The following is a 63,277-nucleotide window of genomic DNA, read 5'->3' on the forward strand; positions in this document are numbered from 1 at the left end:
TTCTTTCTAGCTGCTCACACATACTGTGCAAGCACTCTCAACCCTTTGCTGTTTTGACAAACTGCTGTGTTTGTGTTTAGCTGTGATTTTCTTCATTCTTCGTACTGTACCCATACAAATGTATGTATTGTTTTTTCAGGACAAGAAGGGCTTACCTTAGATACCATTTTGATCAAATCATGCAATTAACTATAATTTAATAATATATGGTGAACAATTACTTTTACTGACTTTAATTTGAGAAGTCTTTTATTAATTTACCAAGATAATGAAAATACCTGAAAATAGATTCTACTGTTTGTCCTGAATTTAGAAATACCCATTGTTTTTTTTGTGTGCAAGTTATAGGGCAATAGGTACAAGTAGCCTCGGATTTCTCTTCCTTCTATATTGCGGGAGCTTCAGTTGTATGGCGCACTCTCCCACTTTAAGATAAACATGTCCAAGTCGGAGATCCTTAATGTCAACTTGCCTCCACGGGATTGTAGTGCTTTGAGTGCTGTTTTTCCTTTCAAGTGGTGTGCCTCGAAGTTGCGCTACCTGGGAATCTGGTGTCTGCTGACCTCACTCAGCTTTATGCTCTCAATTTCCTACCCCTGCTGGCGTCTCTGAGATCTGATCTGGGACGGTGGTCTGGGCTTGCGATCTCTTGGCTTGGACGTGTTAATACCTTGAAAATGACTGTTATGCCCCGACTCCTATACTTGTTTCAAACCCTCCCCATACATATCCCTCTTTCGTTCTTTGCTGCCGTCCGCTCTGCTTTTCTTGGATTCGTGTGGGGCCGCCGTTCCCCTCGCGTTAGCTTTAGTACGTTGATCCTCCCCAAGTCGAGAGGGGGCCTCGCGCTCCCCTGCCCTCGCACTTATTATAGAGCCTGCCACCTCCTTCGAGTCTTGGAGTGGGTACATCACCCGCCTCAGAAGTTGTGGATTGGAGTGGAGGATGCTCTTTTGGGCTTCTCTGCCCGGTCCCTGCCCTGGCTGGCGATTCACACGGCTAACGGGCGGGCTTCACATCATGCGTTTCTCAGGGCGACGCTTCGTATCTGGCACTCCTTGCTGCGAAGCACTACGCTGTCTACCATCCCTTCGCCGCTCACCCCAGTGCGGGATAATCCGGATTTCCCGCCTGGTATGGGTGTTGACCTTTTTCCCGCGGCCATTGCGGCGCGGGGCTCTGGTATACGTGCCTACCTGTCTCGTACTGGTCTTGCGCCTTTGGGGGACCTGGTGGCCCCTGGTCCTCCGACCCTCTTGGCCCGGTTCCGTTATTCACAGCTTCTTCACTTTTTTCGGTCCTTGAGTCGGCCCCATCATGTCCTCAGGGACCTTACCACGTTTGAGCGCCTCTGCGTTACCGCCTCGCTCCCTGCACATGGTGTCTCCCTTCTCTACGGTCTCCTCCTGACAGTCTTACATCCTACTCCTCCCCCCTTTATGGGCAAGTGGGAGTCGTCTCTGCACGTTGTCTTCTCAGAGGGTCAGTGGGAGAAGATGTGTATTCTTACGCACCGCTGCTCCATCAGTAATAGGGACCAGGAAATGTGCTACAAACTGCTTGCTCAGTGGTATCGATCTCCTGCTTCTACTGCACGCTACAATCCTGCTATGTCGGACGCGTGTTGGCGGTGTGGCTTTTCGCCTTGTTCCATCCTCCACCTCTGGTGGGACTGCCCTGTTCTACGCCCTTTCTGGACGACTGTGCACTCGTACTTGTAAACCCTATCGGACGACACGATTCCCTTTACCCCGGAGTTTTTGCTCCTTCATCACATGTCCTACCCGATTTCTTGGAATAAAGCCTCTGTGATCCGCCACTTAGTGACTGCAGCGAAGGCCCTGATCCCCTTGCACTGGGGAGATTCTGCCCCCCCTACGATACGGGAGTGGTTTCAGCATGTTGAGAGGACGCGAACCCTTGATGAGCTGATGTGCTCCGCCTCGGATGCAGTAGATAAACACCTGCGCACTTGGTTCTATTGGATGCGGCTCTTTTCTGATTCTCCGGTCAACTCCTTATTTGACACTCCCCCCGTGTGAACTCACCAGCTCCTTACTGGGCCTCCCCCCCTTATTTTTTTTTTTCTTCTCTCTCCTTCTCTCTCTCCCTCTTTTCCCTTCCCATCCTCCCTCTTTTCCCTTCCCCCTCCTCCCTCTTTTCCCTTCCCCCTCCTCCCTCTTTTCCCTTCCCCCTCTCCTTCTGGGAACCACGCACCTCCATGTTTTGCCCCGTTTTTGCAACCGTATGTCCTACTTTTTGTGCATTGTATGCCGTACCATTCCGAGTGGTCTGCTCCTGGGCTGTGAGTTCTGTGTATGGGTTTGGGATTCCTCCCTTACTGTACTGCTATTATCTGCCGCTCGTGGGGGTCGCACCCACATGTATATGCTTCTTTGGAATGCCTCGAATGTATTTCCCACGCTTGTGGGCGTCATGGGTTATTATGCGCATGTATGCTACCTACTGTAACCTCTGGCATATTGTATTGCTGCCTGTGTTCCCTTCCCCCTCTCCTTCTGGGAACCACGCACCTCCATGTTATGCCCCACTTTTGCATCCGTATGTCCTGCTTTTTGTGCATTATATGCCGTACCCCTCCCAGTGGTCTGCTCCTGGGCTGTGAGGTCTGTGTATGGGTTTGGGATTTCTCCCTTACTGTACTGCTATTATCTGCCGCTCGTATGGGTCGCGCCCACATGTATATGTTTCTTTGGAATGCCTCAAATGTATTTACCACACTTGTGGGCGTCATGGGTTATTATGCGCATGTATGCTACCTACTGTAACCTCTGGCATATTGTATTGCTGCCTGTGTTCCCTTGTTTTCCTTTCCCTTCCCTGATTTTTCCTTTCTGTACCCCTGATTCCTTCGAAAATCTCAATAAATATTGATTTACCCCAATATATGTTCATCAACAAATTCTGAGTACAGTGATACCACCCACGCGTAGGTTTGTTGCGTTGTTTGGGGGATAAAAGGCCACATTTGGGAGGTGCACTTTTTAAAATTTTAACATCTGTTTAGTTTGCACCTATGCCCTATTTGTGACATCTTTTTTCCAGGAATTTTTTAAATCTGGTCCATCTGCACCCATGACTTATTTAGAATGTCTTTGGACCCGGCTGTCATGGAAAATTCCTATGTTTAAGGGTTAACAAGGCTTTTTGCAGGAAGAAGAGAAAATATTTTTTTCTTAAGACACATCCTGCCATAATCCCTGTGGGTTTCAGGGATACTGGTGCTGCTGGTACCTTGGTGTACCCAGAAGTTGTAAGCTCTGAGGATATGATTCCTGGAAAAACCATGGCAGTCAGGAATTGGGGATGTATGCTCTGCTGTGGCTAGGGCATATGTATATCTTGGGGTGTGGGTAAGGGTTTGTGAAAGGTGGGGGAGAGGATATTCCTGTAAATGTTCTGCTGGGCAATGATGTGGGCACATTGTTTTCCCAATATGCCCCAGAAGAGGTCACATGCAAACCAGATGCACTAAGGGAAAGCCTTACACAACCTCAGGTACTGTGTGAAACTTTTAGGGCTGAAACAACGAATCGATAAAATCGATAATAATCGATAACGGAAATCGTTGTCGACGATTTCCGTTATCGATTAATCGAGTGATCGATTCGTTGTTGGAGCACTCGGCTCCTTTTACTTACCTCCGCGAGCGTTCCCCGCTTCTGCTACACGCTCTGCAGTCTCCGCCTTCTAGCTACGTGACGGATGTGACGCGTTCCGGAGGTAAGTATTCTTCATGTCTATGTGCACAGATCGCACAGAGCCACTCGCACAGAGCGAATCGCTCTGTGCGAATGGAGCCACTCGCACAGAGCGGTTCGCTCTGTGCGAGTGGCTCCATTCGCACAGAGCGGTTCGCTCTGTGCGAGTGGCTCCATTCGCACAGAGCGGTTCGCTCTGTGCGAGTGGCTCCATTCGCACAGAGCGGTTCGCTCTGTGCGAGTGGCTCCATTCGCACAGAGCGGTTCGCTCTGTGCGAGTGGCTCCATTCGCACAGAGCGATTCGCGGGGGTGGGGGTCCACGGTGGGGTGGGGGTGGGTTTTCAGGGGATGCAGGGTGTGAGTGTGGGTGCAGGGCAGAGTGGGGGTGGGGGTGCAGGGAAGAGTGGGGGTGGGGGGTGCAGGGCAGGAGACTGGGTGCAGGGCAGAGTGGGGGTGGGGATGCAGGGTGTGAGTGTGGGTGCAGGGCAGAGTGGGAGACTGGGTGCAGGGCAGAGTGGGGGTGGGAATGCAGGGCAGGGTGTGAGTGTGGGTGCAGGGCAGAGTGGGTGCAGGGCAGAGTGTAAGTGTGGGGGCAGGGCAGAATGTGGGGGCAGGGCTGGGTGCAGGGCAGAGTTGGAGACTGGGTGCAGGGGCACAGTGCAAAGTGCTGGGTGCAAAGTGCCAGGGCTGGCTGCAAAGTGCCAGGGCTGGCTGCAAAGTGCCAGGGCTGGGTGCAAAGTGCTGGTGCAAAGTGCTGAGTGCTGGGTGCAAAGTGCTTGCTGGGTGCAAAGTGCCAGGGCTGGGGCTGAGTGCTGGGTACAAAGTGCTGGGTGCAAAGTGCCAGGGCTGGGTGCAAAGTGCCAGGGCTGGGTGCAAAGTGCTTGCTGGGTGCAAAGTGCCAGGGCTGGGGCAAAGTGCTGGGTGCAAAGTGCTGGGTGCAAAGTTCTGGGGCAAAGTGCCAGGGCTGGGGCAAAGTTTCTTGAACAGTAATAGTCCACCTCTTTTCAGAATGTTTGGGGTTATTTTGTTTCATAAATATTGTGTTTGGGTTCTTGTACTTTGAAAATATTGTTTTTTATTACATCATAACAAAATAAGAATGTTAATGTAAATTTTAAGTTGTTTTTTAACATCCAGTTCATTAAATTATTTTAAATAAACGAAAAATTTGCATATTGTTTTTTTTTATCCGATTAATCGATTAATCGAAAAAATAATCGGCCAACTAATCGATTATTAAAATAATCGTTAGTTGCAGCCCTAGAAACTTTGGAGGAATTCTGTGGCTGGGAAGGAACCCAGAAGGTAGAGGAATGCCTGTCTGTACCAGCACCCTAGATTCTGGCTTCCAAAGAAGTCAAGGGATATGTGGAAGGCATTGAGCAAGTTCTAGGTGAAGGGTGTGGTTTAACCTTTTCCAGAGGTTCAAGAACAAGGAGTTTGCAGTGGCTCTTCTGGTTCCATGTTCCATGAGAGTGTGACCACAGAATTTAGGGATGTTGTCGGTACTTGTGCCCAAGTGCCTATATAAGTCATTAGCCCTCAGGGTATTATCCCTAAAAAAGTTGTGGCACATGAATTAGTGGCATGTGCCCTGCAGTGCCTATAACACGTGAGTACCTTTATCAAGGTGCAGGCAAAGGTTTCCATGAGGTAGAGGTGTCTGCAGGTAATCCTGTTAATGTTTTGTGGCGCAGCGAATATCACCATATGATCAGGTCAGTGTGCTTTGGAAAATTTCTGCAATTCGGATGGGCTAAAGAACAGCCTTGCCCAACCCGAGGTACTTTGAAAGTTTTGGGATGCTGTGTGACTGGGAGGGAGGGCACAGGAAAGGGAGAGCCTGTCTGAGCCTGAACCTGTCATATCTCAAAGGGAAGAAAGGGGCTATTTGGGATGTGATGTTTATGGGGAAGGGCTTGATTTTAACCCTTGGACTCCTGGAGGATAAGGAGGAGGGAGGGGGCAGGTGTTCCACTATGTTTAAGCCCTCTAAAACTTTAAAAGTCTGAGGCTGCGGTAAAGCTGCAGACCATAAGCGCATTTGGTGGGATTGCCTGATGTTACGAGATGCTTGGAATAGCATGAACAAATTAATAAAATACAAAACTGGATTGCAAGTCGTATTGAGCATGACAAGTCGCATGACTAAAAAGAATACACTAGAACCACAGTAATTATCATAATACCGTCTTTAAAGTGGGGGTGCGGCCTATATTCGGGATCTAGCGCAGGAATGCGCAATTCGACATGCATTTCCAGGCGCCGGGCAGGCAGCAGGGTTAGGAAACAGATCCCCGCAGCACTGCAGGGGACCTGCAGCCTATTCTCCGGTATGCTCTGACAGCCTCCCCTGCCAGCACTATCCACAGAGGGGAGTCCCGGCACGGGAGGTTGTCTAAGCGCATCGTGCAGACGTTCACCAGCTGCAGCGATGCACGTAAACAAACCCCGCTGCCGGCTTGTCTGCTTGATGTGCTTTAACAATATCCCTTGCCGGGAATTCCCACGGGGGGAGTCCCGGCAAGGGAAATTATTAAAGCACATCATGCCACGGCGGAAGTGCCGGCACCGGAAGTTGTATACACGTACTGTGTAGATGTCCCCCGCCGGCCCCGCAAGACCCCGGGGAGTCTGCACTGGTAAGTCTAGGGGGGGGCACATCTTGGGGGCAGAGTGGCAGCATATCTCGGGGGGGGCACATCTTGGGGGCAGAGTGGCAGCATATCTCAGAGTGGCAGCATATCTATTCCATTAAGTGGTTTTTCTTACTAAGAAATTTTTTCTTTAAAAAAGCACCTAACTTTTAGGGTGCGGCCTATAATCGAGCCAATACGGTACTTAACACCGAACCAAAACACTTATTATTTTATCTTTACTTGTTAATTACTTGGGTTAATATGCTTTTGTCTTATTTTTGTTTATTTTTATTGTTAGATGAACTGACATGTTACAAGTCAGTTAATGGTGAGGTATTATGTAATAGAAAACCTCAAAACTGTTTGGGCTGGTACATGACCTTTCTTTGTTTAAATAACCAATTGGGAAGGGAAAAGAAGGTTTCTATCTCTTGAGCAATTTTGTGAACAAATGTTTGTCAAGTCACTGCACAATTTTTGCACGTACCTTTCCCTTCTGTATTATGATGTGACATGTTTACCACAGACAATGTTTCTTTTTCTGTACAAAAAATGTCTTTAAAAAGTCTAATAAAAGAATGTTAAATGGGGGAAAAAAGCTCTAAAGTCTGGATACGGGGAGGAGGAGGAAAATTCTTACCTTGTTACTCACTTTGTGCGGGGAGTCTGTACGGCAAAATATTATTCCACTATAGCTGCGGTAAAAGGCCAGCAAGGTCCTGCAGCAACAGCTACAAAGGATAATATAGTATGTGTTGTTAAAAACAGAAATGCGTTGACCCATCAGCAGGGAACTCCTAGCCATGCAGGGTATAAGTGAGGTGTAGAGATTGGGATCAATAAAGGAAGCCCAGAGCAATGGACACCTCTTTATTGTCTTGCTTGGGAATGGGCAGCTTTCAGCTATCCTAAGCAGGCAGGCAAAAAGTTGGATGGGACCTTAAACCAAACAGTTAATCTGAGTAGGATGTTACTGCCAAAGGAAGAGGTTGATTCAAGGGTTGGAAGTGAGTGCTTAGCCATGGTGTAGGCTTTGCAGAAGTTACAGCGATGCTTGTATGATTGTATGGTTTATGGCTGTATGTGGCCTTTTTCAAGATGCCCTGTTAACCCTTAAGCATCTGGAATTTTGTATGACACCTCCCCTTTAAGATGTGACAAAGGGGTCCCTTTGTCTATCTACACTCTAGTCTCCCCCGCCAAGACAAACGTGACCGTGCGGTAAAACCGAGGCTGCTCACACAAGCAGCCAGAGGGAAAGCTGCAGGAGCAGTGAGAGATAAGGAGTGGGAGGTGTGTGTGTGTGCACTTGTGTGTGTTTGATCATGGATGTATACTTGTGTGTGTGTTTACAGCCATGCTTGTATGGTTGTGACTTCATGGTTATAACGTATCACAACCGGCCTCATTGGACGGATAGAGTAGCTGGGAAGAACAGCTTGCTGCTCAGGTGGAGTCTAGTGCTGCAATAATATTCTACTGGGCAGAAGGAAAGTCAGCTTCCATGGGAATGCTTACAGGTGTCATACAAAATGCCTATGCTTAAGGGTTAACAAGGCATCTTGCATGAAATATGTCACTGCCAAACAACCCCAATATGTGTTCAGCAACATACCCTGAGTACAGCGATACCGCCCAACCATAGGTTTGTTTGGTTATTTGGGGGCTAAAAGGTCACATTTGGGAGGTGCACTTTTTATATTTTTGACATCTGGTCAGTTTGCACCTATGCCCTATTTGTGACTTCTTTAAAAACAGTCAATTCAATTTACTCCATTCAACCATATATTTTTGAAAACTCTTTTCATGTCAGGATTTTTGGGAAAATACAGTGCCAACTTTAGGGCTTGCTTAAAAAATATATATATTTTTTTTATTTTTTTGACATTTTCTTTGAACTAGAGGATTCCCCTTTTGATGTCATGGAGACATCAATGGAGTCATTTTTATATTTTCTTACATTTTAATTTATTTTTAACTATATTTTACATATTCATTGTTCATTTTCATATTTTACATTACATTTGTTTAAATTTTTTAAATTTTACTGATCACATAGTGTTTAGTGAGCTGGGCTTCATTGAACTGCATGGTTGGCTGCAGTACCTGCAGGCGGAGCCCACAGTTCTCATGAGGGTCTGGAGAGACCCTTTGGAAACTCTTTTATTTTGAATGGGCGTTGCCATCTTGTTAGAGGCAGCATGTCTCTATTAGGCGACAGTGTGAAATGTTTCTAGAAGTGATCACACAGGGCCCCTGACTTTGTGTGTTGCTGAAGTGCCTCTACATTGCAGCAACACCAGCTAAGCGAAGAAAGCAATTGGTGATTGTTTTCTACACGCTTTAAACCCCATGACGTGCCTGACACCTCAATTGTCATTAAGGGGATGCATTTTCGTGATGTGTCTGGCTCGTCAATGGTTGTCAAGGGGTTAAGGAAGCAAGCCCTATAAATAGAGACTAACACTGACCTTTAGAGCTTAGTTCTGTTGTTCTCTTCCAGTGCGCCATCATATATGCCCCGGCGGAAGTGCAGACAACAGCAAAGGTTGTCTGCACACATCGCACAGATGCCCACCGGCTGCCAGAGAGGAGGATCCAGGTCTCCTGCAGCGCTGCGGAGTACCCTCCTCTCTAGCAGCCTGTGTCTACAAGATGCGCGTAGACAACCTCCGCTGCTGCTGGCACTTCCGCCGGGGTTTCTGTGATGGAGCACCAAGAGGTCATGTCACAGACATCGCGCTGCCAGAGGGGAGGATCCAGGTCCCCTGCAGCGCTGCGGGAAACTGGATCTTAGTCTTTTAATCAGACCTCTATTTGAGGTCCGATTAGAAGACAACCTCAAATTTAAGACGAGCATTTGCTCTGAAAAAAAACTAATCTTATAATCAAGCAAATACGGTAATTAATTTTTAGTCTTTAACCGTTTTAGGTGCCCTATGGGCGTACATATAGATATTCCACAGTCAGCTGTAAGTGGTATTATTGGAAAGTGGAAGCATTTAGGAATAGCAGCGACTCAGCAGCGACTCAGCCATGAACCACGTAAAGTCACAGAGCAGGGTCAGAGAGTGCTGAGGCACACGATGAATAAAATTCGCCAACGATTCCATAGCTGAAGAGTTCCAAACTTTCACTGGCATATCAGCACAAGAAGTATGCGGTGGGTGTTTCATGGAATGGGTTTCCATGGCCGAGCAGCTGCATGCAAGCCTCACATTACCAGGTATAATGTGTGGGATCAAATGGTGTACTGCATGCCACCACTGGGGCTGTCCTTTAGGTATTGGGCTAGGATCTCCAGTAAAAGGACATTTTGCTATGCTTCCACCTTTGTGGGAACAGTTTGGGGAAGCACCTTGCTATTCCAGTATGACTGTGCCAGAGTGCACAAAGCAAGGTCCATAAAGACATGGTTGTATGAACTTGGTGTAGAAGAACATGACTGCCCCTCACAGAGCCATGATCTCAACCCCATGGAACACCTTTTAGATTAATTTGTCTATATTGAATAATTAGTATCCTGTTAGCTGACCTTCCCTCTCCTCTGTGTCTGAGTTTACAGCGGGGTAATTAATTGATTGGTAAATACCTAACAAGCAGCCATCCCTATATCAGAACTGACATTGGAGGAAAGTAAAGCTATCCTATATGAAATCTCTGCAGTCCCCACCCTGCCCTCCCCCTGACTACGTGCCATCCAATTAACTGACCTCTTCTTCGTTTCCTACATTAAAGTCACTACTGTCACTGAAGAGTAAGTATATGTGTTTTCTCCTTTATTTTGTCCAACCACATGTCCCCTTCACCCAATCCCTTCCCATCTTACCCAGTCTTTTTCACCTACTCTTGCTCTCATTTTCAACCTCTCCCTGGGCCCAGCTGATCAGTCTAATACCATCCCATCTGTCTACTTCCTCTCACCTCCAAGCTTCTTGAAAGAATGGTTTATACCCAATTAACTAAATTTCTTGATTACAACTACTTACTTGATCCTCTGGTTTTCGCTTTCTCCGCTGAGACCTCCCTTACTAAAGTTACGAACAACCTACTCACTGCCAAATCTAAGGGCCAATACATCTACTAATCCCACTGGACCTTTCTGCTGCTTTCGACACGACGCTTCCCCCTCTAAGTCAGGGTACCCCAAGGCTCACTTCTAGGACCCCTTCTATTGTCTCTTTACACTACCTCACTTGGCAAACTAATCTCATCAAAGTTAATATTAACAGTGCAATCATCTGTCTCCTCATGCTGTTTTTGTGTCACCCTTCACCTTTTGTTCACAACCAACATTCAGTCCATCCCTTCCTAAAGCAGAATGCCACTAAGGCTCTTGTCCATGCCCTCATTATCTCCAGCCTCAATGTCATATGTGGTCTCCCTCTTACCTGTCTCACCCCTCTTCTATTCACCATGAACGCTATTGCCAGATTGTCTCTTCATTGGCTGCCTGTGCACTTCAGAATTCAAAATCCTGACTTTTTCAAAGCCCTTTACAGCGCTTCTCCTACTTATGTCATCACACATCTCTAAATATACTCCTAACCAGTGTCTCCACTCATCCAACAGTTTCCTTCTATCCTCTGCTCCAATTTCTGGCTTTCTTGGCCAAAAAAAAAAAAAAAAATCCCTCAAGACCCATTAGGACACTCCTAGTCGCTTACCTGCAATACTTATACGAGTGTGGCTGGTCCATCCCTAATGGCACTTTACCTATTATGTAATACACCCTAACTCCCTCTAGATTGTAAGCTTGTTTGAGCACGGCCCTCCTCACCTGTTTCTGTAAGCGTTGTTATACACAGTTATCTCCTATCTATGCATTGTACAGTGCGACAGAATGATGGTGCCATATAAAAAATTGTTTTTTTTATAGCATTGTATTTTTTAGCGTATTAACACTAAATTATGTTTTATGTATTTTTAGGCAAAGGGGTGTTCATTGTTAATCTTTTGCATATACCTACCCAGAATCCGCTGCACTATAGGATTTTGTTGGGAAAAAAGGCGTTAGGATTGCTTTACCAAAGACTGTATTGCAGGCAAAAAAATTTCACTGAAAAAAAAACTATTAAACGCATGTTTTTTGCAGTCTGGAAAAAAAACGGAGATAATTTCCCTTAAAACCGTTCATTCACTTTATAGAAAGGCTGAAGTGCTTCACACGTGCCTTGTGCTGTTTGAGATTTGAATCCAAACAGAAAGTGGCCACTATCTTTTTTTCGGGGGAGACTGCCTTTCTGAGAGAAAGTTTACTGCCGAATTTTCACCATTTTCAGTTTTTTTAGTAAATCAAGAATTTCAATCATAACTCGCCACTGTGGATCGTTGCTCAACTGTCTTGCTTTCACTGCTGTTACTGCAATATGGAAGCTTAAGCTTTTTGCCACAAAAATAATTTCCCAGAATAAGTCACCAACAATAAGCCACAACTTTATTAAATCAATAGAAATAGTATAAATCTCAATCTCAGCTGCACCAATCCATGAGCATGACAAATGGAGTTCTTCCTGCGGACCCTCACATCGTCAACTCCTGTATTGAAGAAAAACAGAAAAGTTTAGAAAAAAATGCATGTGCTTATGGATAAACACACAACATTATTAAAAATAATCACTGTAGTGAGCAGCAGCAATAAATTTGGATGCATTTTGAAATACAGGGACTTTCAGAACTTCTATTCATGACCGTTCAGTAATTAATACTCTACAATAGTCCTGAAGACGTTTCAATTTCTTAGAGATCTTTATAGTTAAAAAAGATATAGTCCCAGATTATTATAACCCTATTTACAGTGAGTAATTTTTGAATTTAAATGAAAAACTTTATATTGATGGTAGTAGATGTGTAGTTGTATAACAGAGCAGCCACTCACAAACGTAGTGTACCGCTCACAGCACGACCAATATATCCTGCCCTGACAGGATTACCCATGTCTAAGAAGAAACCATATAGACAAACCCAACTCTACAGAGTTGTATGTAATAATTTAATAAAAATGTCCTACTTCTCCTGAATAAAACAGTGTATTTGTATGGGTACATCAAAATAGAGAAACAAGGAATCATGGTTTAGCATATGGTAAAAGTCACACAAACAAAAGAAAAACCATGGAAGGGTTCATGGCTTGTTTGGTGTAGTAGGTATTAGAGTGTTAAAACAATCAAGGCTGCCCTAAATTGAAGACCCACAAGAAGGTTGAAGGAATTGCATAAGCCTATTGGGTGCATGTGCACTTTGTCTAGTGCACAATTTAGCAAGTACACACCAATTGTGCTTTCAGGCCTATTTACTGTGCCTGATCCCTATGCTGAAAGTTGTCAACATGCCTCTACCTTGTCCTCCATAACTACACTACAAAACATTAAGATGCGTACATCACAGCAGACAAGCAGGCACACAGACACCCTCTCAATATGCCACATTATGTGGCATCCACACATACCACTGTACTTACCATGATTGCGTTTACTATATCATTGCTGTTATTCTTGAGGGCGCGTACAGCCTTCGCCCTGGATACATTGGCCTGTGACATAACAAGCTCAATATCCTTTACTTCCACACCAGTCTCATCAACCTAAGGGAGAAAAAAAGTGGACCTTGCTGAGTTCTATTGATCGGTTTATGTATTTTTATGTAAAAAAAATAGTATTTCCTTTTTGTCTACACCCCTGAAAGTATGTTTAGCATGTAGTCAGAGGGATCCCTAAATGCATGGGTTCAGTCTGTCTTTTTGATTATTACTTGTGGTCCTATGTTCAATAATATATCAGTCTTTAAACATTAGAAACCAAAAAGGTATGCATATTTTGGGGCAAGTCACTACATCCCACCTATATTCTTGTAAAACATGTTATGGAGTTTCTGGGTAATCTTTACACCTCCACAGATCCAGTCAAAATATTAGAAAGGAGGGGGAAAAAAAAACAAAAAAAACCTTTTAATTTAGGTCCCTAAATATGTTGACGCTATAAAAAAACCTGAATATCCTACAATTAACCAAGAGGAAAATACTGAATGACTTGGAGGTGGATCAGAGGAGAATATTGTTGGTGGAAATATACATAATTTGGGTTGTTCAGTTTACCGTTACAAAGTTTTTAATTATTTTCTTCACTTTTTTTTTAACCTTAATCTGGATTTGATTATTATTGATGGGAATCCAGGGTTCTGCTGGCGTTATGTGACTAATTCACTTTGTCATGAAGATCTGAAAGTTTATGCAATCAGATGGTAACTGAGCCAATGTTATTTGCAGTAATGGACCCTGGATTTAGCAATATACAAATACCATGTAACACTTGCCACTTTGAAAAGTTATTCCCAGAGTACCCCGTCACAATTTATTGATGTAAGTAACAAAAACAAATGACCCACTACAGTTTATTCTTTTGTACATTCCAATGCTGAATAAAACTGTTGAATCATAAAAACATGAATATCCATTACTGAAACCCCTCTGCAGTCTCACCTCTTCCTCTTCGCTCTCCTCCTGGACTGTGGGAGTTTGTGTGTTCTCCTGGATGTTTGATACCGCCTCTCCCTGTACTTTGAATTTTTCTGCTGCTGCTAATTGGGCTTGCTGAGAGAGATCCTCAATCTACAGAAGAGGAAAAAGAAACTTAAGTTGCAAAAAAACCAAAACAAAAACAGGACCGTGCCCACTAATGGCTTGAATAAAGACAGCACACAGAAAGCTTACACACCTTGGCCTCACCAAAGACAATGTATGTGTCAGATGCTGGACTCTTATATACATCTGGCTTTGTGATGACAAAAAGAATATTTTTGGATTTGCGGATAGTGACTCTTGTGACTCCAGTAACCTGTCGAAGCCCCAGTTTAGACATAGCCTTAAAAAGATAAAATAAAAAGTTACAAATTGGCTCAAAAAGATCTTTCACATTTTGAATGGTTATGTCAACATTTTATAGTTTATATTATATTTACATTCACTGTACTCTTGCTTTTTTTTTTCATAGTAGTATCTACCCTATGGAAAAATTGCACAAGAAAAACAAAACCTACTGCAACAAATTAACCTATTCACACCCCTTATGTACCTACTGGTACTTCCTTAAAAGCTGTGCCAACCTGGAATCACGTCTATCGGCAGAAGACCGCATTGGTGGCTTGCCACAATCAATTGCGCGTAATGCCGCTTTGCCGCGTGCGCTGGTACATTGTTATACAATCATGCATCTGGAAAGGGGTCACTACTGACACGCACCGGAAGCTTGCTGGAAGAGTGGAGAAACTCAGCCAGGTTCTTTCTAGACCCAGCAGGTATCCTGAAATGCTTACCCTGTTGGCTTATTGTATCAACTGCCATCAGCAACTCCTGGTTGCTGACCACATTGTGGTCAGCATTTACAGATCAGGTTACTACTACTACCCCCACCAATTTATTTATAATCACATTAGGGCTGCAACTAACGAATATTTTCATAATCGATTAGTTGGCTGATTATTTTTTTGATCAAAAAAAATTATTTTTTTTCCGTTTAATTAAAATAATTTAATGTAACAAACTGGATGTTAAAAACAACCAGCCCCCCCCAATTATGCACATTTGAGCCCAGGCTTGCCACACTGCCTCCCTGATATGCCTTATACCCCCGATATGCCACTGTGCCCTCTGATATGCCTTATAGCCCCTGATATGCCACTCTACCCCACCCCCCATGCTCCAGACTCCTTGGTGTCTAGTAGGGGCAGCCGGTGAACATCTGTGCAATGCGCGTAGACAAACCTCTACTGCTGGCCAGCACTTCCGCTGGAGCTTCTATTACTGAGCAACGGAAAGTCATGTGATGCCGGTGCTCCATCATAGAAGCCCCAGCGGAAGTGACGGCGGTAGTGGAGGTTTGTCTCCCATGCAGAGCTGCAGGGGATCCTCCTCTCTCGCAGCCGGCTCAATATAAAGTGTTTACCTTTCTGGCTTTCTTTTCACTCCTGCTCTGTTTGGCTTTGCTGACTGGTTCTTCATCTATTTCTGCTGCTGCTGCAAGCTGAACAATAAAATAATGAGAAAACAATGAGAAATTATCACATCTTTACCTGCAATTAATTCTTTATTGACTTTAGACAAGATACAATTTTAAAGGGAATGCAAGTAGTGGCTGGCATTTTAATGTCTCGTGTAAAGTGGGAACTGTTAGTCCACATAGAACTCTATAAAGCAGTTTACATATAATTATTCTTGTCATGTCTGCCACAATAGTGATAGGTATTTTGTACAAATGTATTCCTTTCCCACATTATTTAATCCTTCATGTGAAAATGAATGTACACTGGCCCTGTACTAGAAACAGTGTGCAAGATGGAGTGTGTGGTGGAGGTTGTATATTCATATAAGAATGAGGACTGGGTAGCATCTTGAATGTGAGTTTGTTTTGTTTACCTGTGCCTGCTGTGTGGTGGCTTGGGAGTCGTGTTCCAGCTCTGGCGGAGAGTCATCACTATCAGAGTCTGTTCCAGACCCTGTCAAATAAAAGCATTAACACATTAGATCAACGAGCTAAGCAATGCCTATAGGACACCGGGCTTTTGAGACAAGATGGTGATGTAGTCAACCTGAGTGGCAGAAACGCGAAGCACAGTTAAGTTTTCAAAATAGGCAATAGACACTGAACAATGTTATGAAACAGACCAGGCAGCTTTTCATTAAACACGTTTCCAACACATCCACCTTTGCAACATTAGGATCCAGAACTTTTGGCCTAATATAGGCATTGTGTTTTTAATTAAAGTTTAATCTCTCTCATAACCCACTGTATAGAGCCACGGAATATGATGGTGCTGTACGAAACAATAATAATGACAGCAGTCACTATCCTTTGATGTCATGGTCTCTAAGAAATGGAAACCACTGATCACACTTGAAAAGTATAGTTAATAGCAAGAGAGTTTTGGAAAAAGGTCTCCTGGGGAGTTCCACCTCCAGTTTATACTTTGTTACCAAATGAAATTCTCACTCAGAACATGCAGATTAATGATTAATTGTATAATTTAATAATGACTAATTTCTATCTACTGACAGAACAGCAAAAATCAATCAGGGACAAACTAGTGTATTTTAAGACTACAAGACCCCAATAAGAGATTGCCATCACGTACTATTATAAAGTCCCTTATTCTAGCACAATCATTTCCACAGATTCCCAGCCAGCCAGACGAACAGCTCACGTTCGTTAAGACTACATAAGTGCCATAAAAGCTTGACATGTCCGGAACGACAAGGGTTAGCAACAACACACTAGCAGGCGAGTGTTTTTAATTGTTTCAGGTTAAAACTAAACAATTTTGCACTCAATCCCACAGTTAAGCAGATCCATGTTCAAAAACAGGTTGCGCATTTATTTTGTTGGGCTCTTGCTGCTAAATAACATTGTTTGGTATAGAATTTAAGGCTGAGGCTTTACTTTTGTGAAGAGTAGTAAATTTGTGAAATCGTGTCTGTGTGTAGTTCTACACAGTTAACACTAAGATGGTTTAGTCACCAAACAAGTTACGTGCATGAGCATTGCAGTCACTTTTCCAAGAGCCAACAAGCTCCCATATAAAGCACATTTAAAACAATTAGAACTATGTATAAGTAGGATCAGCTCCCAGACTAACAGAAGTTTGCCAGAGATGGCCCTTTATAATGCAAAATGTGTATGAACCACTTAGTGTTATCCCATGGACTGCTTGGAGACTAGTGTACAAGTGATGCAACCAATGGTTCGTTACAACGATGACTGCACCACAAAACATATCTTCAAAAAGGCACTCAAACTCATCTCCCTGAAACTACTATTATGTGTTATTGAGCAGTAAAAGCAATACAAGTGTTCTCCCATCAAAATAAAAACGCTGAATTTCTTACAAAAATATTAAGCCTATGATAAAGCGTAAGAAGATCTCATCCCAAAAAGTATTTTATGCAAACAAATTTTATGAGCCATACCATGTGGTACTATAAATTTAAAAAGAAAAATATATGTATATATTAAGCAGAACATATGCTACCCGATTTGTTTTGAGCAAACCATGTTAAGGGGTTAGTGATCTTCTGTACAGTATCTAGTTGCTACACGTCCACTAAAAGGTCATGCACTGCAACATAGTTAAGGAAAATACCCTTGTCGTTCTTCAGCACCGGCTCCTTAACAGAAGGAACCGTGTCCTGTTTGGGAGAAACGAGATCCACCGGGATAGGCTGGAAAGTTGTCTCTTCCACAGGAACCTCTGGGGGAATTAGAGGTGGCAGTTCCTCCTCTTCAACGGGCAGAGGTACAGAGACAGGAGGTACAGGCGTTTCAGAGACAAGGGTTGGGGGAATGGGAGCAAGAGCAACAGGAGGCGCAGGTTCCGGGGCTGGCGAAGCAGGAGGAGGGGTTAGCTCTTTTGCAGGGCTTTGGGGAACTAGCTCTGCAGTAGGCTGGGGAGCAAGCTTAGAAGAGACCTCAGCTGTACTAGCTAGAAGGGGAGAAGAAGATTTGTTACAAAGAGCAGAAAATGACAGGCCAGGAGACAGGATCATGTCACCACTAACATCTGGCACAGCAGGATCAGGCAGGATTAATGATGTTGCACATATCACCAGAAGAGAGTCATCAGACTGTGCCGTTTTATTATCACCGCTATTAGGGGGGCATAGAGGTACAAGGCCAGCATGCACTGGAAATGCCAGATCAGTGCATTCAACATGCTTCAATGATTTAGGATCAAGTAAAGAGGGGTTAACTGTAAGTGAATCTTCCAGATTAGTATCTGGGAATACAGGATGTTCAACAACCGGAATGCTAGGCAACTCAGCCAAGTTTAGTATGCTGCTTGCATCTGCATGCGGAGACTCAAGAGTTTGGCTAGTACAGCCTCTATGTTCAATATAGGCCGATTCTCCAATAACCTCATCGTGAGATCCTTCATAGCGAGCCTTCTTGTGGGTTGGATCTTCATTCAGAGCCATAGCACTCAGAGACTTACCACGCTCTGTTAATTCCATGGCCAGGTGCACATCCACAACAGGCCCTAGGCCTGGCTCTGGGGCCTCCTCAGACCTCAACTCCTGGGTCTCGTCATAGAGGACTGCCTCAGACACAAGTTCTGGACCCTCCTCACAAGAGACTGCCTCCGACACAGGCTCTGGAGCCTCAAAAATCAGCTCCTGGGTCTCCTCACACGGGACTACCTCAGACACAGGTTCATCAGAAGACAACTTCTGGACCTCCTCACTTGGTACTGCCTCAGACACAGGCTCTGGAGCCTCAAAAATCAGCTCCTGGGTCTCCTCACAGGGGACTACCTCAGACACAGGTTCATCAGAAGACAACTTCTGGACCTCCTCACTTGGTACTGCCTCAGACACAGGCGCTGGAGCCTCAAAAATCAACTCCTGGGCCTCCTCACAGGGGACTACCTCAGACACAGGCTCATCAGAAGACAACTCCTGGACCTCCTCACTGGTTACTGCCTCAGATACAGGCTCCAGAGCTTCTGCAGAAACCAACTCTGGGGTTTCTTCAAAAGGGGCTGCCTCAGACACAGACTCTGGAACCTCCTCACTGGGTACTGCCTCAAACACTGGCCCTGGGGCCTCATCAAAAACCAACTCCTGGACCTCCTGACAAAGGACTGCCTTAGAAACAGGCTCTAGACCTTCATCAGAAGCCAACTCCTGGACCTCCTCACAGGGTACCGCCTCAGACAAAGGCTTTAGACCTTCATCAGAAACCAACTCTGGGGTTTCTTCAAAGGGGACTGCCTCAGAGACAGGCTCTGGAGCCTCCTCACAGGGTACTGCCTCAGAGACAGGCTCTGGAGTCTCCCCAGAAACCAACTCCTGGGCCTCCTCACAGGGTACTGCTTCAGTGACAGGCTCTGGAGCCTCCTCCGAAACCAACTCCTGGGCCTCCTCACAGGGTACTGTCTCAGACATAGGCTCTAAAGCTTCATCAGAAACCAACTCTGGGGTCTCTTCAAAGGGGACTACCTCAGATACAGGCTCACCAGCTGCCACTGAATTTAACTCCTGGAACTCAAAGGGGACTGCCTCAGACAAGGGCTGCAGAGCCTCCTCAGAAACCAGCTTCTGGACCGCCTTACAGGGGCCATGCTCAGACACTGGCTCCTGACTCTCCTTGAAGGGGACTGCCTCAGATACAGGCTCTGGAGTTTTGTCAGAAACCAACTCCTGGGCCTCCTCAAAGAGTGTGTCAGACACAGGGTCCAGGGCATTTTCATGCACCACCTCTTGGCACTCCCCAGAAGGAGATGCATCATGGGCCAACCCCGACACAAAACCTTCTTCCAGATCAGCCATGGCCTCCAGGACTGTCCCAAATACACACTGTTGGGCCACATGAGGAGTCACCTCCGAGGCATCATTTGACTCTTCTATTATAGGCAACTCAGGTCCACTTGATGTAACCGTTTTATCTTCCTGTTTATCTTTATTTTCCTCAAGTTGTTCCAAAAACCTCTCCTCTGGGATACAAATAAGAGAAGCATCCACTACATCAGCCACCAGACTATGGAAAGTTGAATCTAGAGTGATTGGGGATAATGGATTAAATTCTCCATGGACAGGACAGATAAGGTTAGTTGCAGGCAAGGCTGAAAAAGTTTCCATTTTAGTTTGGCTTAAAGCACTATGAACTACAGCATCATCACTCAAAGCAGTTGAGAAAAAAAGAGAAGCTAAGAAAAATTCAAGAAGAGAGGCAAGGGGAAATTATTCATTTCCATGCAATAAATAAGACATTCATTTCACTAGCAGCATACAGGTTAAGGCTTATCATAATATGGAGGGGGTGCAAAGGTGCAGAACATCCAGTACTTTTTCATATAGTGCAATACCATGAAGGGAAGGTTACAAAAAAAAAAGTGCAGTACCCAAATGTGCGTTAATTCATTAAAGTGGAAATACATTAATCATAATCATATTTAGGGACAAGTCCAATCAAGCACTTTAAAAGGCTTCTGAAGGTATAATGAAGTCAGAAAGTTAATGTATACACAGTCACTTTTTGTGAGTCATACAGGAGGCAATATCACTGTGATTTGAGCCCAACGGGGCTCATTTCTGCCTAGTATAGGTGATTTGCAGGTTGAGTCAAAAGACTACCAAGCCTAGGGTAAAACCATATTCTAAATTGGCCAGCACCACAGTAACACTTCTGCAAAATAACTAGAAGATATTGTACCATTTCCACGCACAGTTTAGAGAAACTCTAGAAAACATTTACGCGCATACAATTGGTAGCAAATATACAAATTCTTTGTACGCTATATGAAATGTAAGATTATAGACAACAGTGTAAAGTCACCTTACATCTGTGCGACCAGCATGAACGGAAAAGTAGCTGCTGCTATATACATTCAAGGGTTAAGCTTATCCTAACATCTGAAAATGTAATTTAGGTAAATCTCCACCCAAGAAAAGCAGCCTTTATCGTCACAGCCACGAGCAGAACAATGTAAAATTACAACTATACATCTAAAAAGAAAAAAACAAAGAAATTACCCTGGCAATAGATCAGTTATACCTCTCAATAATCCATGAAGTGAAACTGATCATGAGGCCCTTATTCAATGCCTACCTGTCCATTTCATGCTGACACTAGATGCGTTTTTCTACCACAAAAATAGCAGTGGGATTAGCTTTATATTCATGCCGGTACTTCACTCTGTGTTACTTTTCCGTTGACATAACTAAATTTCCAAAAGTGAGCTCCAGCAGCCGCACATAATAAAGATTCAGGAACACATTAGAAGCCTCAAATCCAAGTACTATGATATCTATAAACTAAACTATATTTGCACAAAACAGAATGCCATATTAGTAGCAGAACAAAAAGGGGTTGCGCAAACTGGGCAGCTGAAAGATACCTGGACTGGGCAAGTCAACAGCAGAGACCTTATCTGCTGCAATGGCAACAGGAGGAATAGCACCTGGAGCTAGGAAAAGAGCGATAGTATTTACTCAGCAGCAGGCTAACTTCTTGGAAGAGGAACGGTTGTTCAAGATTAGTACTCAACAGCCTAAACCAATTTTTATTTTACAGAAACTTTGAATAGCTGGCAAATACTACCCAGTTTCTTCAAGCAAAACTAATGGGAAAGTAGGGATCTAGTTAAGGTTAGTGCTATAATGGCCACTGCAAACAGACACAGCAAAAATGTTAATGCTCCATGCAGGCTCTTTGCCATCACAATACCTGGGGCTTTGGGGTCTGCGGCAGGGATACTAGATACTGCCGTGGCATCGGTAGGAGGGGTGTCTGGTTTTGGAGCTGAAGAAATAAACCAAACCCATTTAAGCCAACGTTACATGACTTGCTCATTGAGTGACAACTCATACAAAAATAGCCAGGATATAACCATAATACACAATCTAATGAGAAGTTCAACTCCCAGACACAAATGCCCTGGTAGTGTGTTCTGGAAAGCACTATTTAGCTATAGTACCTGCAGTTGTAAGATCAGCAACAGGGGCAGCAGTAGAAATGGACTCAGCTTTTGGCTCTGAAGAAAAATGACTGATTAGATCATAAAGACAAAACAATACTCAGAGGTAGTAAGGAGATGCAGGACATGAATGGTTAACTTGGGTAATCAAAGTCATATAACCTTTAACCTACAAACCAAGACAAAGGCTTTGGCCAGCACACTAAGACCCACTCTGAGAGCACATGATTTACACACAACACATAAGCAACATCTGGATTACCCGAGTTATTCTGTAAAAATCACTACAACAGGTTAGTGGATTGCTTCACGCATATAGGATACCTGAACTCTTAGGAGTGGTAACAGAGGCCTGTGACACTGATGTGGTACTGGGTTTAGAGAGAGAAATGTCTGTAGCTGAAGGAAAAAGGTAGAAGAAAATGTAATACAGAAGGCTATGACATTTTAGCAACACATTTTCATGCAGTGGAAAGCAATTAAACCTAAGTAAAACTGCAAAAAAGTAGAGTATCAGCTAAAAGTGGGGAGACCTGCATGTAAGGCATGGACTGGAAAGACCATCTAGGCAGCGTTGGTGGTGAGTGGTGTAAGTATTATGTGCCAGAGGGTGTTGAATACATTTTGGAGGATTCTGCATAACCTAATATGTACGGTTAACACCATATAAATTAAAAGGGACATCCAGCTCTTAAGTGCCTATGATAAATGTCTTAATATATCTTTGTGACACTTCCCATTGTGTTGTAAAACCCAGACCCCTCTGCACAACTCCACGGAGGAGGAACATGCAAAAATTTGGATCAAACAACGAGCTACATTTATTTTTTTTAAAGCACTGGCTTATACCATGGGCCTACGCACTTCACACAGCAGAGTAAGTGTTATTCAGGGAGCAAGCAACATTCAATAATACCTGGTGCCACAGAAGTGGCAGGTACTGAGGGGGCTTCTGGTCTGGGTTCCTGGGCTATTCATTGGGAAGAGAAATAATTAAGTTGCAACATGCCTGTTTCCACAGAAGAGCCATAACTGTAGTATAGAATTTTGGAAGAACATTTTTGGTCACAATACCACAAAGAACAGCGAACGCTAGTTGACTAAGAAACACTGAATGCAGAAGAATGCCTTAAACAAAAGATGCACTTATTAGATGTGTTTTTCTTACGATGAACAGTAATAGTAAAAAAGGTGGAAATATTTGTGGGCTTACCGCAACATTTTAATGGTCTTATAGAAAAGCCACAGATGGTTATAATGACAGAATGAGCAAGGTGTCGACCACCACATAGGGCAAAAGAGGAACTTTTGAAGAAGTTCAAATACTACAGTGGGGAATTTTCCTAATCTTTATTGCTTTCACTCCAAGGATCGCAAGCCATAGGACAGTTGATCAACTATCCATTTAAAGGCAAAATTACAAGGGTGAATACAGGGAAAAGAAAGCATCAGTAGGCACATGCTGCAGAATACCTGGTGCAGCAGGAGCTGTGTTAAGTACCGCTGGGGTAGCAGTAGGTGCAGCAACTGGTTCTAGAGATTAAAAAATAAATAAAACTGAGTACACTTGGAAAAGAAGATCGCGGAAATACTCTGGTGTTGACGACATGTCAGTTCAGTAAATGGCAATTGCATTAACAAACTAACTTGGCCAAGGTAACCAACACTTGGTATATGCTAGGTTCAGAAAACCTGGAGCAAGAGATACTATGTGATATCAGTGGGTGAAACATATGAAAATGGTGTTCTTACAAACAAGAAGTTTAGGAGGGTTCCATGGGATGAGAAAAAAAATATATATACAGTAATGTAGGCCAGCATGTTAAAAACTTGATTTTATCGCCTTTTGTTCCAATAAACTCCCTTTAATCTGCAGATTTGGAGCTGCCATAGTTGGATCCATACTATTGTTGACCACAAACAGTATGATAAAGAGTTGGGGTGTTTGTGTAGTAGATTAGGCTAGAATACAAATAACAGAACCATAATTCATTGAAATGGCTAATATGCAACTAGTATTTTTTTTAAATCGATACTAGTAATAAGAATCTGGTGGTGGTCTCCCCTTAACTTGGGTACATTTCGTGTGATGTCTGCCATGTGACACATGTACAACTGTTCATTACATTTTGGTAGAACATAAAACAGCAAATGAAAATGGTTCAGAAGACTGTTGGAAACGCTGCGTTGAGAATACCTGGTGCTGCAGGAATGGCCACAGGCACTGTGGGGGCAGCAGTTGGTGCAAGACTAGGTTCTGGAGCTTTTCAAAAGGAAAATACAAATGATATGCAATTTATATATATGAGAATAATGCAACTAAAACATGGCCCGTGCAAGTCCACATCTTCCACACGCAAGGTACGCATGCTGAACATTTTCTATAAGATCAACGTTAAAATTCTATAGCAAAATTCTCACAAAATAGTGCAATGTTACAGTTCAGGTTATTACGGTACTTTCACGCTCTCTTTTACCTTGCTCACAAAGGGTGGTTAGCGACATGGGGCACACCTCAAGGGTGGGATGATCAATGGATTTTTAGTTTAAACAGCCAGGTAATTATCTTTGGCTTCCCTAGTCTAAGCCACAAGATAAAACTAGCACCAACAAATGCTTTTCCAGACAGTTTATAGACAGCCCCAGACTGACATGCAGCCTTCGCTCCTATCCTAGGGACCAAGGAAGTATCCCCTATGCCATGGCCACTTCGCACCGGCAGGGGGTTTAGCCTGATGTCCTTTCTGACAATGAAATGGAGCCCAATTAGAGCTCGGTTACAGTGGGGATTTCTCTGCTGATGTCGGGCATACACACACATATAAATACTTTGGAAAAAAAAAAAAGAAATATGGCCTCCTAAAATGTGCAAAAAAAATAATAAAAATTGATATATAGGATGGGCACAAACTAGGGGCAAGTTAATGGATACATTTGACTGACTTTTTTCACTAACTGACAAAGAGAGACCCATTACAGTTGAATAGAGACGTAGTAAGAACACAATAATTGCGGTTGTCCTGTAAGGGGAAAATGCCTCGATCCTTAAGAGGTTTATCAAACTTATTTTAAAGCATCCTGATACAGTTCATACACTACACAAAGCCATAGTCTAAAGACCTAACTAAACAAATACAAGACATACATTAAGATCGGCTTTATTTACATTCTCCTCACACTGACAAGTTAATAAACCCACTAATGAACATAATTTACTTTTGACTTTTTTGAGGGGGGAGGCAATTACACGTAGCATGCGACAGACTGGTAACTTGCCCTTTAAGACAGCTGGAACACACAAATTAGAATTGGTTTGTAGAGAGAGAGACACAGCAGATAGTTAGAAGTGTTAGCCAGCAGCACAGCACTCAGAATACCTGATTCTTTTGGTGCCGCCACAGGGGTTGATGGAGCAACAATGGGAGTAGGTGCAGGGGCTGTGCAATAAATCGGTAATTATAAACACTTACACACACAATACTACATCCTAGCTCCTAAAAGATGCACTAGTAGCTACAATAAACCTAGTCACAGCACACAGTTAGGGATGGGCATAAAGTGTAGCCATCGTACCTGGAACTTGAGGGCCAGGCAGTACAGGAGCACCACTGTTGAGGGTTTTAGCTTCCACAGCTAGAGAACAACAATGCGCATATTACTGCTACACAACTACTACATTTTATCCTTAAACTTTTACCTGCAGAGGTTTACTATTCCTAGCAGCTAAATAATCTGACCATTCAATGGTTATTGAATGACATTACTGAATAAATATGGCTGAGGACTTAATACGGGTAATCACTGGACCTCATTGTGAGGTCGAACCGTTTTTTTTTTTCTTCTTCTCAATAAATCTGCCTGATGTGGGAACTCTTAAGTGCCTGGAGCCTTTATTTACCTCCAGTATATCGCTTACACACACACTTTACGTAGCTTTTCAGATATGTTACATTTGTTCTACTCAAGCATATAAAAATACAAGAGAAGCCAAGACAGCCACAAAAGCCGATTTGGTACGGATCACTAGACTGTGCATTGAAATGGATATTCTGGTTGCACAAGTTATATTCTAGGTCAGCATTTTCCCACATGGTAGATTAGCAGCCACACGGGTGGGGACAACTACTGCTGTTTTGGAGAGATTAAAGCCAGTAACCTGCAATTGAAAGGCAATCAAAAAGTAGTATAGCTTGGTGAACCCCCAGCATTGAAGCCAGTATTGGCAGTAAAACAAACCATTCATATGTACTACAATAAAATTATCAGTTCAGGCAAGTGAATAGAAGAGAAAAAGTAAAACCATAAGCGGACTTTTTAGAAAGTTAACTTAGAAAATCTCCATCTTTTTAGACATAATCACAGCAAGTAATATAATTTTAAGCAAATTAAAGAACGGCAATGGTTACAATGCTTTTGTTTCAGTAAATATTATAGGGTACGCTAGGTATAGCCGCACAGGACTGTGGTCTGTTGCTAGCATAGTGATGGATGATCTGCTTGATCTGTAGCGCACATACCTGACGGCTCTAAAGCGGCTTCAGCCTGTGCCGCCTCCGTCTGAGAAGCCTCACTTGCCACCTCGGGGGTCTGGGTGACAGCCCTTTTCTCCTCGGCTGCCGCTGCCACTTCTGTGGGCGCAGCAGCCTCCTCCCCCGGGGCTGAGGGAGAAGCTGCTGTAACAGCAGCAGGTGAATACGTGACTCGAAACACTAAGGATCAATCCCACAACCACATGCTCAAACACACACGGATATTTGCACATTAAAAAAAAAAAGTGGAAACCAACACAAAACCGCGTGAGAGCATCAGCAGTGAGAAAAGCGGACGTTCCGCAACTCAACATTAGTTGCATTTAATGGAGAAAATACAAAAAAAAAAGTGGTACTACACAAGTCAAATGATGAACCTTAGCGGGTGCATGCAGAGTACCCAGCGGCCCAAGGTTCAAAGACATATACATGACATACTCCATATTGCGGTGGCTGAACACATTTAAAGCCAAATCATGCTGCTCAAACAAAACAAAGAAAAAAAGTTTGGTATTCCTTTGCTGTGGTGTTGTAATTTGTCTCAAAATCAGCCACACTATGTGTGACCCATGTAAAAAGGCACAGAGCTTATAAATATGCAACTAATGTTTACACATTAATGACTAAATAAGTAGCACTACTACAGAAAACAGTGTTACAGCACACAAGTACTTAAAACATTAAGGTGAAGAACAAGAGAAAAGGTTCTCATAGAAATGTGTTAAAAGACAAATGCTGCCGAGAGAAAGACACCCTCAAAAGGTGACCCATCTACAATAGGAAAACCCCACGTACATAAGTGCTTCATTGGAATATAATACGTTCTTTATGGACTACAGAAGCGATGGGTGCTAAAGCACAGCTACAAAGCTAGTGCTCACACCAATAAACACACAGGAAAAAGCTGCTTCCCAAAGCCACACTAAATACATTAACAAAACCAGGTGTACGGGGTGGGGTTTGAACAACAGTGTGTGTGCAGGGTTAAAGATTTGTGAAATGGCATTAAAAGCAGCTCAAACATTAGTGCAGCGCAGCAGTACCATTGTGGCCCCAGATCCCAAACAGGTGCTTATTCGGATTCATGTCATCCACGCCATTATGACACAATTTATGCCAGACATTACTTGAATAAATGAACTGTTAAGTGCATGATTGCTTCGATTACTGGAGTTTTCACAGGATTTTGTCTTTTGGTCTGCTGGAGTGGATGGCTGAAATTGGGAGCGTGGGAAAAGGGATAAATAGGAATGCTGGAGCACTTACCCGTCTCAGCCTGGGGCTGATGGAGCTCCTGCTCTGCGGCTGGGACAGTTTCGGTGGCTTCACCAGGCATTTCTGAGTAAACAAATAAACCGTTAGATCTCCAGAAATATAAAGGTGAACCGACCGGCAAACGATCAATGTCTTGCTGCTTGAGTTTCAGACTTTACAGCTTTTTTACTGAAAGCCATTAGACGTTTATGAAACAAGATGAAGACGGGACCGGTAAGAGTTTAAAGACACGCATGAACCTAGTGCTTTTTTTGGGGGGGGGGGGGGACGGAAAGAAATATACAGCTTATTATTACAACAAGCCATAAATATTACTCGTAGATCTGGACGGCACGTCAGTTGTACGTTTCTTGGATTCTTTTCTTAGGATACACAGGAAAGCCACACATGTGACCTCTGCGTGCTTTTAAAAAAAAAAAAAAGCGTGAACAGCTGTTCTTAGCGTTAGCATGTGCAGGGAAATGCTACTTACCGGGCAAGTCTACTAAAGCGCTCACAACGTACATAAAATTAACACAAAGCAGAACAGTAGATGATTTTCCATATGGCTAAGAACCAGACAATCACAAAATGAAAGCTAAATACAATTTTCCTATTATGGCCCAATAAAAGGTACCGAACTCCCATCGATCAGGAACATTTCTAAATAAGAATAACAGTATCTGCGGCTTGCGTGTCTCTAGTTGTTGAGCTACAGTTCCCATTATTGTCAGTGGATGGGTTCTAAGGATGATGTGAGTGGTATTACTACATCGGCTTACAAGCATAAAGCGCAAAAGCCTAGAGAACCTGCGCAGTATGTCATAAAGCCGGCCAGTACAAGTAAAGTGAGGGAGAATAAACTCTTTCCAGAAGCTGGTGTCTGAGAACCAGACAGTTATGGATAAATTTGCACCTAAAAAGAACTATACATTTTTTTTCCAATACTATGAAACCACACGGGCTTCAGACTGGAACTCCACTAGTTAAATAACCCCCAGTAATTATTATTAGTGCTCGATGCGTGGTAGGGGCCGGACAGCCTAACAAGTGACATGTGGTGTTTCTGTAGTGGAAAGAGACCCACGCTTTACTGACAGAGATCTCTTAAAGGAGGAGGACATTTTATTTCGGACACTGTCGCGGAGCAGGAGTTTGATAACTTGCACGGGGTACAGGCCTACACAATGGTTACCGGCGGACAGTCTCCTTCACTTCGACTACTAAGCCGGTAGCAGGGCCCAGGAAGCGCCCCCCGACCCCTGTCCTGCCTGCTACCCCCAGACAAGGGACTCATTTCGGGTCTCTGAGGCCAGCAGACACCAGTAAGCCTTCTCCCCAGCAGAGCCCATTCGCTCCACCTCTCCATGACATCCCATCATGTCCCTGCCGCTTCCTATCCAGTTTATCTCCGCGTCCACCCCTCATACCCCGACAATACAAACATCGCGTCCTCCACGGCACTCTCTGCTATTAGCCGGTGCCTACCTAACAGCACTGAGCCCGCTAGACGCCAGAGATGATAAAGGATTGAGCAAGAGTCACTTACTGTGTGAGGAGTTAGGAACCAAGATGGCTGTAGAAAGAAAGCCCAAGACCGACTGCTTCCGGGATATCGAAGCGTCACTGAGATCCTCTTCCGGGTTCCTGCCGATCCGCCACCACTGGCTGTACGGATGCGGCGTGCGCTAAACACTTTATATGGTCATATATATACGTTCTAAGCACCCGAGTTTAGAGCGATTATTAGCAGAACTCTAGTGTGTGAATTGGCAGCATCAGCTCGCCATGTGCATGCAGCAGGCTGTCTCAACTCCGATTACTATGCCTCCCAAGTATCCATCTTTGGGCTCAAATCTCTCTGCCCCACTCGCCTCCTGTGATGGCCAGGAGCTCACACTGTCCTGAGTATTGAGTTTAGCACCGTGTCCTCATCACATGTATAAAATGTGTGTGAAAAAGAAAAAAAAAAAAACACCCATGAATATCAGTAGCTACTAAGAGGTCACAAAGTCACATAAAAAGCGCTGTTGATTCCCTGCTCCAAAGTGTCAGTGGCAGTATGGAGTTCGGTTTTACAATTTATACATAAATATGAATTTAAAATACCGCCAGTCACCAAATGCACATTTATTTATTATAGTGCGATTTAATTGATAACATACAAATCCAGAACACGCACAAATACATACATCCCAGATTTTAGTTACCGTAGTCCATTTACCCTCTCCCAATATAATCAGAACATTCGATAGGCTAGTTTAGCAACTAGCTTTGTTCCATTGTTTACTATATTATAGGTACATATATAGGATATAGGATCCTACAGGAGGGGGCAGCAATTACAGGCAGTATTGGAAAAGTAGATAAACGAGGGAGAAAAGAGGAGAAGGGTTATAAATAAAGGACCTTGTCAAAGTAGCGAAAAGCAATTTCAGGTTATTATGATAAAAAAGGTTTATTACTTGTAATTTTTTAAATTATTTTTTGTCAAAGTTCAGCTTATACAGGAACACCCCATATTAATGTACACAATGGGGTCCACAGCATGTATGTAAAATGAAAATGTACTTAAAGTGAATTAGTGAAACATGTCCTCCTTTCACTTATCAATACATGTACAGCACTGCAATCAGGTCATTTCCACCACAAAACACTCAAGAGACGGGCCGACGTCAGGCTGTAACGTACGTCAAACGGGAATGGTTGAGCTGTAGCCATGTCCTTTAAGCCGAGATGCCTGTATGTGGGCATAAAACTATAGCATGTACAAATGTGAGCACACGCCTGCTTGCCCACACAGATTAATGCCTGCCAGTGAGTCTTTATAAAAGGGACAGTGCCAAAAGCCCTACTGAAATATCTACTGTTCATCCCCGCTCTATTATTGTAGTTATCCAGTCAAAAAATAGCTTTAAAGATCTCAATGAAGTAAACACATTTCTTATCTTGCCAACCATTTATATTCAGATAACAATCCTAATCCTATCAATTAACATGGTTTCTATTCATTTCCTAACTAGTGATGTTATGACCTACTGGTCGGTGGCTTAAGTTCTCCTCCATGCGCGCTCTGGTGCATCTAACAATATGTTTGACCTCCATAGGTTTAATTTTATCTTTCGCATTCTGAGACTTATAGTTCCTGAACACTATCGTCTTCAATATTTATGCCACGTCTGCCACAGTATGTCTTAGTAAAGAGTTAAATGCAATGTTCTGCTGCCTTTTCTCTAAACTCTCTGATGCGGTGACCCCTGCTAATTTTGGATTTAGAGAGCTTGCAAATCTCACCCAGCCTTACAGAAGCTGCCTAATCAATTTAAAAGTGATAAATAACCAAGCAGATTAAGAATTTAAAACAGATCATGGAATACACATAAAGTGGATTTTATTTGATAAAAAACATAACAGAGCTGATTTGACAGCTATCGTATGCACTTTTATGCATATTATAGGCGAGATTCCTTTAACCCCTTCTTTACCAAGGGTGTTTTTTGCCCCAAAACCAGTCTTTCAGTATTTTCACATTTTTTCCTTTACCTGATTCTACTTTTTGATTTTGTGCCCCCACAAACATTATATATTGTTTTTTTCAAGGACGGATAGAGCTTTCTTTTGATACCGTTTTAGATGTATATTCCAACATTTAGTTTGAATACATTCAAACAACTCAAGTACAAGCCTCCTTGACTTTGAGAAGGTGTTCAATTTTGAAATGGAAGCACATTTGTAACTTTGTAATCCTCATCCCCATTTTTAGTCAAAGTATGACTCAGAAAATCAGACCTTATATTTTACATTTCATTTAATATATAAAAAGGCTCTAAACAGTTAATTTAGTACAAATAGACTGATGGAATCCATATATGACAAGTATCTTAAAACATACAAAACAAAACAACCTTGCTTGTCCAAACATGGCTAAGCGAAGCAATCCAAGACAAGGGGGTTTCCTGAAGATATCTTGTTTTTCTCTCCAGGAGCACTTTTGAAAGAAAAAAAATCTGTAACATTACAGACTGTTTTATAGTCTCCAGTCACAGCATCAAAGTTCTTTTATAAGGATACAACAGCTTTCGTGAACCACTTTTACTTTGAACGAGTAGCATTGTATGGTTCACGGAGATGCTTCAAAACTCCTTCTTCAGATCTATTGGGAAAATAAAGAAATTATAATTATATATCCATATAATGTGTAACAAGCGCCATGCAATTACCGAAAGCCAGAGTCAATTTCAAAAGAAGCTGCGACTTAACTCTACTTGAAGTAGTCTAGCTCTTTTTTGAGCAAGCGACTGAATAATCACAGAAAGCTGATTTATATTGGCTTCTGATAAAACAGTTTATGTGGTTACGAAATCACTGCATATGCATTGAAGTTGTATATTTTAATCATAACCCACATTCTCTAACATTTCAGAGATCGTTGTTACACAACACATTAAATCAAACGTAATATATCCCATGAAATCGTGGGAGGCGCATGTCAAACACTTTAATAACCTAAATTCCTCACTCACCACTTTGGTTCAATAATTCGCCTTTCCGTGACTGGTCCAGTTCATCTAGAAACTGCTCGAAAATCTTTATATATGGCGCCAAGCTGGTACGCTTATAGTCTGAAAAACAAATTTATGTGAAAATCCATTTTCACTTTTCAAGAACATCTTAAAATCACAATAATCTGGCCCCATTAGTGAATTCACAAATCACATATCCGGACCTTGCAGTTACTCCCACAGAACAAGCATCAAAACAATTACCTCGAGTCCGCCGTTTTATTTCAGGCTCTCCCTCACTAGGACTGTCTTCACCCTCCTCCTTCTTAACAACTGTGTCCAACTCACTGCAGATGAAGCTAATATGGCAAACCACAATTAAATATGTGAATGAATACTGAGTCCATAAGGTGCGAAGCAATGATTTCCAAGTTAAGAAATTGATGATAGTAACTTAATACACAAATACCCACAATGTGGGCTGAATACCCAACAGTTACAGATTATCCTACGCCAGTCAAGTATAGACCCCGTTACAGCATCCCAAAAAGTTGCGTTGTAAAGCTAACAAACTAAACAATTAATAATATTTACATTCACTCTGCAGTTTTATTTCGTGCCTATTATCAAATGCGTTCTTGATTTCACTGCTTTAGTTTTACCTAGATGAAGCGTACTATGATGTCAAAGTATAAACAACCGTGTAAATATAACTGCTTTTTTAGGTTCATACGAGGAGGACTTTTTGGTACCTTATTGTTGGCACAGCGAAAGGATCAAATTTTTCCAACTTTTTTATGTCTATAGGAACAGAAATTCTACCTGGAAAAACATTCACAAGAAAGAAAGAAAATTAAGCACTGGTAATATTATTACAAATGTAAAAGTAAATCCCAAGCAGATGACAAACTGTGCAACTTAGTTCTGGACAGGCTAAATGAAATTGGCAGTGTGAAAATCTGCATGACAATTAAAGACTGCACATCCGTTAATGATAATATATATTTTTTAAATCAAACATTCACTAAAAATTGAAACACGGACAAAATTCACCTTGCAGTACTTTTCATTTTCCATTCTCACAATACCCACCTGTTTTTGGGTGCACGCTAAAAGGGCTTTTTAACAAGTGGTTGAGTCCTTTGCTGACATTCACATCCAAGCGAGGGTAGCAGTACTGCAGCATGATTTCCTTCGCTACATAGGTGCCTTTCTTAAGATCCTACAGGAAAGAAAAAGCACGTAGATTAACCCATTCAGGCCCAGGGGTTTTCATAACCAAGAGGATCAAAATATTTTCTCTTTTTTTTTTCCACCATTGGTTTCTTAAAACCATGATTCCCCTTTTCTATATTTGAGGAACCCGCACAAATTATACATCATGTTCAGGAGAAGCAAGGCCTTCTCTTAAAAACTTAGAAATACATAACATAATTATTAGTGATAACTGAAATAAAACCCTATACTAAAATTGAAAGAACTCCATCACAATTTATGTTCAGCAACATTTCCAGATTACAGTCATACCCCGCACAGCCTAAGGGGTTTGGGGGTCTCTGAAACACTGGCCTTCCGTTTTTATTTTACTTATATTTTATTTTTTTCCCTTTTTTAATTTTTGGCAATTCTAAAAAACATGCTAAATGTGGAGCAAGTTTATTGGTTCCCATGGCGACTACACAACATTTTGAACTTTATGTGGAAAACTGACAAAACAAGAATTCCCCTTAAGCTAAGAGCTTCCCTTTCAAGTTATGTATGACATGCTTTGGCATCCTGTCGGGCTGACAGATTTTTGACATTTTGAAGTTACTTTATTTCCTATTGACTTCAAGCTAAGAACTGGTCTTCTCCATCAGTATTGCTAAAGTGAAAGTTTAATGGACACAACCTTTGATGGACCAGGAAGGAGGCCTTGCGACACAGCCAGTGCCTCCAGACCTAACAACCAAGTCAATAACTGGAATCATCAACATCCTAAATCAGAAGCTATTTAGTATAGCATTAAAGAAAACATTTACGTATCCACATAAATCACAGAAATTGTACTCACTGGGTCATTTAAACATCTATCCAGCTTTTGCCAGCGCTCGACTGAAGAGCGAGCTTTCTGGAATTCTCGCTTCAAGTTCTCGCGGACAGGTAATTAGAGAAAGTCAAGGCACAAACTAACAACCAAAAATGCCGTGTTGGCTAACCCATCTAACAAGTATTCAGTGTTTGAATGTTGTTTATGTACTCTCACTGTCTAAATTTAAACAAAATTGCTTAATTGATATGCAACGTGCACTTCTTGCTAAGCACCATGGTTTTGCATATTTTCAAAGATGTATTACAGAAGCAATTGCCAAGATGGCAATTTAGTACAGACTGCTAATTTATACAGAAGCCTATTCCCACTTCAAAGGTATCAGTAAATGAAACATTGTCTTAATTATTCCTGTCCCGTAGTAAAAAAATAAATTAAAAAAAACGATGATGCGTAACTCAAAAACTACTCACTCACATTTCCAGCAGTTGCTACCAGCCTCCAGGTACCCAGTATTGCTTTACTGCCCACCCCATATGCCTTTTTTCCCTCTGCTTAGGGGGATAACAAATGGCTGTTCCTTTAACGATGTTGCTCGCTTTTGAGGAAATGAACAGAAGGCTAACTTCATATACTGTGTTTATGTTTACCCGATTATATGCTGCACCCCCCCATTTAAGTCTTTAAAGTGGGGGTGCGGCCTATAATCGGGTTTTAGCGCAGGGATGCGCAATTCGTATCTCCCGACACCTTGGATATGCAGTTAAGGGCGCGCGTTTCTTTTTTTTTTGGCAGGGGACCTGAATCCTCCTCTCCAGCGATGCAGAAACCCCCCGCTGCTGCCGGCACTACCGCCAGGGCTTCTGCGATGAAGCACCGACATAGAAACCCAAGCGGAAGTAGCGAGCAGCAGGGGTTGTCTACACGCATCGCACAGACCTCCACCGGCTGCCCCTGCAAGACACCAGGGAGTCTGGGGATGGCGTGGTAAGTCGAGGGGGTGGGGCAAAGTGGCATATCGGGGGGGCATCAAGCATATCAGGGAAGCAGAGTGGCATATCTGGGGGGGGGCAGAGTGGCATATCTATAAGGTGCATTATGAATTAAGCGGGGAGGACCTTAAAATGGCTGTTTTTATATAACCTATGCTGACTAACTGCATAATAGATACCAAAAATTTACACACATGTATTCCTGTTCATTAGATAAAATAGGTTTTACCATTCCACTGTGTATTTTTTCTTTAAAAATATTTTTTCTTTAAAACAGCACCAAACTTTAAGGGCACGGCCTATAATCGAGCCAACGCAGTATATATACATCTAACTTTATTGAAAAGTTTCTTTGGAAGGATATCTTCCGGAACCAGGGCCGCCACTTTCTCCCAGCACTGTTTGTTCTCCAAGATATCCTGATCCACCAAGGCATATTGCTCAAAATAACTTTCCACTACTTTGAGTGACTTCCTGAAAGAAAATTAAACAATAAAGCACTCATTTTAATACAAAGGCTTTTCTTCCTTCGCAGCCCAATGAATTTACACATTAAAAAACAATTAACAAATTACAGAAAAAATAATCAAAGTATCCAATTACAGTGGAATGTGTGTCTCTTATGATAGTCTATATGCAGGCGCTGGTTCCTAGCCTTCGGGGCAGAAGAGCAAAGTCCCCGCCAACCTTCTGCTGGTAATATACTCAACATATTCACTAGCAAACATTCACACACTCAAATGCACTAACAATACACCTTCACCAGAGCCATTATATATACATAGAATTACACGTTTTACCAAAGGGACATTAAAATCTAGCTTTTCTACAGACGACACGGTTTAAGGTCAGTAAACATTGGACAATTTAATCAATTAGTGTCAAGAGCTCTAAATGTTCCTTTTCCCCAAAAAGGGAAAGGGATGGGTCTCTGCCTGGAAAGAATTACACACCTAAAGGACACATGCATGCAGATAATGCTGTTGGTATTAAAACTGTATTGTCAGCAAGAAAAAAACTCAAAGGACCTGAGTGTTTCTGGTTTGCTAACTAATAACTAACTTTTCATTCATAGAATAAAAAAAAAAACCAGAAGGTATGTTTTAAAAAGATCTAGTGTCCAGGGGCCACTTTCCAGGGTCCTGAGAGTAACATAGCTAACAAGTTAATTCCTTCTTTAGAAGTCATTAAACATTGGCATTCAAATCACCTAACAATATACAGGAACTAAGTTTGTCTCACAATATACTTACCACAGCCTGAAACCGGATTTATGTTTTTCATAAAATACAATACACTATTTTAAAAATGAAAGGGCCACGCAACTACTTACTAAGCAAAAATTACAGATATTATAGTTCCACAGACCTTATAAATGGATGCATTGGATCCGAGAGCTGTACTTTCTTAATTGTATCTTCACCCCCCTAAAAACGTTAAAATAATAACATTAAAAGTGACCAATATTTAAAAACAAACAAACAAAAAAACAACAACAACAACAACAAGAAGTACAAATGCACAGCCTTACTCCTCCAAACGGTTGAAATGCTAATAGGATCCCACTCCTGTATTAACACATTTGTCTCTTGCCACCGTTGTAACACAGTATACTATGTCATCCAGCTGATGTACCACCTTGCTGGTTTGTCCTTGCTACATGATATTGTGTCTTTTTCATTCTTATGGAACAAACGTGTCTAACCAGTGTGGAACACGCCTGTTTTCCTCTTGTGTATGATGTACTTGAATAAACAGTTTAAAAAAAAAAAACAGTTTAAAAAAAAAAAAGTGACCAATAAAAAGTATAAAGACATACAATATAGTATCAGTTTATTACTGCCAAAGTTACCCTGTAAATTAAACAATGTCAACGGTCTATATTAATAGGATCCATTTATCCCTCATTCTCACACCACACTAATAGGAACGGGGTTCTGCAACCCTATTTTAGTGGAAGGGTTTTCCATCACCTTTACCCACCATAACTTATGTAATGTAACTATTTTAGAAACATACAGTTTGGTTTCAATGCACACAAAGTGGGTAACACGGGAAGATGGTCTGGATTCCTCAATTTAGTGAAGCGACCCTCCTTTAATCAAAGCTGTCATGGCTGGCGGTGGGGAGCACATTTACTGTAAAACGAATGTAGTTACAAGCACTATTCTTCATAGATATGTAGATGCAGGGGGAATCAAATTGTCTAGAGGGTCGGGAGTTGTTAGAAAGGCATTTAAAGTGGCAATGACACAAACCACTAGCTGGACACTGAATAAAGTGACAGGTATTTTTGATTATACCATATTTCATTTACTTGTGAAGTAGCATTAGGAACCTCAATGAACTAGAGATACAATTTTACTCACTTGACGCAACTTTAGATATGTTATGTTTTAATAATGGGGGGGTGTATTCCCATGCGCTCCACTTTTCTATGTCTTTATAATGAGACTAACACAGACTTCCATTACTTTTGCTGTGTTAAGTTTAGTTTACTTTTGATCTAAAATATCACAGCAGGCTGATAGCTTGGAAATATATATATATATAAAAAAGATAGGTGTATTTGCCTTTCCCTAATTTGTCTTTCAATATTCTCAGTTGTTAGCAGGGAAAAAAGAAGGCTCTATTTAGATAGATACTGTACCTTCACCACACTTAAGTACTCTGCCACAGCAGACCTTTCAGCCTGAGAGAGCTTCCTTGCCGCCTCATCACACACCCAGCAGTGGACACCTCTTCTGCCCGAATAGACCCACAGCCGATGCTTGAATCCAAAATCCTCTACAAATACAACACCTAAATGTTAAGGACATCTGAAACACTAATTTTGATGCATTGGTTTTAGTTAGCACAGTCTCTAATAGCTGAAAATCCAAAGCTTTGCAGTATAGGATTCACGTTTCTTACTTAAAAGTAAATCACAATAGAATTTAAGTGCACATCAGTCACATGTCCTTCAATGCATATCATGGCTAAATGTCTACCTTTCTGCCCTTTGAAAACACATGGTAGGCATTATCAGAAAACACCCAATGCATTGGGGCTCTCGTTCCCTGCCCTCAAGCTCTTTGGCTTACAGGAGATGCATTTGGGTCGAACGCAGTCTGCTTGCCAGTGCACACATGCGCTATACTCACCGCTAGCCACCTCTGGGTCACTGAAAAGTACAAGGGGATCTAACATTTATTTGGGAAAGCCTTCTCAGTGACTGGCTGCATGAATCCAAAGTACAGAAAGTACTCTCAAAAGTACAGAAAGGTTTCAACAGAAGAAAATATGCCTTCTGGAGTGGCCGAATCAGAGTCATCACCTCAACCCTACTGAGATGTTGTGCTATGACCTCAACAGAGCAATTCACACCAGATATCCAAAGAATACTGCTTAATAGTCCAAAATCCCCCGTGACTGCTGTGCAGGTCTAAATCACAACTACAGGAAATGTTTGGTTGAGGTTGTTGCTTCTGCAAAAGGGTCAAATCATTAAATCTTAAGGTCACATACTTTTCCCACCCTGCACTAAAAATATTTACAAGGTATGTTCAATAAAGACATGAAAATGTACAATTGTTATTAGTGGAATCAGACTGTGGGTCTATTGCTGGAACTTAGCTGATGTTCAGAACAAACGGAATGACTGATATCCGCAGAAATACAGGTAATTACAAGTGGTTTACATGCCTTTTCCTGCCACTGTACTTGGTCTTAAACTTAGATGAATTATCTGGGGTTTTCAATAAAGGTATCTCATGTATTTACCCATTACATATGTATTTAATGCTATGTGTGCCAACAGCAATCAAAGTTACATTTAAGTGGTGGAGGAGTTGGTTCAGCAAAAAGTTCATACATACCAAGCAAAGCTCTGTCAAGGATTCGAATAGCAATTTTCATCAAGGTCCAGCATTTAGTACATATATCTGCAGAACTGTGAAAAAAAAATGAAATTTCACATTGAGAAAAAAAAAAAAAACTGCATTATTGAAGTTTTTTTTTTTTTAAACATCCTCAGTGATTTCAAGAAAAGATGTTTAATTTAAACAATGTTTTTTTGGCCTGCCTTCAGTATTGAGGCAAGGACATATATATATATCCAATAATCTTTGCAAAATCTAAAGAACTGTGAGAGAATAGAAAAATGACGCAAGGAACAAACAGTTTTTCTAGATATTGACGGACTTTCAGAAGAAATAATTCTCATTACCTGCAACATCTTCGAACATCATCATAGTCCGTCATGTCAATATCAAACACTAGTTCCTTTTCCTGTGCTTGGAACGTTCCAGACTTCACAGAGTTGTGTTGGCTTGGCTGTGGAGGTCAAATTATATTTTTGGTTGGAAAAAGTAATTGGTTGATGTTCCCTCTAAATTTATATTACGGAATAACCAACAACACATTAAGATTTTTTTTTATAAAAATCAAATTTAAATGTTATACCCAACAGGGAATACACTGGATATAATTAAAATGTTTTTATGTATGAAAACATTCCATACACATGGAGACAATAGGAAGTTTTTTACTGAATAGAAATCAGTCACCTTATGTGAAAATACAGCTCCAATATCTATTTTATAGGGGTTCATTTTCTGTATCTCCTTCTCGAGTTCACTCTGGTTGCTGAAGGATTGGTATCGTACATATATGTCATCTTTTAATGTGAAACTAAACTCCCGGTGCTGAAAATAATTTTTCACAACTGAAAATATAAAACAAAAACGTATGAGGAGCAATTTAACATGTATTGCCATAAACAGATAACTAAGATTGAATAAAGCACACACAGCTAAAATTCTCTGCTTTTTATTTTGGCTTGACATACATCCAATTTGAAGGGAAGGGCAAATACATCTCATACAAACATAGCAGTTGTCATAGAAACAATATTAGTTTTCAGTCTAGTTTTAATAAAACAATTTTTGGGATATGAAACCTAAACCGGGTTTTTTTTTTTGGTTTTTTTTAACATGTGGCAGATGCAAGATGTATACATTTACACCTAAGAAAAAAAAAAACAATTTGCTTCAAAACTCTCTCGTAAGGTCAGATATCTACTTCAATGCTCGTGTGGAACTCGATAGGTGGGTAGGATGACAAAGACACTGGAACAGAAAATACTAAAACATTTGGGTAATATTAGAAATTGTAATATCAAACTTAGGGTAACCCAAATATTGCAACACGTCTTGCATTTAAACTAGGTTGATATATATATATATCTATATATATATCTATATATATATATATCTATATATATATCTATCTATCTATCTATCTATCTATCTATATATATATATATATATATCTATATATATAGATATATATAGATAGATATATACACGTCTCATGCGGTGTAACGTACGCAGAAATACATGTTGGGATTACATAAAATGGACTATTGAACAACTATCACAATATAATTATTCATTATTTTTTTTATTGTTATATTTACCGTATTTGCCTGATTATAAGACGACCCCCCAAAATTTGAGTATTCATTAAGAAAAAAAGAAAAAGCCTGAATATAAGACTACCCTATAGGAAAAAAGTTTTATTAGTAAATAATACATGTAAACTATTTTTTCATATTTAATAAAAACCGATTGAGAAAAATGCATTTTTTCCCTTTTATTTGCCAACCTGCCCCCCCAGTTATGCACATCTGCCCCACGGCTTGCTACTCTGCCCCCCAGATATGCCTTATACCCGCCTATATGCCCTCCCTGGGGGCATCCGGTGGATGTTTGCATGCAACCTCCGCTGCTCCCTGGTACTTCCACCGGGGCAGCCAGTGCACGTCTGCGCGATGCACATAGACAGCCTACGCTACTGGGGTTTTTATGGTGGAGCACCGGAAGGTCATGTCACGCCAGCGCTCTGGCAGAAGTTTCAGGTAGCAGCGGAGGTTCACCGACTGCCAGGGAGGATCCAGGTCTCCTGCAGATCTGCGGGTGATCTGGGTCTTAGTCTTGTAGCCAAACCTTGAATATAAGATGAGAGGTATTTTTCAGAGCATTTGCTCTGAAAAAACCTAGTCTTATAATCGAGCAAATACGGTATGTTTATTCAAATTATAAGTTATGAATTTAGGTATGCCTTTACAGCCATAGGCATCTGTACGTGGACTTTATTAATAGTCTTACGTTTGGCACAGGACATTTCTTGGAAGCACCTTGGATCATTACAGCACATTAGATATTGTGGAAGTAAAGGATTGATTGACTTTATGAGAAGAGCCTGTTAACATTTATCCACTGGTCTATATATTTATATATCATCTTTTCTGCTTTAACAATCTACACTATCGTATCTCAATTTTTTTTTATCCCAACTGCACAAGCTCCCCTCTGTGGACTTATTTGGAGAGTGTTTAATCTTGGGTTACTGCTGCATTTAGTCGGGAAGTATTTTTTTAAAAATTTCTTGTATCGCTTGGTGGCCACTTGCATGAGTTGAGATAGGCAACTTTTTTCTTTTTCTAGTTTTGAAAGAACACTGATGGTCGATGCTTGCGTCGTTGCTTACATCCGTTAGTCAGTGCTGGGTGTCCGCACAAGCACTCATTAAAAGTACGAGTCCTAGAGATGTGAGTGCCTTTTGCCCAAGCTCTTACGCCATTAGTACCCCACCATGCAATGGTGAGCAATGAAGAAGGCTCAACAGAGTGGTTCCCAATAATAACCACACACCTGCTACACATCAAATTCCCTTTTCCTGTCTGCACTTCAAATAGCAAGCATTTCCACTGCTTCAGTTAATAAAAAGTTCAAGAGGAATTGAGTTAAATACCTATTACAGCAATAAAAGTTGCCTACAAGAAGCAGCGTCATTATATAGGTAGGTATAGGCGAGGGAGGTTGTGTATACGTAAGCTTGGGGACAATATGTCAGGCTGGCATGCATGCACGCTCCAATAACAATTAGAAAATGTAGTCATTCTACAATAAACTAGCACATAAAACACTGTTGGAGAAATTATACTTCAACTGGTTGCTTGACATGATGAGAAATACAACACAATGTAATTGTGTGTGTGTGTGTGTGTGTGTGTGTGTGTGTGTGTGTGTGTGTGTGTGTGTGTGTGTGTGTGTGTATACACTAACGTGCAGCGGGTAACCGCGACAATTAATGTCAGATTAATTTACCTCCTCCGTAGTTAAGCCAGCGGTAATACTGATAAAAAGGGAACAGCCTCCGGTAATAAAGTGGCAGTAAGTCTGGCAGGCTGGCGGAGTCATACACTGACAGATCCATAATACAGTACAAAAACAAAATGCTTTCGTCTACCGTTGACACCAACAGCACAAACTACGCGGGAAAAACTCCGTCGCACTCTCAATGACGTCGCTGTACCGTAAGCACGGACGCAGAGACTGCCGGGAGCTGTAGTTGTTCCCGGTTTTCTGAAGTGCACGTTAGTAATTGTCTCGCTGAAAAACCAGCAGCTGTTTTCAGTAGTTTGTCTCACTAGATATCATTTCCGAAATAACGCATAGCATAGCTGCGTAAACAACATGAACCTTTGCAGTGTGAACACAGTAATGTAATTCTGCGGACAGCGAACATCTTTTTTTTAAAATACATTTTTTTGCCTCAATTGAAGGTCCCACCTCCCCCAGTGCTCAGTTTAGTGTTTATATTAGCGATAATCTATAAAGAACGCCATACATGGCGAGTAAGAAAATGTACAGCCTTCTTTTTGGTCAAATGGCAAAAATGTATACATTTTGTCTTGGGATTTTCTCCTTTTCTTCCACAGGTCTAATTTTTGATACACCGGTTGATATGGTGATCTTATCTATGACTCCCAGTTGGTGCTTTTGATAACAGTATGTTATTGTTGCTATTCCTGCTTGAATGCTCAATTAGAGGAATCTTAAGAAAATGATTCCAAGTCCACATCTCCATGAAGATAGCTATTAAATTAATTTGTTTAACGCATCTGATGAGTTGCTACACTGAATCTGCATGATGAACCATCAAAGGGTTAATATTTAAAGTGTCTCTGGGTCAGAAAGTTCCCAGGTATGGATATGTTGCCAGAGGCGTATCTAGGGTATGGCACCTATGGCTCGTGCCATAGGCGCCATTTGAAGGGGGCGCCAGTGAGCGGCTTTCAAACGCCGGTTTTTTTTTGATGCGGGGGGAGAACGAGGGGCGCCTAGCAACCGCTCGGCGCCCCTCGTTCTCCCCCCGCATCCAAAAAAAGAAGACAGCGTTTAAAAGCCGCTCGCTGGTGCCCGCTGCTTCACTGCTGGGCGCCGAAATATGACGCCATATTACGGCGCTCAGCAGTGAAGCAGCGGGCACCAGCGAGCGGTGCAGGATGACAGCAGCATCATGCTCCTGTCGCTGGTCTTCAAGGTGAGAGAACTACGGGGGGTATATAGTGGCTAGTGGGGGGGTATATAGTGGCTAGTGGGGGGGTATATAGTGGTTAGTGGGGGGGTATATAGTGGCTAGGGGGGGTATATAGTGGCTAGTGGGGGGGTATATAGTGGCTAGTGGGGGGTATATAGTGGCTAGTGGGGGGGGGTATATAGTGGCTAGTGGGGGGGTATATAGTGGCTAGTGGGGGGAGTATATAGTGGCTAGTGTGGGGGGGTATATAGTGGCTAGCAGGCCCGGACTGGCCATCGGGCACACCGGGCATTTGCCCGGTGGGCCGCGGCCGGGCCAGATCGATTTAGGGGCTAATGGAGCTGCGGCTCCAGGCCCCTACCTTAAAATAGGCCCAGTCAGGACCGGACTGACTGGGCCTATTCGGCCGTCCTTAATGCAGGGCAAAAGGGGCACCTGCCCCTTAAGCCCGCAGCAACTGCGACCGGGCCCGCAACTCTAGCAGCGGGCCCGCAACTTACCTGGCAGGCGCGCGAGCAGCTCTCTTCTACCGCCAGGGGGACGCAGGACTCCAACAGAACCATGTGACGTACGCCACGTACGTCACATGACCCTGCTGCGCGTCTGCTTCCCCTGTGTAGATCTGCTGGCGTCTGCGAGCGGCGCGTACAGACAGTTCAGGTAAGGGGGTGAGGGAGGTTGCATGGAGTATGTGAGATTGAATGAAATAATTAATTAATGAGTGTATGTGAAGGAGTGAGTGAATGAATGTTTGTGAATGAGTATATGCAAATGAGTATCTGAATGAGGGAATTAATGAGTATCTGAATGAGGGAATTAATGAGTATCAATGTATGAATGAATATCTGAATGAGTGAATGATTATCTTTGAATTAGTGAAAAAATATTTGTGAACGAGTGAACATGGATGTGTAAGGGGGGGCAAAGATGCAACAGGCAGGCTGTTTTGGTGGCAAAGATGCCACAGGCAGGCTGTTTTGGTGGCAAAGATGCCACAGGCAGGCGGAGGGTGCGGGTGTCAGCGTGGCAAAGCCTGTCCTGGTGTTTGTGATTGGGTGTCAGTGTGGCAAAGCCTGTCCTGGTGTTTGTGATTGGGTGTCAGTGTGGCAGAGCCTGTCCTGTTGTGTGTGTGTTTGGGTGTTGGTGTGGCAGAGCCTGTCCTGGTGTGTGTGTGTGTGTTTTTGGATGTCGGTGTGGCAGAGCCTTTCCTGGTGTGTGTGTGTCGGTGTGGCAGAGCCTGTCCTGGTGTGTGTGTGGGTGTCAGTATAGCAGATCCTGTCCTTGTGTGTGTTTGTGTATGGGTGTTGGTGTGGCAGAGCCTGTCCTGGTGTGTGTGTGTGTGTGTTTTTGGGTGTCGGTGTGGCAGAGCCTGTCCTGGTGTGTGTGTGTCAGTGTGGGAGAGCCTGTCCTGGTGTGTGTGTGGGTGTCAGTGTAGCAGATCCTGTCCTTGTGTGTGTTTGTGTATGGGTGTTGGTGTGACAGAGCCTGTCCTGGTGTGTGTGTTTGGGTGTCGGTGTGACAGAGCCTGTCCTGGTGTGTTTGGGTGTTGGTGTGCCTGTCCAGAGCCTGTCCTGGTGTGTGTGTCTGGGTGTCAGTGTGGCAGAGCATGTCCTGATGTGTGTGTCTGGGTGTCAGTGTGGCAGAGCCTGTCCTAGTGTGTGTGTGTTCGGGTGTCAGTGTGGCAGAGCCTGTCCTGGGGTGTGTGTTTGGGTGTTGGTGTGGCAGAGCCTGCCCTGGTGTGTGTAAGAACACAGAAAAGAACCCCAGCACTCCAATCAGCTTCCAATCCTTAGGTTACTTTTTTCAAAGAAAGCAAAACAAAAAAGCAATGTTTCGGCCAAACGTTGCTATTTTTGTTATGCTTTCTGTTTTTGTTTTGCCCTTTTTTCCTGCTAGCTCCCAGCTTCCTGGGAGTTAAGTGCTGAACCATTTCTTCTTTTTTAACTGTCCTGGTGTGTGTGTGTTTGGATGTCGGTGTGGCAGAGCCTGTCCTGGTGTGTGTGTGTTTTGATGTCGGTGTGGCAGAGCCTGTCCTGGTGTGTGATTGGGTGTCGGTGTGGCAGAGCCTGTCCTGGTGTGTGTGTGTGTGTGTGTCTGGGTGTCGGTGTGGAAAAGCCTGTCCTGGTGTGTGTGTTTGGTTATCTGTTTCCTTAATTTACAGTAGGAACTATTTCATTTTTACTTATCCAGAGATAAAATGCCCTCCTGAATTTGTAGTGACTTCAGGGGACAAAACATTCAAGGCCCTGAAATCATTTAGTGGAAAAGATAAGGTATTGTGTTATTTACTCTATAATATTTATTTAAAGGATTAGTTGTACTAAATTGTGGTTTCAGGCTTCCCATGTTGAATGACCAAGTATTATTTATATGTATGTACATATATGTTTTTTCATAAAAATGGGCTGCTCAGTCTGAAATGCCCGGGCCTATTTTTTGTCCCAGTCCGGGCCTGGTGGCTAGTAGGGGGGGTATATAGTGGCTAGTAGGGGGGGTATATAGTGCCTAGTGGGGGGGTATATTCCTTCAGTGCTGAGATCACAAGTGAATTTCAATTGATCTGGGTTTCAGTAGATATGCCTCTGTATGTTGCAAATGCCTTAGAAAGTATTGCAATCTGAAAACATTGCTTCTTTAATTGGTTCTTAATAATTAGAAATTCACTTGCCTTTTATACATAACACCTAATAGCTCTGTTGGCTGACCACCAGAGAGCCCCCTTTGGATAAGAAGACAACGTGCTGTTTAGTATCTCTGTATAACATCTTGCATAATAATTTAGTTTGAAAAAAGACTCGTCCAACTCTGCTATTGATCCAGAAGGTAGAGATATTGAACCAATATTTAAATGCATCAATTACATTTGATAACCCAACTTTTGTAGGCACAGAATAGTCCATCTTTATCAGATGGATATCAACTACGGACGAACAGTTTCCTCCATTTTTGACGTTAATGTATGCTTTAAGTGATAGATTGTATATGTAACAAACTGGGTGTAGAATGTCAATTAAGTAAACTGCAAGTAGGAGCATTCTGCGGGTGCTTATAGTGATCACAAAAACAATAATTTCAGTGTAGTGGGGCAGCCTCCTCTTACTTTTCCCAGTGAAAATCTAGTGTTTATTATACCTTACATCCTTACATCCACTATAGATTGTAAACTTGCAAGCAGCTACCTCTTTACCTAATGTATCAGTTTGTCTTAGCCTGTCTATTCAAACCTTTTGAATGTGTGTATTGTAAGAAGCATTGCGTAAATTGTTAGTGCTATTTAGAAAAAAAACACTGAAGCTCTATCTGGGGAAAAGAGTTACGCTGACTGGAATCTTCTGTAGTAAAATAAACAAAAAATAAAGATGGGGATCAGGGGATCCACGCTACAATGTGAGATCAGTTGGCCACCATGCAAGTAAAATGTCTGATACTTAATAACATGCAGGGTTCAGTGGCTGTAACCTCAAAGGTCTACCCCCAATGTAAACCTCCCTTCCTCAAAATATAAACAAATTAAATAAAATTAAAGCACACATCGAGACAAATTATATTTCTATTAATATAATTATTTTTTGTACTATCAAATGGACTGTTGTGCTTTTGGGGTCTACGGCTCCAATCATCCTCCGGATGGCATTGAGGGCCATAGTAGTTGTAGCCCTCACGTGTGAGTAGTTAGTTTCTTTAGTGTCACTTTGGAATGTAAAACCTTCTTGTGTTTTCCTCCAATGCGATATGTTCTGTACCGTCACCTATGTAGCTATTCCGTACATGTGTATACAACCGCATACAATGGATACATTTCATAAGAGGGTTATATTGTTTGTATTACTTTATTATTCTGTTTGGCTTAAATGGGGAAAATATTTTTTTCTGTATCTGTACCATTATGTCATGTAATTGGTTGCACTTATTCAGTACAAGTACAAGCTCTGAATAGCTTGTTCTTGTACTGAGGTTGTAAGAAGAAAAATACAGTTTGTCTTCTTTGAAGTATACTTCAGGATGACTTGAGCATGTAGTCAGCCACACATGTGGGAAGGTAAGACAGTGGCATGTAGAAGAACTTGGCATACCAGCCGGCAGAATAACGGGTCCATGGGTGCACTGCTGTCAAGGCATGTTCCATGCAGTTAGTAACTATGGTAAACTGAGAGCTTCCTTTAGAGCATATGTCCCCAATAAATTTGCAATCTGGGTAAAAGAAAATAGAAAAATCACTTCAAATCTTACATTTATGGCATGGCCACGACTCCCACATTTAAATGAAACCAGTTAATAAACAAACGTTGTTGAGCAGGAGTAGTGAAAATGAACAAAACAGTTCTGGGTTCCATATACCATATTTCAGTTACAGAAAATATGCACACAATGAGTCTTTGCAGATTATGTTCTTACTTCTTGTTCCCAATGTGTTGTTTCTCCAAAACTGTTTTTGGTCACCATCTAGCTAGACGTGTTCCCTGGGCTGAAACTTACCATCCCTCCCTTGTTTAGAAACAATAGAAATGTAAGGCCACCAGGAAAGAGGACTACAAGTCAGTTGGTTGGCAGGGGGAGTGTGCTAGTTTGACTAAGACTATGTATCTGTAACATTATTACGCATATAAATTGTATTATTTCCATAATTTCCTGTGACCAAACCTTTCCATTAAGAAATATTTGTACTCACAAGAATGAAAGTACTCTTGCCCGTAGCAGTCTTTAACTTCTTGTGGAACTTGGCTCCAAATGTTTTTTATGTTATCATAAAGACGTCCTGAATCCAGAATTAGTGTTTTAAAGAAATCTGGGTTAATGATAGAGACTTTAACTCCAAAAGGTTTGAGTTCACGCCTATTGACAAAAAAAACATACAAAATCAAAATACCATTTTACTGAGAATTAATTAAAAAGTACAAGCTTTTTATCTAAAATCGACACACTTATTTTCTCCTTTTCTTAAATTCAGGATGCACATATGCCTATACCATGTATCCTACACTGTGTTAACTTACTCTACCTCTACTGGAACACTGTTGTACTGATCTACTACCCTCTTGATAAAGTAAAAAACAGAGAAAAGTTGTAGATGCTTACCTGATGCTATCTGAAAAGGCTTCAACTCCGAATTTCGAGATGCAATACCCACCACCACAGAGTGATAATCTTCCGGCAATGCTAGATACGTTAACGATACGTCCCTTGGCTTTTCTTATTAGAGGAAGTAGATTAAGTGTAACATCTATCATTCCAAGAAGATTTACATCCAAAATTTTGCAGAAGTCCTCTTTTCTTAGCCATTCATTAGGGCCCACAGGGATTAGGATTCCCGCATTGTTTACCAAGCCCCACAGTCCTACAAAAAGTGAAGGAAAATGATGGTGAAATTCAATTATGTTAAGTGACAGCATATGTATGAAATTATAAAAGCAATAAATGCTTAATCCGCACACTTCCAAGTTGAGCTGACATGCTTCGCTGTGCATCAGTAAGCATTGAACTGTGTTGATTGATAGAAACATAAAAATTTGTGTTCTGCCATTTGTCTGCCAGGTAAAGGGGTTAAAGGTGTTTGGGACTTGGAGACAGGTGGTAGCTATGCCCTGTACTTTACTTGTAGTTAGGTTTCTGTTTATGCGTAGTATAAATATTAGCCTCTTACCCTTATCGCTAACGATCTGAGTGGCCCACTTTGCAGCTGAGCTCACACTCTGGCTATCTGAGACATCCAGGATTACTGTCTGCACTCTGTCGGAGGTCTGCTTTGTCAGATCCTCAGCTCCTTTCTCAGTCAGACATGCTGCCAACACCTGGAATCCACGCCTGTCTAGCTGCTTTGCCAACTGGTTCCCAAACCCAGAGTCACATCCAGTGATCAGCACATATTTATCTGAGAGTTTCTCCATTATCTCACTTTGTCTGTACCATCTGTACAGAAAGAGCAGCATCGCCATTAACGCCAGCAGGGGGAGCCACATGATTATCACTGTAAAATATATAAACAGTCATAGCTCACAATAAGAAAGACTAATAAAGATTTTTCCAATTTAGAAAAAACTAAAACACAAATTGTTCAGGTTAATACATCAGCAAGTCAAAGGAAAGATAATTTTGTTTCGAAATTATAATTTTAAAGAGTGAATTGATGTATAATAAAGAAGCGTTTGTTGGTGTTTTAAGGATAAAATGCACATGCAAATTTGGGGTAAAGGCACATATATGTGCTACAAAAGCCACTTGCAATGTGTGTATAATTAACCCTTTGAGTCCCTTATGGACGTACATTCAAAGCATTCAATAAAGCCTCCAAATCCATTAAGCCATAACTATTAAAATTACTACCCTATACCCTATGTAAGTGATAGGTGTGGCCCACTAAAACATAAAAATGATGAACGTATATGTTAGACTTGGGCACCACTTGAAAATTTGTGTTCGTTTTCTGGGAAACTAAATTCTTTGTCCAACATTTCCTTTTCAGAAATCCCATTTGTGTGTCTGATTGCCATAGAAACAAAAAATAAACGTGTAGAAGAAGTTGAATTAAAATGGCGAGATTCTCCTCTTAGTGTAGTTAAAATGGCGGCCATGGCGACGAATGAACGGAGATTTTCGTATTGTGCACATTCGTTTTTCGTCTCTTTCGTCCAATGTTGCATTTGTTCTTTCGTTATTCGTCATGAAAATGCATTCGTACAAAAACTAATCCGCAAGTATATGTATATATGTATTAAGGGAATGTTGCTGAGTATAAATTTGGTCATTGTTTAACAAGAGCACCTAAAGAAGAATAGCAAAAAAACTTTTGACATACTATTATCCTTTATTTTTTGCATGTTTCTATGGTTTCAAATTAAGGCCCTATTCTAAAAAAAAAAAGATAAAGGGATTTATAATTCATGTGGGTACATCAAACACGGGGAATCTTAATGAAATCCATATATGGTAAAAATGGCAAAAAAGCTTTGAGACATAAGGTACCAAAACCCCTTGGGACCTAAGGGGTAAAATCGCCTTTCGAGTATTCAAACTTGACCCTAATGTGCCTCAGTCAGATAAACGCACTAATGGAAATGAGAACATTTTCCTTGGCCATTTAATGGTCTTTGAAACCTTGACCACCTTCATGAATGCATGAGATGTTTTTCTCCTATTGGACTGGGGCTTGCATATATACATTACTTTACAGCAGACTAACATTGATGGAGCAATGATGCAATGTGCCACAAATCATTTTTATGACTATAAGTCCCATTTGGCAGAGAGGCAGCCTTGTTTATCCAGCTGTGAACATATGGCTGCAATGAAGAGACAGTAGTTGGGCAATTATGTAATTTAAGGCATTATGAGATTAAATAAAATAATTTCAGCTTCTTAAAGTTCCAAATTACAAAGTGAGTGGATATATTTGAGTGCCTGTAAATTAATTACTAGTGGTTGTACGCCTATCAGATATGAATCTTTATATCTCAGGTAGACAGGTTCTCTCATTAGATAAGAACGGGTCAGGGTCTTGAGCACCATCAGAACTACAAGTGCTGGAAAATCCCAGGTTTATTGTACAACAGGGTAATTTTAAAATGGTCTGATAGACTGGTAAAAATGCCTGAAAATCTATTACAAAGAGTAAATTAGGCAGCAAATGCACTCAATAAAGTATTCACTTATGTTTCCTAACTATGATACGTTAATATAACAACAATGATAAAATAAATAGAACTGGCCACTGACTGATAATCACTTAATAGGCCCATTGTAAAACAATTAATAGGTCCCTTTCATTACAAAATCCAACATGTTATAAATTAGAACACCAAATAAACGTCTACAGGCATTTAAAATGTTCATAAGCACAGTATGTATGTATTAGAACCCTTCAAATCAGTTGGCCATGGGTCAAGACACCCTGACTCCTTATGATACTGCCTTGTGGTAAGCACTAGAATATCACCCAGCCTGACACTCTGACTAATAGAGGTCTATCTGGAAGGGTTTTATTGGAAAATCAGGCCTCCTTTATAATTGCTATAAACAGTCAGGTCGCTGTGTTTGAACAAAGGAAGTCACCCAGAATATCACATGAGTGTCTACAACGGCAGCATCCAAGTCTACAGATAAACAAAGTTTAGTAACAAAATGAAACAGAACCAAGTGTTTCTTAATGCTAAACTAAATTATTGTATATACCACTGTATCTAATGATCAAAGAAAATATTCGGGTTTCCATGTGACTTCCCCTAAAATGTTTTCCTTGGCTTTTTGGTCTTTACGGGTATCATTCTTGAAATCTACTTTTCAATCTTTAAAACACAAAATAAGGAAATAATAACAAACACATATTAAGGGGTTGAAATGCCTTCATATGTTTTTTACATAGTTTAAATATACAAGATTTGGTTGTGGAAATCCTGCCAACAGTGCCTATGTTTCTGCTCTCTTAAATGCAGTAATACTCCCACTCTGTCAAGCTATGTAATAGCGATTGTGCCTGTGCCAAACTCAAAGAATATTGGTTGTGCCTATACAGTTTTCTTATTAAGTGAAACTGTGCATTGAGAAAATTCAAATATGCATGCAAAACTATGATCTAAGATTATTTTCACTTGCTTTATACTGCTAAAATGCATACATTAGAAATCACATGTTGAACATTGAAGACATTCACAGAATTATTATTAATTTATATAAAACATCCAAGTGTAAAGTTCTAAATACAGAGTGTCATGGAAACCAATAGAATGCATCTATTAGAGGACCTATATATCTTGCATAAACTGTTAAACGAACTAAACCAGTAAATAATTTCTATTGCAAATACTCAAAAGTAAAAACTCTTCTACAAATTTTTGTCACAGGAAATAAATAGCGGCCTGCAGCCAGAACGAACAACATGGTTTTGTCAGCAGTTTGGGGAAGAGAAAACCCATGAGCTCTATGCCACTCCATGGGGGCTTGTGCTATACTTGAGGTGGTGGTGGAAGTCAACATCAGTAGTATGAAAGGGGTAACAGAAGGTATTCCAGGAATATGAGCAAATGAACTTTTCCCGATGATGGGATAAATACATCCGTTTAATAGATACATTTGCCTCATAATGCTTTCAATTTTATATTCATAATATTATATTTTTATAAACATCTTGATTAACTCCATGCAGTAATATGAGTACAGGGTAGGTTTTTTTCTAGCTATTTTGTCAAAATGAAACTATAACAGCTTACCTTTGAGATGTGTTTTTGTTTTATTTCAGAAGAGTACTGCACTTTGTACTCCTGTTCCAGCGTACTATAAATTAGATATTATTTGCATATCCACGAGCTTGCAAAATAAGCAGAGACTGTAACCCTTGCAGACATTAACCCCTTCAGTCCCAGGGTTTTTTGGTACCTCAAATCCCGGAGCAATTTTGCCATTTTTGTGTTATGTCGGTTCAGCGATTATTGTCCTTTCCTGCGAATATAGTGTACCCATGTAAACTATATATTGTTTTTTCAAGGAGAGATAGAGCTTTCTTTTGATAACATAGTTAGATGATTAGCTGAAAAATTCGGATGAGAAATTTAGTAAAAAGTAAAAAAAAACTATTTTTTATATATTTTCCCTTTGAAACCACACAAAATTAGGTAAAGTGATAGAGAATCTCCCCCAAATCCTATTTATATAGAATTTCCATACTTTCCCAGCACTGATAGGGAACATACTATAAGGTGTACATTATTCGTTGAATTTGTACATTAAGTATGATGGGATTGAAACTCCAATTTTAAACAAATAAACCAAAAATCCCCACAGAAGCATATATTTCTGTAAAGCAGACATCCCAGACTATCGTATCAGGGGTATTTGGGCACTCTTCATGCAGCAACTTGGCCACCAATCACTGTCAAAGGTGGCCGCAGAAATTATTTCCTGCACTTTTTTTTGCCGACACTTCTGTGTTGCTTAGATTTTTTATGCAAAATTGTTTAGCTGCATCTCCTGATTATAGAGATACCCCATATCCTTTGTTATTTTCTTTCTAGAGGGCCATATCCATCCCTTACAAATAGTACCCTATAGGGTAGTATTTTTTATACTTATGGCTTAATGGGTTTGGGGGTTGTGAACAGGGTCAGGAGGGTCATACTTTTTAGATGTTGTGTTAGGACAATGGGATGCAGGCCCGGACTGGCCTATGCGGCCTCTACGGCCACATTAACGCAGGGGAAAAGGGCCACCTGCCCCTTAAGCCCGCAGCAACTGCGACCGGGCCCGCCACTCTAGGGGGCCGGGCAGCCCCCACCTTAAATTAAAACTTTTTTTTTAACTTTATTTAACATCGTCCAACTTTAAATAAAGTCGCTCGTGAAGTTTCCAGCAACCGCTCGGCACCCCTCATTCTCCGTGACTCCGTCTCGGTGCCAGCGTTTCATTCTGAGCGCCGGAATATGATGTCATATTTCGTCGCTCAGCTGTGAAGCGCGCACCGCGGCAGAGTGGAAAGACCCCACTGCAGGACTCTGGCAACAAGGTAAGTAGGGAGAAGGGGTAGATAGTGAGGAGGGGGTGCAGTGAGAAGGGGCAGAGGGGGGATGCAGTGAGAAAGGGGGAGAGGGGTTAGATAGTGAGAAAGGGGGAGAGGGGTTAGATAGTTAGAAAGGGGGAGAGGGGATAGATAGTGGGAGGGGGGTACATATTGAGAAGTGGGGAAGGGGTGCATAGTGAGAAATGGGGGAAGGCAGTGAGAAGGGGAGAGGGGGTACATATTGGTAAGGGGGAACAAAGTGAGAAGGGGCAGATAAGAAGGGGAGGGGTAGATGGGGAGAGGGGGTAGTGTGAATGCGTACGAGAATGAATGAATAAATGTGTGGATGAATTGTTTGAATGCGTACCAGAATGAATGAATTAATTAATGTGTGGATGAATTGTTTGAATGATTTGTGAGACTGCATTAATGAATATGTGTAAATGATTCGTGTGAATGAGTGAGTAACTGTGTAAGTGTTTGTGTCTATCATGAATGTGTAAGTGATTTGGGGAAATGCAAAGATGGCACATGAAGGGTGTGCTGTTTGCCGACAAAGTTGGCTCAGGCTGGGCTGTAATATGTGTGTAATTTGGGTGCTGATCAGGTTCTATGTGGGCAATGTGGACACCAGGGCTGGCTTTGGGGTGTGCAACCTGTGATTATGCTGTAAATTAGGGGGTTATCTGTACCTGATTATGATTAATTTATTATATATTTATGTAATGCTAATTGATTACAGTGACAAAAGCATGCTGAAATATAACTAATAGACAACAATAAATGGTATATTAAATTTGTCAGAATTTGGTTTAACCAAAAATAAATAAATATAATAATGGGCTGCTCAGGCTTAAATGCCCGGGCCTATTTTTTGTCCCAGCCCAGGCCTGATGGGATGTAAGTTTTTATATATATATATATATATATATATATATATTTTAAATATTTAATTTTTTGTTGTATTTTTTATTTATTTAATTATTTTTAAAATGCACTGTTATCAGTGCGGTATGGTTAGAGGTCCTCTTAGGGACCTCTGCAGGGGATATCCTGTCCTCCGATGACCTTCCAGGTGATATCAGCAGTGACGCGACCTGTAAGGGAATGCACGATCGCGTGATCAGGCATTTAAAAATGTAACAGTTTTCCGGCATTTAATTATAGGCCTAATTGATACCCCCGTCTCACAACATCTCAAAGAATAAGGGAAATTCTGAACACTTGAAATTCATGGAGGTTGAGAGAGTAACAACTGGTCCCAGAAAAGGGAACATTAATCGACAATTACTCCAACAAATTCATAATGGACTTTAGGGCTGCAACTAATGATTATTTTCATAATCGATTAGTTGGCCGATTATTTTTTCGATTAATCGGATAAAAAAAATGAATGTACATTTTTCATTTATTTAAAATAATTTAATGAACAAATGATGTTAAATACAAACAGCAGAATAAAAAAAACTTTGATAAAATGCATTTCTTGTCTTTATTTCCCAACCAGCCCCTCCCCCAATTTATGCACATTTGACCCCAGGCTTGCCACGCTGCCTCCCAGACATGCCACGCTGCCTCCCAGACATGCCACGCTGCCTCCCACATATGCCACACTGCCTCCCACATATGCCACGCTGCCTCCCACATATGCCACGCTGCCTCCTACATATGCCATGCTGCCTCCCACATATGCCACTCCACGCTGCCTCCCACATATGCCACTCCATGCTGCCTCCCACATATTCCACTCCACGCTGCCTCCCACATATACCACTCCACGCTGCCTCCCACATATACCACTCCACGCTGCCTCCCACATATACCACTCCACGCTGCCTCCCACATATGCCACTCCACGCTGCCTCCCACATATGCCACTCCACGCTGCCTCCCACATATACCACAACACGCTGCCTCCCACATATGCCACTCCACGCTGCCTCCCACATATGCCACTCCACGCTGCCTCCCACATATGCCACTCCACGCTGCCTCCCACATATACCACTCCACGCTGCCTCCCACATATTCCACTCTACCCCTACATATACCACTGTGCCTGATATGCCTTATACCCCCTGATACACCACTCCATCCTCCCCAGACATGCCACGCTGCCCTCCCCACATATGCCTTATATACCGTATATGCCTTATACCCCCAGATATGTCTCTCCATCCTCCCCAGATATGCCTTATACCCCTCAGATATTTCAGTCCCCTCATAGAGTCACAGACCTGTTCGCATCACACTGACACCATACTTTTATAAATAATCTTCACTGCCCCCAGGATTTAGATTCCCCTTAGTCTGCCCCTCCTTTACCTCTAACTGCACCTTAAGTTAACTTTATTAAATTAATTAAATTAACCCTCAGTCCTCATCATTAAATTAACCCTAAACACCCCATTAACCATAACTGCCCCTAAATTAACCCTAAACACCCCATTAACCATAACTGCCCCTAAATTAATCCCCACCTCCCCTAACTTTCAGCAGCCTAAATATTAATTTTATACTTACAGTTAGATGAGTGTCATGTGGTTCTGGCCTTCTGGGAGAAGGAAGGGGCGGGGCCAGTTGTCTCAGTGATTGCAGGGAGGGACTGGTATGTAGGAGCTGCTGCTGTGAGTCAGACTAAACGGATTATATAATGAGGGGTATTTTCAAACCCTCATTTTATAATCGATAAAAATCGATTCAACTAATCGATAATGAAATTCATTGGCAATGATTTTCATTATCGATTATTATCGATTTTATCGATTAGTTGTTGCAGCCCTAATGGACTTAATGAAGGTTTCAATTACACCCCTTTTTTAAAGATTTCATAACGCTAGTAGATTATCCTTATCCACCTAAAAGAGATTACCTCTTCTCAAATCGGTCTAGATTATAAAGTACTATCTCTATAATAAACACATTGATATTATACAATAAACAAGCCATATTTTGTTTGATAAAATGACTCAAGCCTTTGCTTACTGTCTAAATGTATACAAATGTACTTATTCACGTTCACATATTTTAATAAACAAGTATACAATTTATTTACATAATGTTTTCAAACATATTCTAAAAATCATTTACAAATCAATTATTTAATTTAGACATGATAAATTCAATTACCGTATTTGCTCGATTATAAGACGAGGTTTTTTCCAGAGCAAATGCTCTGAAAAATACTCCTCGTCTTATAATCGGGGTCGAATAGGTCTGACTATGAGACAATGATCCAGATCCCCCGCAGCGCTGCAGGGGACCTGGATCCTCCTGTCTTATGCCCACCCCCCCAAAACTTACCGGTGCTTCTGAGTCCCTCGTGTGTAGCCGGGGCAGCGTGTAGACATCTACGCGATTCGCCTAGACAACTTCCGCTGCAGCCGGAAGGATTAGCAGCGGGGGTTGTCTGCATCCATCGTTCAGACCTTCCCCTGCTGTCAGAGATCAGAGTTCCCCACACCGGTGCGGGGAATTCTCTCTGACAGTCGGAGGGTGTATGCATGATGGACACAGACAACCCCCGCTGCTAACCGCACCTCCTTCCGGCTGCAGCGGAAGTCGCCTACGCGAATCGCGAATGGGGCACAGTGGCATATAGGGGGTATAAGGCATTTCTGGGGCAGAGTGGCAAGCCTGGGGGCAGATGTGCATAACTGGGGGGGCAGGTTGGAAAATAAAAGGAAATACAAACAAAATATTTTTCTCAATCATAGCTTTTATTAAAAAAATAGTTTACATAGTTTACATGAATTAACATTTACTGTCTTATATTCAGGCTTTTTTCCCTAAATTAATATTCAGATTTTGGGGGGTCGTCTTATAATCAGGGTCGTCTTATACTCGAGCAAATACGGTAATAAATATTGTTATAATGTAATATACAATTTATTTACAAAATGTTTTCAAGCATATTTTACACATCATTTAATCCACAGTATCCAATCAATGTGATGAAATGGTAGCTGGATGAGTAAAAACGCATTTCTTAATTTTATTTACTTAACCCCTTAAGGACAATGGGCGGTACCTAAACCCATTGAAAACAATGCATTTTGAGCCCGTACATGTACGGGCTTTGTCATTAAGGGGTTAAGTAAGTTGGAAGCTATGGTTTTCTTTCATGATTTTGTTTTGGGACGTTTGATTGATAGCCTTATTGCCCCTAAAGGACCATGCTTAGGATCCCTAAAAGTGACAGCAGTGACTCTGCATTTTGAAGGGACAAGCGTCTCCTAATGTGAGAGGTGGCAAGTTAGCCTTGTGTAATACATGGTTAATATGATGAAATGAAAATCATTATCTTATTTTAACTGACCTACACCACCCCTGTTTTTATTGAATAAACCCTTTAAAGTGGTTTATATTGTCAAATGTCCTTCAGCCGACATTACAATGAAATGGATGTTTCTGAAGGTAATAATTTACAAAACACAGGTGGGGTGTGAAGTTGAAAGTCTAAACCTAATTATAGTTATCTCATTATAGTTGTGTTCATGTCATTGAACTCGTAACAATGGACTGATTCAACATTTTGTGAAAGTTTAAAAACCTCTGTTTTGGCTCTTCTTCTACCTTTCTAGTTTTAGGTGTCCATCATCATTAGAACTGTCCTGCTTAATCATTTGGTTGAAATGCTAGAGCAAATATTTCAAAATTTGAAATGTCCAAAGCGGGACACTTTTGATTTACCAAGTATGCTTAAAGAGGGTGTGGATTTAAGGAGACTTTAGTTTCACATACCAACAAAACATTATGAGCACCTAGAAAAGGGGAAAAAACAGACCCTTTAAGGAGGTCACATTTCATGTTTTACACATGAGTTATAACAATACATCAGATATATTTTTTCTTTTGCCACATGTAACTTTTAAGGAGTTAACCCCATCATAGAATCTAATAGTTAATGATTACAAGGGGCTCAATGCCAGATGATTTTGTAGGATCCCAGATATACAAACAATTTCTCAGTAGTCTTGAACAAGAGGACAAAGTACAGTACCCTTCTGGTATAAAACATAGTATAAAACAAGTTGTGAAGTCTTCACTTTAACATGAAGAACAGCTAGGAAATAAACAGCTTGTTCTCAAATTGCTCAAATTCATCAAGTTTCTTATATGAATATATAATATTATATTTTTACTGTCCAGGGGTTGCATTACAGTGACCACTGAGCCAAACTGGGTTTATTTATCCTGGGGAAAAAGGCTAGTAATGGTGAGGTCATACCTGTGTTCACAAATATGAAAGGGTTGTACCATGGGCTAAAAAGATTAAAATGGCCACCATTTCTGAATGGAAAATCAACGTATTATCTAAAAAATGTAGCGGTCTGGTATGCAGTGTCTAAAAAAGTGGTCAGTGTGGGTCATGTTTATGTTTTTAGGGAGGAATCAGACTAATTTTTGGCAAAAAGGACATTAATCAGAACAATAATTTTAATAGTAAAGGTTGATGTAGAGAGACATCTACAGAGGACTGCATAGATTTATTATTTTTTATTACCCTTTGAGACAAATTTGACATTAGCATAAGCAACATTTTTTTTACTTTAATTACCTATCTGCAGGACTAGCAGTTGGTTAGCTAAGGTCATATAGGCAGATTATTATCAGGTGAGTATGAGAATATAGATAATTCAAGGTAAATTGTATCACTCTAGTCATATGTAATACTGATATCACTGAGGGTCACTGAGTTGACAATATTAAGTACGATTTGCATTTTACAACAGCAAATCATGCACGTCTTAAGCACTGTAGGTATCCAAAGAAACACACAACAGCTTTATAGTAGTAATACCTGGTCTCTGCAAGACATTTAAGAAGGATTGTCAAAGAACTAAATGTCTTTTGTGCTCTTCAATCAATTTCCCTACCCCATTCCTTTTATTCATTTGAAACATATACAAGCCATTTTATTCTGTATACTAAAGGTATTCTGAGCTGGAAAAAAAAGAGTTTAACCATGTTTTGTTTTGGATAGCAAGTCTATGTATCTGATCTAAAGGTGGACAGTGTTCCCTCCCTATAAATATTACAAAAGCTTTCCTGTCCTGGTGTGTGTGTGTTTGGCTGTTGGTGTGGCAGAGCCTGTCCTGGTGTGTGTGTTTGGTGTTTCGGTGTGGCAGAGCCTGTCCTGGTTTGTATTTGATTATCTGTTTCTTGGCACTTTACTTTCCGAAGGAATAAATTGAACTATAGTCACTTTAAAGGACAAACTTTAAGGCCCGGAATAACTTTCTAGGCCCTGAAATCAGTGAGCAGAAAAGTGAAGATTTTGTATTATTTAATCTATTTCAATCGGCATATTTTATTAAAAAGGATTAGTCGTGTTAAATTGTGGCTTCAGGCGTCCCGTGTATGGTGAGTTTTTTTAGTGTACTGATGAACTCCCAATCCCATCACATTACATCAATATGTATCCGGAAAAGATGGATGGTGGGCTGATTCGGTGGCGCAATGGGCCACTTGACTAGACTTGCCCCCCAGGCCGTAGGCTGCCAGCCCCCCCCGATAACGACCCCAAACACACCTCTAAGACGGCCACTGCCTTGCTAAAGAAGCTGAGGGTAAAGGTGATGGACCAAGCATGTCTCCAGACCTAAATCCTATTGAGTATCTGTGGGGCATCCTCAAATGGAAGGTGGGGGAGCGCAAGGTCTCTAACATCCACCAGGTCCGTGATGTCGTCATGGAGGCGTGGAAGAGGACTCCAGTGGCAACCTGTGAAGCTCTGGTGAACTCCATGCCCAAAAGCAGTGCCGGAAAATAATGGTGGCCATGCAAAATATTTTGTTGCCAAGGTTTACACATTAATGGTTTTGTGTTGAGTTATACAGGCTGTTATACAAAAGATATAATAAAATATTTACAAAAATGGGAGGGGTGTACTCACTTTTGTGAGATAGTGTAGGTAACCTCTAACATACTTACGGTCAGCCTAGCTTCATCATGCCGACCTTGCTTTCCCTTTCCCTTTCATCTTCCCTCCTGGTAGACCCAATTTCATGGGAGGGTCTACACTTGCCCACACAGGAGGACCACTGAGAAGCCAGGACTAATTACAGACACACAATCATTTTTCTTTTTACTTCGGCAGAGATCCAGGGTTGTGGGATTAAGGGATTGGGGGAGTTATGGGAACCATTCGATTACTTGAATGACTTTAATGTTTGTTAGATTATGGTTTTGTATATTTTCTGCATTAGAAAATATAGATCAACATATAGATCAACATATTTGAAAGACTGCATTCTTTTGCCAGCTAGTCACCCACAGTGTTTTATACATTACTAGTATGTACATAATCTTCTCGGTGTCTGGAAAGGTCCCTCCTGGCATGGTATTGCTGGGGATGCTGCCCTGAGTTAGGTCTAGGGCAGCGATCCTAATAAATCCCTGACTGATTGGGGACTGATCCATCCAACATTTCCATCCAATAGGACCACCACACAAAAGTGGTGTCCCTATTATAATTCGCAACAGACTGCATTTCCAATTTATACAGAATATGAAGGACTACACATGCGGTCCAGGAACAGCCTGTAGACTACAGTTGCCACCTTTTTCCTTAAAAAATACTGGCCATAGGACTGACCGCCTGTAATACTGACATTCAGCCCCCGCTCCCCTCCTTGGTTTCACACAAGCTGTTTTGGGGCACAGACTTCAGGGAGGTGTTGCTGGAGACTAGGGCTAGGGTTACCACATTTGATTTCTGGCATTCAGGGACACAGTATGGAACGGATGAAATTACACACACACAAGAGTATATTATATATTAGACTTGTGCATAGGGCTCAAAATCAATTCAGACTAATTTTTCATGTAGTTTGTTGCTCATTTTTTATGAGACAACCAATTCCTTTTCCTGCCCTTTTTATTTGGAAACAAAATATGTTGCCCCAAAAAATCCCCTCTCTCTGTCCCTCAATCCTGTCTGTGCCCCTTGCCATTTATCTGCCCCACCTGCTTATTTACCTTCTTCAGTTGTTTTTTGGTCTCCTCTGATCTCTCTCTGCAGAAACCAAGACCAGCATGGTCTGATGGGAGATGTGGGAGAAGGTCATAAGGAGAGGGGAGAGGGGGTTAGTATGTGAGACAGTGTCCTGCTGCAGAAAAAAAATGACAGGCGAAAGGGGAGGGCATGTAATGTACTTAGTACCTGCAATTGAAGCTCCCATAAACTATAATATAAGGCTTGCTTGTCTGTAGAGGTAAATTGCTACAGGCACTGAAATAAAAAATATGTCATTTACATATTAATTGTGTTCCCCTGAGATGTTTACTTTTATTTAAAAAAATAAAATTGTACTTAATGTAAGGAAGACTTAATTTAATGAGGGGGTGTAACAGCCTGAGATTTGTTCTTTTATTTAATTAAATAAAGTCTTTGCTGTATTTGCTAATACCTGTTACATTTATTGGACCTACTTTGAGCCCACATTTTTGGAGATGCTGCTAAGAATGCTAATGACAGTTTGTTTAAGGCTACCTGACCCATCTTGACAGCCATCACAGAAAATGTGTGAGAGTCCACACTGTACAAAAAAATACTTTGCCATTATTTTACTTATGCCGACACCTGCTTCAAAGCATTGATTGCTGGCTGTGCCGGTAAAATACCGACTGGGTGTCAACCCTACTCTAGACATCCTCAATTTATATATATCCTATTTTTAGACTTCTCTTAGTCTCATTAGAAGAGACTTTTTTGTGATGGGCCCAAATACAGTCAGATCTTGCACATCCCTTCGCTGCTCTGTGCAAGATGTTACATTGTGTTTGTCAGTGAGGTTTCTAATGTCAGAGGTTAGACCAGGCTGTGAGAATACAGCCTTCTGACTGAAAAAAACAGTTCTCTATAGAGCCAGTCAAGGTATTAAACAAAGAGTCAAGCTACTTGACAACTCAAACCTTTGTTAGGTTGCTTTGCTACACGTGCCCCTTGGCTGCAGTTCTAGCCCTGGAAACAAGTGCCTCCTGGACTCATGCTATTTCAAGCTAGTCTGTCCTGTTAAACTGAATGGATCCAGTCCTTAACTGTTAACTGCACGTACAACTTCAAGATACTAAACCACTGACATATTCATACAAACAGATTAGTTCAGTTAATCCCTCAATATCACCTATGTGCTTTAGGGGATATGGGGTAGTGGGTACATACAAAGACTGGTGGTGTGACTGCCCTAAAGTGGAGGGTTTGTTCTTCCCTAGATTAATAAACTCACAGCTTGTTTACATGAATCTACAGATTGATTCCTCCATACTCCATGGGGATGGAGACTGTTTACA

At 41.6% G+C, this 63,277-nt stretch overlaps 3 protein-coding genes across 9 annotated transcripts; all 3 read right to left on the reverse strand.

Annotated features, from left to right (window-relative positions):
• Nucleotides 1-11,779: 11,779 nt before the first annotated feature.
• On the reverse strand, nucleotides 11,780-29,237 carry NACA (nascent polypeptide associated complex subunit alpha). 7 transcript variants are annotated; one of them, XM_053455688.1, is made up of 19 exons: nucleotides 29,157-29,228; nucleotides 27,620-27,691; nucleotides 26,342-26,497; nucleotides 25,398-25,457; nucleotides 25,202-25,261; nucleotides 24,022-24,087; nucleotides 23,298-23,357; nucleotides 22,741-22,794; nucleotides 22,149-22,223; nucleotides 21,825-21,881; nucleotides 21,575-21,649; nucleotides 21,246-21,308; nucleotides 17,493-17,831; nucleotides 15,772-15,851; nucleotides 15,302-15,379; nucleotides 14,075-14,221; nucleotides 13,840-13,968; nucleotides 12,823-12,945; nucleotides 11,780-11,900 (listed from the first exon to the last, which is right to left on the reverse strand). In XM_053455688.1, exons 2-19 carry the CDS (start codon nucleotides 27,687-27,689, stop codon nucleotides 11,886-11,888), a joined length of 1,707 nt encoding a protein of 568 aa, XP_053311663.1. In that variant the 5' UTR covers nucleotides 27,690-27,691; nucleotides 29,157-29,228; the 3' UTR covers nucleotides 11,780-11,885. The 7 variants fall into 7 exon arrangements, with proteins under 7 accessions (XP_053311663.1, XP_053311664.1, XP_053311665.1 ...); XM_053455689.1 differs by having other exon boundaries at nucleotides 26,342-26,494; nucleotides 29,157-29,204; XM_053455690.1 differs by lacking the exon at nucleotides 25,398-25,457.
• A 1,746-nt stretch (nucleotides 29,238-30,983) lies between these two features.
• On the reverse strand, nucleotides 30,984-42,476 carry PRIM1 (DNA primase subunit 1). The gene is made up of 13 exons (XM_053455703.1): nucleotides 42,282-42,476; nucleotides 39,678-39,835; nucleotides 39,338-39,444; nucleotides 38,988-39,061; nucleotides 37,781-37,917; nucleotides 36,499-36,557; nucleotides 35,495-35,604; nucleotides 34,163-34,251; nucleotides 33,202-33,331; nucleotides 32,862-32,931; nucleotides 32,374-32,468; nucleotides 32,131-32,229; nucleotides 30,984-31,760 (listed from the first exon to the last, which is right to left on the reverse strand). The coding sequence occupies exons 1-13, from the start codon at nucleotides 42,388-42,390 to the stop codon at nucleotides 31,741-31,743; spliced, it is 1,257 nt and encodes a 418-aa protein (XP_053311678.1). The 5' UTR covers nucleotides 42,391-42,476; the 3' UTR covers nucleotides 30,984-31,740.
• A 4,846-nt stretch (nucleotides 42,477-47,322) lies between these two features.
• LOC128473473 (retinol dehydrogenase 7-like) lies at nucleotides 47,323-52,805 on the reverse strand. The gene is made up of 5 exons (XM_053455702.1): nucleotides 52,698-52,805; nucleotides 49,139-49,462; nucleotides 48,574-48,832; nucleotides 48,167-48,330; nucleotides 47,323-47,688 (listed from the first exon to the last, which is right to left on the reverse strand). The coding sequence occupies exons 2-5, from the start codon at nucleotides 49,452-49,454 to the stop codon at nucleotides 47,495-47,497; spliced, it is 933 nt and encodes a 310-aa protein (XP_053311677.1). The 5' UTR covers nucleotides 49,455-49,462; nucleotides 52,698-52,805; the 3' UTR covers nucleotides 47,323-47,494.
• Between the last annotated feature and the right edge of the window lie 10,472 nt (nucleotides 52,806-63,277).

Source organism: Spea bombifrons, chromosome 2 (genome assembly GCF_027358695.1).
Source record: "Spea bombifrons isolate aSpeBom1 chromosome 2, aSpeBom1.2.pri, whole genome shotgun sequence".
NCBI classification, from domain to species: Eukaryota; Metazoa; Chordata; class Amphibia; order Anura; family Pelobatidae; genus Spea; species Spea bombifrons.

Bases quoted from the DNA above. Each gene is read 5' to 3' on its own strand.
- NACA (XM_053455688.1), bottom strand. From the start codon at position 27,689: ATGCCTGGTGAAGCCACCGAAACTGTCCCAGCCGCAGAGCAGGAGCTC. The intron at 21,882-22,148 runs GTATCCTATATG...ATTTTTCTTCAG, and splicing joins TACCACTCCTAAGAGTTCAG to AGCCAAAAGCTGAGTCCATT. The intron at 15,852-17,492 runs GTATTTTCCTTA...TTTATTTGACAG, and splicing joins GGTGCTGAAGAACGACAAGG to GGTCTGGAACAGACTCTGAT.
- PRIM1 (XM_053455703.1), bottom strand. From the start codon at position 42,390: ATGGATCTGTCAGTGTATGACTCCGCCAGCCTGCCAGACTTACTGCCA. The intron at 37,918-38,987 runs GTATGTATGAAC...TTGTATTTGTAG, and splicing joins CCTTGACAGAGCTTTGCTTG to AGGATTTTGGATTCAAGCAT. The intron at 32,230-32,373 runs GTAATTGTTTTG...TTTGTTTTTCAG, and splicing joins AATAAAACGGCGGACTCGAG to ACTATAAGCGTACCAGCTTG.
- LOC128473473 (XM_053455702.1), bottom strand. From the start codon at position 49,454: ATGTGGCTCCCCCTGCTGGCGTTAATGGCGATGCTGCTCTTTCTGTAC. The intron at 48,833-49,138 runs GTAAGAGGCTAA...CACTTTTTGTAG, and splicing joins TCAGATCGTTAGCGATAAGG to GACTGTGGGGCTTGGTAAAC. The intron at 47,689-48,166 runs GTGAGTACAAAT...TCTTTTACCCAG, and splicing joins GCAAGAGTACTTTCATTCTT to ATTGCAAATTTATTGGGGAC.